At 44.8% G+C, this 71,567-nt stretch overlaps 1 long non-coding RNA gene across 1 annotated transcript; it reads left to right on the top strand.

The window, feature by feature from the left end:
* The first annotated feature begins 17,781 nt into the window (after positions 1–17,781).
* On the top strand, positions 17,782–60,663 carry LOC138745364 (uncharacterized). Its single transcript, XR_011346217.1, has 3 exons — positions 17,782–17,974; positions 53,201–53,342; positions 60,382–60,663. It is a non-coding gene; the product is annotated as an uncharacterized lncRNA (long non-coding RNA).
* Positions 60,664–71,567: the final 10,904 nt, after the last annotated feature.

A 71,567-nucleotide genomic window follows, 5' to 3' on the forward strand; every position in this document is an offset into this window, starting at 1 on the left:
TTTGTACTGCTCCCCATCTCCTTAAGTTGGTGCTTTGTTCTCCACCACCCCCACAAGAAATACAAGACCCCTGGATGGAGGGCAGAGGCGCAGAGAGATCAGTGAGAACACGGGTAGTTTCAACAGGGTGGGGTCCATCCAGGCGCCTGATAACAGGAGGAACCAAGTGGGAAGGAGGATGCAGGGCATTCGATAGCAGGACATTGCGAGAGAGTGGATTCCTCGAACTCTTGAGGGAAGAAGGCGCTGGTCGATCCATCGGTTTAGGTGGGGCAGGGTACAGACATGGCAGCTGACTGGAATTGTCAGCGGGTTACTGAGACCTGGGAAAGGAGGGGAAGGAGGGTGCAGTAGTGTTCTGAGAGTGCTGAGGGAGAGGCAACATGGGTGCCACCTCAAGGCAACGGTCCCCTGATTGTTTGCAGGGATGGGCTCTGTAAATAGACTCATAGATATCCAGCACGGAGCATCTTTGTCCCCCTGCCATCAGGAAGGAGATATGGAGGAATAAAAGCAGAGAAGCCAGGGAGGGAAATAGCTTCTTCCCACAGGCTGTGCGATTGACAAGGCAACATGAACTGGATGGCAGCTAAGAATGAAAAGAGTGAGAGGAATATGGACTGATTACAACAGCTCAGCTAGCAGGGGAGAGGGGCTGAAGGGACTGTTTCTGTTTTGTCTATCTGGACCAGCCTTTTGAGTTCAAGCTTTAAAAAACGCAATCATTTTTAAATTTAATATCAACGGTACAGAATGAATCAAGAGACAAGATGTCTGTCCAGCAGCAAGCGTCAAAGGCACTTCCTGAAACGGAGGCTCTGAAACCACAGGGAGGTTCTGGACGGAAAGAGGCCCAGCTTCTTCTGGAAGGAGGAGAGGAGAGGCACGGGAAATGCGGGGGAAGGGAAGGGGAGGGGAGGGGCTAGGGATGCCGTCCACCATTCACCTCCCCTTTCCTCTACCCCGTTCCCCTCCCCTTACCACTGCCCGTTCCCCTCCCACATCCCCTCCCCCTTCCCTTCCCCAGTTCCCGTCCCCCGCTCGCCTCCCCCATTCCCCTCCCCCTTCCCTTCCTCCTACTCCTAACCCTAACCCCTAACAAAATCCTAAAACTAACCTTAACACTACCGATACCCCCTACCACCACTCCACGTCCCCTAACTCTACCCCCACCCCGTCCACTAACCCTAACTTTATCCCTACGCCTATGCCGCCCCCTAACCCCAACCCTAATGCTACCCACAATCCCCTAACCCCAAACCTCACTCCTCCTCTACCCCCCTGCTCCTACCCCCTTCCCCTATACCTAACACAAGCCCACTTCCCCGAACTATAAACCTAACCATAAACCAAGATATAGCCCTACCCCATGTCTCCTAACACTAACCCTAATGCTACCTCTACAATGCTCCTAACCCTAACCCTAACTCTACCCAACTTCCCCAACCCAAAACTAAACCCTACCCCTATCCCTTACAACCTACCCCCTTTCCCTAACCCTACCTCCTACCCCTTCCCCATACCCGCACACCCTACAACTACCCCCTTCCCCTAACCCTACCTCCTACCCCTTCCCCATATCTGCACCCCCTACCACTATCCCTACCCTATCCCTTACAACCTACCCACTTCCCCTAACCCTACCTCCTACCCCTTCCCCATCCCCGCAACCCCTACCACTACCCCCTACCCTACCCCTTACCACAACCCCTACCCTTACCCCCATCCACTACCCCCTTTCTCCTACCCCCTTCCCCTCCCCCTCCTTCCCCTAGGTTAGGGGTAGGAAGGGGTAAGGGAAGGGGGAGGGGAAGGGGAGGAGGAGAAGGGGAGGGGAAGGGGGAGGGTTAGGGTAGGGGAAGGGGGAGGGGAAGGGGAGGGGGTAAGGGGAAGGGAAGGGGAGAGGGGAAGGGGGAGGTGAAGGGTGGAGGGCTGGGGTTAGGGCATAGGTGTGAGGGCAGGAGAAGGGGAAGGTGAGCGGGAGGGGGTTGGGATGGAGGAGGGGTAGAGGAGAAGAGGGGAAGTGGGTGAAAGGACATGGAAGAGGCAGGGAATGGGGTTGGCAGGGCCAGAGGGAGAAGAAGGGGAGGGGTTCAGGCCATGATGATGTTGTCCGTCCTCTGTTCAACTGGGATGCGAGGTTCTTCTGGACTTGTGTCTTGTCTCTGAGATCACTCCTTCTCCTGGGAAGAGAAATATGACTGATAGAGATACTGTCTCTGAGGCCTGATCACAATGACTTTGGAGGGTCCCAACTCTTCCCCCATCATCCCCCCTACCCCTGAACACTGGAGCCTTTCCCCTTCCTCTGCTTTACCTGAGGAAGTCTGTTTTTGTGAAAACCACAGTCTCTCTCTGCAGAGCTCAGAGCAACGTGTCTCCATCAGGCAACACCCTGGTTCTCCACGATATGGCAGCAAGATGCTAGACAAATCATGGATGGATCGGTCGAGACCGTTCAGCTGATCCATCTGAACCTACCCCACAACAATGTTACCCTCCGCTCCCTCACACCAGTACCCTCCATTTTTCTTTAATTCCTGTCCATATTGAAATCCTTTTCATGCCTTTTTTGGACCAGCCTCCGCTACTACCCCAGCAATGCATTCCAGCCACCCACTACATTCTGTGTGAATAAAATGTACCCCTCACGTCTTGCCTAAAGTTCCCTCAGCTCACCTTATTTAGACGTCCTCTGGTATTCTCGCCCTAGGAATGCACACAATATTCCAAGTGTGGTCTGACTAGAATTTTATACATCTGCAATGTTACTTCTCAGTTCTTGAACTCAATACCCTGACTCCTGAAGGCCAGCACACAATACACCATCTTAAACTCCCTCTCAATTTGCACAGCAACCTTGAGTGATTTATGGAGCAGGATCGAAATATTTCTCTGTCCTGCACACTGTTCATTATCCTGCCATTAACCAAGTGCTCTGCCCACAAATTCTTGTAATCCATATTCAATAAAGATATTGGTCTATAAGAAGCTAATTTTAATGGGTCTCTAACCTTCTTTGGAATAACTGTTATTCGTGCCCTTGAAAATGGCTCTGGAAATAAACCTGGACCAGTTGCTTATTTAAGTACATCTGTATTTACAGGATTGAACTCCATCTGTCATTTCTCTGCAAACTGGATGACCTATGACAACCTTCTGCACTGTCTACAACATCTCTACCTCTGTGTCATCCACTGACGTACCCACCCTTCCACTCCCATCATCATTAATAAAAATCACAAAGAGCAGGGGTCCCAGAGCAGATCCCTTTGGAGATCCACTAGTCATTAATCCATCTACTACTACCGACTGTTTTCTGCAGACAAGCCAATTCTGAATCCACACAGCCAAGGCGCCATGGATCCCATGCCTCCGGACATTCTGAATGAGGCCACTGTGGGGACCTTGTCAAGCATCTTACTAAAATCCTCGTGCAGCACATACAGTCCTTGACCTTCATCTATTTCCTTTGACACCTCCTCGAAAAACTCAATTTGACTCGTGAAGCAGGACCTGGTCCTCACTAAACTATCCATGAGTTTCCCCAGCATGTTTGGGCATTGCCCTCGGCCCCAGCATCTGCAGACTTCCTTACCAGTGCCTCCGTTACCCCTTCCCAGAGCTTCCACATCCATTACAACATCAAGCATTGCTGCCCAGTACAGGCCCTTTGGCCCATAAAGGCTATACTGACCTTTGTCAATGTTCTCCATACCTTTACCTATACCACACCCATAGGAACATAGGAAGTGGGAACAGGAGTAGGACAAAAATGGCCCATCGAGCCTGCTCCACCATTCAATACGATCATGGCTGATCTAATTTATGACCTAACTCCACCTACCTGCCTTCTCGCCATATCCCCAAATTCCTCTATCATGTAAAAATTCTGTTCCCTTACATCCACATGCCCATCTCAGAGACTTTTAAATGTACCTATTCTACCAGCCACTACCACTTTCTCCGGTGACGCATTCAAACCACTCACAACTCTCTGCATAAAAAAAAATCTCCCCTCACCTGAAGCGGATGCTCTCTGGGATTTGCACCTGATACTTTCGGAAAATTTGCTGGCTGTTCATTCCATCTAAGCCCCCCACAATCTTATTTAGAATAAGTTATTAAGCTGTGGAAGGGGCAAGTTGGGAGAGGGAGGAGGGGAGAGAACTGGTGTGGGAGGGGTGAGAGCTGGTGCGGAGGGGACAAGGCCGTGTTGGGGAGAGGGATCAGGACCGCGTTGAGGTGGTGAACGGGCAGACACTACCTGCCGAAATAAAGGAGCAATAAGAAGGCTATCTCGGGATCTGCCAGCATCTTCTGGGGCTTGATGTCTTAATGGCAAACCCCCTGAGGATGGATGTAGGCCAGGCTCTGCTACAGCTGGTACATGAACATCTGGCAACACAACGATATAACATGACCCTCTCTGCCTCCACACTGGCCGGGTCTGGATCCTAAGGGTAAGGGGAGGTGGGTGAAGGGCCCCTCCCTGCCAATCAACATCCATCCTCATCATCCTCTCCACCCCTCTCCCCTCACTACGCTTTCTTTCCTCACCAATACCCATTGAGACCCTCATGCACCCTTCATCGATATCCAGTCCCCAGTGAGACTCACCCAGTAAACTCCTTCATATCCTCCAACCCCACCATCCAAGCTTGCCCCAGTGGACAACTTGACCACCCAGACCCACAACCACCTTGATGTAGATCATGGGAATGGGCTGCTTGGCCTTGTTGAAGTGCTGGGCCATGCAGTGAACCGTCTCAGGAACATAGTCCAGACCCAGATTCAAATAAACCTCCTCTTTCTCTTGGACACAATACAAACATGTCAGCTGGATTTACCCTCCAACACCCAGCGCCTCTCCCAACAGGAGTGCCAGCCCCTCCTGCTCTCTGTAGGCCTGATGCCCCCAGTGCTCAACATAACGTGGCATGAATCCAAGGGCTCAGCGAGCAGAGCGTCAACAGGCCGTAGTGGACCCGTCCGCTGCCCCATCATTCGGCTTCTGGTGAGACTGCAGAAAATGGGCAGCTCTGACCGCCCTCCCTCGTGAAGCAAGGATTCGCCGGGAGAGAAAAACCATTGACGTTTCGAGATGAGAAATGTTTGCAGCCGGGTGTTGGCTGGGGTCGAACATGTGGAGGCTGAGTTGTTGGGAAAATTCAGAGCAGGCGTTGATTTGGAAGGGCACCAAAAGGTTCTGGGGAAGTGAGTTATGGGGGAAAATACATTCGTGAAATGATTTGTGGAAACAGACTGGAGGGGCTAAGTGGCCGAATTTGGCGACCTTGTCTTGTGGTCTTGGCTGCTGCTGTCTGGAGTTGAAATGGCAAGAGGTCATGAGTTAATGGGTGAGGAGCAGGGCAGCCAGCGTCAAAGAGTCGGCACTGGTCAGAGGGGCAGGATGGAGGCAACAGAGAGGCTGCAGCAAGACAGATTGATTGAAGGAATGGGGAAGGTAGCAGCAAATGATATGCATCAGAGTGGGGGTAGGGTGGGTGCAGGTGGATCTTACCTTGACTACAGTGGAGTAGAAGTTGAGAAGAGGGACGATGATGGTGTGATCCAACTTTCGCACGATATGCAGTTTGCGGTTCTATGGCGAGAGAGGAACATCAGCAAGGCTGGGCGATGGGTCGGGGCCCTGAGGGGCGACTTGTCCAAGTTGAGGGGGGAGGCGGGGAGGAGATTCGTCAAGAGGTCAGAGGTGGGGAACTCCTAGGGAGGCCGAAGTGGGGGACTTTTCGAGAGTCAGTGGGGGGGACTTTTCGTGTCGCTGGAGTGGGGACTCGTCAGGGGGTTCAATGAAGTATCATTTCAGTTTTTATGATTGTTTTCCCAGCTTCTACTAAACAATGAATTTGCAGAAAATCTCTGATATTTGCCAGGTGTGTGTGTGTGTGTGTGTGTGTGTGTGCGTGTGTGTGGGGGGGGGGGGGTGGGGGGTTGTGTGAGGGGATGGGGGGACTGTTGTTGGTTTGTGTGACTTTCTCTGTTTCCAAACCCCATGGCTGCCTTGGTCTCTGTCAGATGCTCCTCTTTCCACCCACCCTTCAAAAATGTGTTTGGGGTGTTGTTTGTCAATTGGGTGTAATTGTGTGAAACGGGCTCATGTGTCGCAAGGGCCTGTGAACGTGATGTAGGCCTAAAGTTAAATATCAGGGTGTTCAATTTCCACACAACTGCTCCTCCCCCTCACCTTGAATCTCTTATCCTGCAAGATCTTCTTGATGGCAGTCAGCTCTCCGGAGTCCACCAGCCTTGCCTGGTACACCACACCGAAAGATCCATTGTCGATGATTTTAACATCTGTGCAGGACACCACCTTGGGGACGTTGGGTCCATGACCCGGTGTGGCCACCTCTGTTGTGACCTTATTGCCATGTCCTCTGGGGCAGAAGCAGCAGCATTTACACACCCAGAGGGTACACAACAGGTCATTTATCCCAACCCAGCCTTGCTGTACAAGTTAGTCTCTACCCCTCCCTCTAACTCCCTTCTAAGGGTCACCTAAATGTCAGAATTGATCCTCTGGTGGTTCGTTCCAGCCTCTAAGTAGAAATATTGCCATCCCAGGTCCCTCTTTGATCACTCTCCTCAGACTGAGGCCAGTTCCGCAGACGTTCACTTTGTCTACAACCCTCCCTCCATGAGAGGATCGGGACATCCTTGACCTTCAGCACATCCCGGGGAGATGAACCACTCTGAACCCCACCACGGGTTTAGCAGAAGCCCTCCACATTCCCAGAAGCTCAGCAACACCGTGATCTTCCATGATGCAAGCGAGATCTCATCGCCTGAGGGAGCAGGTGGTGCGGAGAGAGCCTCACTCTTCACCGGTCAACTCTGCTAGGTCCGCCGCAGCAGAAACACTTTCTAGCACCTTGATCCAGGTCCACTGGGGGAAAGAATCCTATCCCGGTTGGGGGGGTGTGGGGGTGTATGCAAGGGTGGAAGGGATCTTATAACCCGGGGGGGGGGGGGGGGGCGCGGGTAGAGGTGTGGTCCTGTCTCTCAGTGGACAGATCCCATTCCAGGTGGAGGGGGAGCTCTGTCCCATTTCTGTTGAAAGGTCTACCTTCCATCCCCCTCGCAACTTTTATTCTCAGACACCTCACACTCTCCCCTTCCCCAATTCCTCTACCACACTCTCATCCCCCACCCAACACCACCCCCATGGTTTCCCCAGTGCCTTCCATCCCCTCGCACCCCATCCCCCCAGCTCAACCCTATGTCCCCTACCTCTGATCCAATCTCCCTTGACATTAGCCTGTGGTGCAACCCCGTTCCTTCGTTCTCCCCTCCACTCCTACAGACCCCATCCCTGTATCCCCTCACATGCCATTGTTCTCCCCTCCCCAGTCCCCTCCAGCTGCCTCATAAAGTGCCCTGCACTCAGGATGGGGAGAGGGGATTAAATGCAGCCTCCATTCTCTCCGCCCACTCTGGGTGAAGGATGGTGCCAGAGGAGGGTCTGTCCCAGTAGGGGAGCCTGTAACAGGCTCTTTATCTCACCCATGGGCGCAGGGTGCTTCCAAACACAACCCTGTTGATCAGAGGGTCTCTGAGATGAGACAGTGTCCTACTCCGACATGCAGGCCAGAATCCCCTTCCAGGAGAGTCATCTTTCTCGTGTTGCTGTGCCATGGCACGACTCAGCTATGGCTGCCCCATGCAGTGACATCATCACCCCCTCTGTGTCATCATCTCCCCCCTCTGTGACACCTCCCCTCTCTGTGACACCACTAGTGTAATGGGCAGGGACATCCAACCATTTAAATCCTCCTCAATTTCCCCAAGCAAGGGGAGAATAATTCATCTGGTCTAAATTACTCGTTGTTATCTATTCTAACTCCTAGATATTTGATTCCATTTTGCCTCCACATTTGTTGACTATTTTCTTGACATTGGCTCTAATCCCCCTTCCTAAGTGACATGATTTTGCACATATCCCAAAAGAACTTATACCCAGAGATCTCCCCATAGTCCTCCAGGGTGGAGCACAACTTGGGCAATGAGTGTGTCAGGTCTGTCAGATTTATCAGAACAACTTCTGCAAATAAATTGATTTCATGCTCTTCCTGGCCTATACTGAAACCTTTAATGTCTGGATCCTGGCAAATGGCCGCGGCTAATCGCTCCATGGCCAGTACAAACTCACTCACTGGGGGTGTGGGGGAGGGGGTGTCTCACCTTGATTGGCATGCCTGTTGACTACCTCTGTCCCTCTCATCTCGACATCAGTGGCTCAGGTTGGGGGAGTCTGCGCTGCCTCCTGCAGTGCACAGCAGCACTGCTGGACCACCTTTATCTCCTTATTTTCCTGGGCCCTCTCTAAATCTTTCCTTTCTATGATCTCACATTGGTTTCTCAGGAGAAATACTGGCAGCCAAAAGGCACCCTCTGGTTCCCCTTAGATTTTGGGAACCCCGACTTCTTGAAGTGGGACAACACGTGGTGACCTATTTTCTAAAGATGTGGATCCAGGAGCTTGGACCAGTCTACCAGTTTGCCGTGGTCCGCCAGCATGCTTGCCAAGCTCCCCAACCCTGCACTCTCGTCAGTAGACACGCAGATCTTGTTCTCCCTGCCTGCACTTGATTTCCTGCCCCGATCCAAAGCATCTCCACTGCAGCTGTGTTCAGTCGGAGCTCGAAGGACCCTGCTCACTGCACCAATTATTATGTGTGTGAAACTGATTCAAGGAGTCCCAAGGGTGACGAATTTGAACACAGTTGTCTTTTATTGACACATGTAGTGCAGTCGCATGAGGAGTTAAAGACACACACAGAGAGAAACTCGCCGGGTTAATCAATACACTTGCAACCACTCGTGGATAGAAGACTTGACAATCAACTTGTCACATCTTTCTCTCTCTTTGGCTTGGCTTCACAGACGAAGATTTATGGAGGGGTAAATGTCCATGTCAGCTGCAGGCTCGTTTGTGGCTGACAAGTCCGATGCGGGACAGGCAGACACGGTTGCAGTGGTTGCAGGGGAAAATTGGTTGGTTGGGGTTGGGTGTTGGGTTTTTCCTCCTTTGTCTTTTGTCAGTGAGGTGGGCTCTGGTCTTCTTCAAAGGAGGTTGCTGCCCGCCGAACTGTGAGGCACCAAGATGCACGGTTTGAGGCGATATCAGCCCACTGGCGGTGGTCAATATGGCAGGCACCAAGAGATTTCTTTAGGCAGTCCTTGTACCTCTTCTTTGGTGCACCTCTGTAACGGTGGCCAGTGGAGAGCTCACCATATAACATGATCTTGGGAAGGCGATGGTCCTCCATTCTGGAGACGTGACCTACCCAGCGCAGTTGGATCTTCAGCAGAATGGATTCGATGCTGTCGGCCTCTGCCATCTCGAGTACTTCGATGTTAAGGATGAAGTCACTCCAATGAATGTTGAGGATGGAGCGGAGACAACACTGGTGAAAGCGTCCTAGGAGCCGTAGGTGATGCCGGTAGAGGACCCATGATTCAGAGCCGAACAGGAGTGTGGGTATGACAACGGCTCTCTATACGCTAATCTTTGTGAGGTTTTTCAGTTTGTTGTTTTTCCAGACTCTTTTGTGTAGTCTTCCAAAGGTGTTATTTGCCTTGGCGAGTCTGTTGTCTATCTCGTTGTCGATCCTTGCATCCGATGAAATGGTGCAGCCAAGATAGGTAAACTGGTTGACCGTTTTGAGTTTTGTGTGCCCGATGGAGATGTGGTAGTCATGGTGGGGAGCTGGCTGATGGAGGACCTCAGTTTTCTTCAGGCTGACTTCCAGGCCAAACATTTTGGCAGTTTCCGCAAAACAGGACATCAAGCGCTGAAGAGCTGGCTCTGAATGGGCAACTAAAGCGGCATCATTCCTCAACATGGTTATCCAACTGCACGAAAACCAACAAGGTCGGGTCAGAATCAGCAATGAGCTCTCTGAACACTTCTCCGTTAACAATGGCGTGAAGCAAGGCTGCGTTCTCGCACTAACCCTCTTTTCAATCTTCTTCAGCATGATGCTAAACCAAGCCATGAAAGACCTCAACAATGAAGACGCTGTTTACATCCGGTACTGCACGGACGGCAGTCTCTTCAATCTGAGACGCCTGCAAGCTCACACCAAGACACAAGAGCAACTTGTCCATGAACTACTCTTTCCAGACGATGCCGAACTTGTCACATACGATACCTTGAACAGGTCATTCATTCACTCATTCATCTTGGATGCCTGTGGGTGGTAGGGGATATGCAGGTGGCCGCAAATACTTGGTACTACCTATCGGACGTTACCCGTTAGGGTATTCCACATATGGAGCACGCTTAAATGGTGCTTGGTCGGCCCGCTGGCAGGACATCCGAGTATGTGCTGAACATCATGAGAACATATCACTTTTTTTGGCAGGGGAGAGGCCTGATATAGTCAATTTATCAGACTTGGCCAGCACCCGAACCCCGGCGAATGCGGCCCTTGGTTTTACTTGCTGACAAATAGGGCATTTGGCCATCACAGTTCTTGCAACATCATGAGACCCCCAGATCCTCTGTCCATCATAGTGCCCCCATATGCCCACATTTATGATGCACCAATGCTGCCAAGGCTCCGGGGTCACTCTTCTTGGGGAAAATAGTGGCAGAGCATATTTGAGCAGCTCAGTCCACAGAGGCATCACGTCAGCTTCAGCGGTTTTCCTGGAGGTGTGTCCATCCACGTGGTGGACCCTGACTATTCTTTTGTTGTTCCACCTCTCAGAAGATCTGCCAGTGCTGTTGTCCTCAGAGCAGGCAGCCATGGATCTTCCTCCCTGTCTCCTGCCGCCGACCCAGCCCAGAAATCCTGTGGCACTGATTGGAAAAGAGGCTCCTGGGCCCGCCTGGTTGTCCCTTTTCAGATCAGTGCCACAGCTGCTACTTGGACAGTTGGCTCTCCCCTCCATTACATCCTCTTGTGTCAGTACTTTATCTGTGGTGGGCTGGAGCGCTGCCACCATACACCGCTGTTTTCCGCACCTCCACCAGCCGGAGCCGTCAGTAAACCAAGCTTTTTCCTGGTGTCCAGCATCGAGGGTGTTGAATGGTTTGTCCCAGGCCATGGTGCCAGGCTCTTCTCTGGGTCATTCAGGTGGGAGGCTGTCACTTTCGGGCAGGAATGATCTGTTCTTGCAAGTGGCTCAGCCCTTTGCCCCGGCCTCTGTGCGGTCTGCCTTGTACCACTTCTTCAGTCTGCTGTGAGTGGCATTCGCAGATTTAACCCATCATATGATGGTGAGGTGTGCCTGGAGTGTGACTGTCTCTGCTGCCATCTGGTTCTCTGTGGTGAGCAGGCGAGCATCTGACACTCAAATGGGGAGTCGTGGGAGGCAGCTTCCAGAAAGCAATTGAACCAGAAGCTATGTGGGACTCGGCGACCTTGCCTCTTTTGCTCGAGTCTCCACTAGGCCATTGTCTTCATGGCAGAGACGTCATTCAAAGGGTCTTCCAGTCTTGAGGGGTTGGGGGGGTGCTTGTGGTCAGTGGCAGTGGTGTTCAACCGTGTTTTGCCATTAAGCCGTTTGTTGTTCAGGTCATCAATGAAACGTAGAGTTGTTTTTTCTGGGCCACAGATGGAGGGGCAGGGTGAGATGGGGAATATGTTGGCACCAGTAACCCAAAACACCCACAAAACTTTGTGCCTCAACTTGTTGGTGGGCACCGCAATGAGGATTTTGCTTTGAGCAACCATTGATATTTCTCTGCTGCCTGGATTCTCAGGAAAAGGACTGTTGGACTAGGACTCTGGACCTTTTCCAGGTGGTGCCTCCCTGGTGCCAGTGTCTAGGGTGTTGCTGCTGGTGTCCAAGACATCCTAAAGTGGGCCAGAGGTTGTGGTACATGGAGATAGCAATGAAATAGATAGGAAGAGGGAAGGGTTCCTGAAAAGTGGGTCCAGGGCGTTTGGTGAGAGCTGAAAAGAAATGCACAAAGGGAGTCATGTTGGGATGACTGTCTGGACCATGCGACAGTGAGAGCAGGAACAGAATGAGGTGGAGGATGAAGGTGTGGCCTGAAGGTGCGGGTTAAGAGCTCCTTGAGGGCATCCTATTTGCCTTGCTCGGGAGGCTGATGTCGGAAGTCGATGAGCCTTGCTGCCATGTCCTGATGAGCAAGATCATCATGGAGGAGTAATGGGTGTCATCAGCGGTGATCTCTTGGAGGTGAACTGGTCCTCGGCCTGTTTTCTGAAACCCACGTGTGGCTGCGACATCCAGAATGTTGACAGCTTCAACCAAACCATCTGAAGAGCCGCCTTGACCGTGATCTTCACGTCCAACTGAAGGGCTGGGTCCTGCTGAGGTCACCACTCTAGTAGGCGCGCTCCCGCAAACTCTGGAAAGAATGACATGCACCCAAGAAGTGGAAATGGAAGATAAGTTGCTTGAACAGGCAACTCCAGCCTCGGGTTGGAAGGCGATCCTCCCGTTGCTCATTGTTTCCCACCATGTGGGTTATCCCCTGGGATGAAGGGCATTGGCCCCAACGGGGTCTGCGCTGTCAGTGTGTTTGTCAGCTCTCTAGTGTAGTGGCTCGTGTCTCGGTTAACAGGCCACTCCAACTTGATATGTCAGAATAAAATGGAGCCCATATTTACCAAGGGTGGGTGTGGAAATTTACATGAAACCCTGACACTCCCTTTCACCTGAAGGCATCCGTTTATTCAATTTACTTTAAAGTAACAGACACTTCTGTTGAGGAGAGAAGGGGGAGGGGGTAGGATATTGGGGAAGGGGGTGGGGGGTGGTTTCTTTATTCTTTCTTTTATAGATGCCACACATTAGAAGAGCATTATTATTAATTGTGTGAATTTGTTGTGGTTTTAAGTTTATAAATATTTTTTTAAAATATTTTTTTGTGGGTGGCAGATAGGATCATGGGGACTCTCTCCCCCCCAACCCACCCACCCCAAATATCAATGGGATAAACCGGGTTCATTGTCAACGTCGTCGAGGATCCCTTCCACCTGCCCACAGCATCTGGCAGCTCTTCTCGTCAGGAAAGAGGTCGAGGAATATCGGAGCCAGTAGCACCAGGCCCAGAAACAGATTTTTCCTGCGAGCAGTGAGGATGGAGAATGATGGATGACCGGCTCAAAGACTCCATGACTCTGCTATTGATTAAACAGAATTTATTTCTTTTTTGGGAGGGACTGCACGTGTATCATTTGTCTCTCTGTGCGTAGGTCCGGTTGTGTGTTTGCAGAGGTTTCCACCATGAACACAGTTTCCTCGGGTTAAATTTGAACGGGTACAGAGGAGCTTTCCTGGATTGGAGAATGTATCTCATGAAACAAAGTTGACTGAGTTCGGGCTTTTCTCTTTTTCACCCCAAAATTAATTTTATTCTAAAATTATTGACCAAGAGGACAACTGTTCCATGTCTTTTCTCATCCTCGTGTTGCATGCCTATACTCCCTTCACTGCACACGTTCTCTCTTTAGCATCATTCCACCACTTTGACACCTTGTGGTTACTCCCTGCACTCTGTGGTTGAAGGGGTTCCCCTTAGTCTCCGCCCCTCAAGACCCGGAGGATTAGAGTCCTTCCCGACAGTGCCCTCGTGTTGGCTGCACAAAGCCTCAGTGCATCTCTCAGCAACCTGGAATAGGCCGGTGGGCAGCGTTCCCTCACCCACATCTCCATGTGCTAAAAGACCAGCAGGTTAATGTCGAACAGTTATGCCCTTTGGACCTCGATGTTGTGCTGACCTATCAATTCCAAGCAAAATAAAAACTGGACCCGTCCTCCTTCATATCCCTCCATTCTTGCAATGGAGGGAGTGCAGAGGCGATTCACCAGGCTGATACCTGGAATGGCAGGAATGACTTATGAGGAAAGATTGTGCAAATTGGGATTGTACTCCCTGGAGTTTAGAAGATTGAGAGTGGATCTCATAGAGACATATAAAATTCTGGCAGGACTGGACAGAATGGATGCAGATGGGATGTTTCCAAGGATGGGAAAATCCAGAACCCGGGGCCATGGTTTGAGGATAATAGGCAAACCATTTAGGACCGAGATGAGGAGGAATTTCTTTACACATCACCCATTCCCTCTTGTTCATGTGCCCAACCAAATGCCTCTTAAATCGTGGCGATTTCACCACTATCCTGGCAGCGTGGGCCAGACCCCCACCACACTGTGCAAAAACCTGCCTCACTTCTCTCCTTTTCCCCTCTCATGTTCAATATAGGCATCAAAGTATTTTTACATCTCCCACGGGGGTGGGGGGGGGGTGTGGAAATAAGAAATCTACCTTCTCCAGGACTACAATAATTGGATAAATTTCAACCAGGTCATCACTCAGCTTCCAATGCTCCAGAGAAAACTATCCAAACTATCCTCTCCTCAGAGCCAATGCTCTAACCCAAGCAACCCCCGATAAACTCCTTTTGTCATGCAGCAACTAGAATTGCAGAAAACACTCGAAATGTGGCCAAAATAACACCAAAGTCCCTATATTTTTCAAGGCATTTGGACAAGTAACTGAGAAAAATTACATTTTAGACACATGGTTTGTCAAGATCAGAAGGATTGGAGCATTATTGTTCAAGTGACACAAATTTAAAAAATAACATCTAACTTTATGAAGAATGTGATACAACAACAGGAAAAACGGATGGAATCAGACACATTCTATGAGCATTGGGAAGCAAAGAAAAACGAATTGGTTTTCCATCTCTTCCAAAGCGACCCAATGACCCCGACAGGTCCTCACCGACCTGCGACCGTAGTACCACAATGGTCGCGTCCTGGGAGGGTGCCCACGATGGTCGCAAGTCGGGGTTCTGACCGCGTGTGAGGACCCCTGAAGTCTTAGAGCCTATTTTTAAAATCAAATGATTTGACAAACGAGAACAGAGACACAGGGCACAAAAGACCCAAAATGTACGGATTGACTTTGTGACTCAGGGTCCATTGGCTGGGTCAGCCATCTTAATTTCTGTACGCATGCGCCAGACGTCAGTTGGCCCTTGCGCAAACAGTTCGCTTCGTGGCCCTCAATCGGCACATGCGTATCTGCAAGATATGCGCGAACTCACCACGCATGCGCCAACTAGACTTGCCAATCACGTTCCCGCGCCCCCTCCCGCTGCAAGTAACCCCGCGGCCTCCAGCCTCGCCCAGCCGACGCCATTAGGCCTCGCACCGACGCCTCGGCTTCACCCAAACACCCCGCCGGTACCGGCCGCTCCCGGGTATGGCCCAGCGGGCTGCTGGTAGCCCGTTTTCCCTGGACCATGCGGCTGTGGATCCCGGCGCCGCCGCCAACTTTTCCCGTTGGGCCAGCGGGGACGCGACGGACCCTGAGCAGACGATGCCGCCGCAAACGTCCCGCCTCCCCACAGCACGAGCCAATCAGCCCGCGAATCCGCCCATCAATCCACCCCGACTTCAGCGTCCAATCAAATAGCGGTCTCACCGAATCAGCCCATTGGCTCGCAAAACTGAATCAACCAATCAGCGAGCGATCGAGCGAACACACAGGTGAACCCAATCTGCATCGCAAGACAGAAAACAAAGGCAGTGGAAGGAGCAGGAGACCTTTCGGCCCTTCCACTTTCAACTACCCCAACAACTCAATCAAATCTTTGGGAAACACAGGATCACTTTGTCTTGGCTCCAGGATTCCTCTGATCTTAAGAAATACATTGTACCCCAACTGCAAGGGAGACTATTTATTATCAAACTTTCCTTTATATTTATTACTGCTTCCAATTTAATGGAGGACACAAGTGGTTGTGTCAACCAGCTGGACGGCCTCGGGGAACCTCATGGAGCAGGTAATTATGCTGAGAAGGTAACTCATCCCTTGGGAGGCCGGTAGTGACCCTACAATGTCATTGTAGATGTGGCTGAACCTATGTGGTGCTGGCTCGAATGTCTGGGGTGGTGCCTTCATGTATGTCTGCATTTTGGTCATCTGGCAAAGTGTACAGGCCTTGGCCCACTGACAACCTGTTTCTGAAGGCTCAGCAAGACAAACCTATTGACCACCATTTTGACAGTACTGATGGCCGGGTGCGTCAGGTTGTGCACCTCATCATAAAACTGCCATCTCCATGCTGTCGGCAGGATGAGGTGGGGTTTGCCATTGGAATGCCGCAGAGGAGCGTCTACTTACCAGGGTCGATGTTAACATCCTCCAGCCTGAGCCTGGACACTGCTGTCTTGCTTGCAAGGATCTCAGGGTCGTACTGCTGTCCCCTGCCGAGGGCTAAGTAGTCTATTCACTGGGACAGGGCCTGGTCAGACTTGATTGCGGGGGTGGGGCAGTGCGTCACCCACGATGTGTTGAATGTCTGTAGTGAACTCAGACTCATATGAGAGGAGTCGCTGCTGCTTGGCCAACCACAGGTCCAACACTTTATGGAAGGCAAAAGTTAATGGCTTCTAGTCCATGAAGACACTGAATTGTTTACCTTCCAAAAATACTTTAAGTGCCTGACTGCCAGGTACAGCACCAATTGCTCTCAGTCAAAGGCACTGTATTTGAGTTCAGGTGGCCAGAGGTGTCTGCTAAAGAAGGACAGAGGCTGCCATTCCCCTTCGATGAATTGCTCCAGTGCACCCCCTACTGCTGTGCTGGAAGCATCTACTGTGAGAGTGGTGGGTGTCTCTGGCCTGGCGTGTACCACAAGGGTTGTGTTGGCCAGTGCGTCCTTGGCCTTCTGGAACGCCTCCAAATCCTCATTGTCCCAGGTAATGTCTTTACCTTTCTCCGAATGATGTGGGCCACTACCGGTATGAATCGGTGATAAAAATTAATGGTACCAGTGAATTCTTGCAGCCCCTTCATTATGCGGGGTTTGGGGAAGCACTGAACATCCTCTACCTTTTCAAGCAGGATTTAGTTCCGTGCCTGTTGATTTGACCCCCAAGGAAGTCGAACGTTTCCAACCTGCACTGGCACTTAGCAAGGTTTATATAGTATGTCCAAATACCTCCAGCCAGGTGCACAGTCACATTCAATAGGGTAGAGAATTCCAAGGATATTTAATTTTCATTGAAGACATTTCTTAAAGTCTAAGCAGCCGATCGGTTATTGGGAAATTGTGTCACTTGGTGAGCCTTTTAAATGCCCCTAAGATTTCAGCCTTCACCACCACTCCAGTTCTTGGGCTCGTCCCATGTCCCTGACCTGGTACGCATACATTGCATCCCCTCCCCTTGTCACCCTCCTGTTGTTCCACCCCGAGCCAGTGGTGAAAGTGGTTTCTGTCCCAACAGGTGTTGGGGACCTCAACCAGGGAGCAGACCCGGGAGATGAACCTCAACTGCATCTAATTCACATTCCCGCAGATCAACGCACGACCGTGGGCCAAGGTGAGTGACCCATTGGTGAACCGGAGCTCCGGGGGTGGTCTCCATCCTCTGGGTTCATCCCCAATACTGTCCCCTGTCACCTACCAGGCCCATCTCCAAACCCCCATCTCCCACCAGGCCCATCTCACACACCTCTGCCCTGGCTGGAGCAGTTTCCCTCTTCATGTGGGGGTCCAAAATGGATGGAGTGGGAAGGAAGTCCATGTACGTCGTCAGACTATCATGTTATGATCCCAAAGGACCCCAAAACCCAGCAGCAATGGACATTCACCAGGACAAGTAGTTGAGCGAGTCAAGGGTTGATTCGGTGAGGCCGCTATTGGAGGAGACGCTGGGGTCGGGTTGGATTGATGGGTGGGTTCGCGGGCTGATTGGCTCTTGCTGTGAGGAGGCGGGACGTTGGCGGCGACGTCGTCTGCTCGGGGTCCGTCGCGTCGCCGCGGGCGCGAATGGGAGGAAGTTGGCGGAGGCGCCGGAACCTTCCTCAGCCGCGCGGTCCAGGGAAAACGGGCGACGAGCAGCCCGCTGGGCCCCACCCGGGAGTGGCCGGTACCGGCGGGATGTTTGGGTGGAGCCGAGGCGTCGGTGCGAGGCCTGATGGCGCCGACAGGGCGAGGCCGGAGGCCGTGGGGTAACTGGCAGCGGGAAGGGGCGGGGGAGGGGCAAGAAGAAGTTTTGGAAGTCTGGTTGGCGCATGCGCGGTGGATTCGCGACTTGGAGTTGGGTTTGCGCATGTGCGGCTGATACGCACGTGCCGACTGACGGGCCACTCAGCAAAGCCACAAGTCGCGCATGCGCACTGAAATTAAGATGGCTTCCCCAACCGATGGACCCTGAGAAACTGAATCACAAAGTCAATCCGCACATTTTGGGTTTTACGTGTCCTGTGTCTCTGTTCACCTTTGAAAATCATTTGATTTTAAAAATAGGCTCTAAGACTTCAGGGTTCCTCGCACGGGGGCAAAACTCCGACTTGCGTCCATTGTGGTATCTGACTGAACTTTTGAGTTCCATTGCGGTCGCAAGTCGGGAAGGACTTGGGGTCATTGGGTCGCTTAGGAAGGGATGGAAAACCAATCCATTTTTTTTTGCTTCCAAATGTTCATAGAATGTGTCTGATTCCATCCGTTGTTCCTGTTGTAGTATCACATTCTTCATAAAGTTAGATGATATTATTTTAAAAGTTGTGTCTTTTGAACAATAATGCTCCAATCCTTCTGATCCTGGCATACCATGTGTTTAAAATGTAATGTTTCTCAGTTACCTGTCCGAATAGCTTAAAAATATAGGTACTTTGGTGTTAAAAATACAGGGTAAAGATTTCACCAATCCTTTTGAATTTATGATCTCTGGGATTTCTGGACATGTTTTCTATTTAGGTTAGTGTATCATGCAGACCTGTTTGGTTGCAGCAAGTTGCATCCGCTGTGGCAGCGCTACCAAATAAAGAGACATCCACCCAAGGTGAGAGTAAACCAAAGACTGGCTTTACTGTTTTAAATTCCCCATGTGTGCTCGCTGGCCCACCCACTTCTGGTGACGTACTCCCTGACTTCCAGCTTTACATCATTGTGTCATGGCGTCACTCTCCAGCTGTCTGCCTCTACGTGGAAGTGTAGGGCTCCTCAGCCCATACATGGTGCTAGGTGCGGGCTCCTTCTTGGCAGTGAAGGGGAGTCCGTGCCATCTTGGACTATCCGAGTGTTGCAGAGATTTGGCCTCTTTTTGCTCACCTGGTCTCTTGGCATGCTACAATCTCAGTGTTTATAAGCGGGAAATTCTTTCAATGTTTCATTCAACTTTATTACAAAATTCTTCCTAGATTATCTGTGTACCATTGAAGGTTATGGGTTTTCTTGAACAGGGATCATGATTTTACTCATAATTTGGTGAGCCAATGGATGGGACATTTTTTGCTCATGCCCCATGAGAATCGAAATAAAAATGTAGTGACAAAATTAGGAAGGTTTGTTGACCCTTCTTTTTAAGCAGGATGTCATGATGATGTTCATCTTGCATATGATGTGTCAGTTCTTAATGGCAGCTGCCATATTGGCATTGTAAGGAGAGATGGGAAATGGGTCAGGTCCTTGGTGGTCCCAGTAATGCAACGTAGAAAGATGTCATGGGGCTGAATGTGGTTTAGGGAGGGAGAGGGTAGAGTATTAATTTTTAAGAAACGTATGTTGCCAGCCACCTATCAATATTTTTTGTCAAATAGAAACTCCTGCTGGTAGAACCCATTTCCTACTTTGAACATTCCCAATGTCATTATCCAAGCAGATATTGTTCAATCTCACTTCTCCTTCTTCCAAGTTATCTGGATGCAGGCAATTCTTCTGCTGTGCACAGAATTGAACGTTTCTAAATTTCACCAGGTTTTGGTGCTCAAAAGGTAAATGTTTCCCGCTCAGAAGGTTCTTGTAGGGTTTTTAAAGATTTGTTGTTCCAGGATTTCCACAACTGAGGTACCTTCATTAGTCATCTCAATATCTGGATGATGAAACTTGCCCCATCAGGATTTTCCAGATGGTAACTTATTTTTGCAAGCTACTACATAGTTCTATTCCTCTTATTCCAAACAACAGGAGTTCTTTCTTCTGCTCAAGCTGTTGTTAGATAAACAAAACCCACGTGTGACTTTCCTCTAAGCACCCTGCAGAAAAGTACTTGTAGCCATCCTGGCTCCATTTCCAAACAATGGTCATTCATTTTATGACATCAGTTTGACTAACACCAACTTGTGAATGTGAATAACTTTCTCCAGAGATCTTCAATATTTCTTCAGTCTTTCAAATAAAATGTTTTATAATGTATGTTTGTGTATGTATGTAACCTACTCTAAATCTTACCAAAATCCCAAATATTACCAAATTCTCCAAATATATTTATCCATTACAATATCGCGTAAGGTGCATTTAAGAGACTCTAAGACAGGTTTACATGGGTGAAAGAAAAACAGGGTTGTAGCGGACGCAATGCCACCGTCAGTTCACAGACTTACCTGACACGTCACAGGCTAACAGTGCTGGGCACCAAAGTACAGTGAGTGGATCAGATGAAGCCCCTGCCTAAAGGCACGGGGAACAAATGGCTGGTAGCTTTAACCTGCTGGTCCTCTGGACCAGGTGTTCACTAATGTTCTCTTTGAGAGGCAGGGAATAAAAGGTCTGTATGTCTGCAATAAACCACTCTTGAGTTGACTACCTTTGTATGTGTTTTCCTTTATTTAGTAGCATCTACCGCAGTAGCTGCTACAGGGTTTTTTTTTGTTAATAATATCAAGATCAACAAAACATCGTGGGCCAAAGGGCTTGTACTGGGCTGTAATATTCTGTTATTTCTGTTATTGCTTGATTTGAATATCTGTTGTAAACACTGTGAGACTTCAATAATGTAGCAAATTTGGACAGCAACATTGCAGTCAGAAATTTGTATCTCCTGGTTGACTTGAGTTTTTTACCTTTTTACACAATGCTTTATAGTTCTGGTCAGTAAGAAAATAAATATTGTGCATGTTGAATATGTCATTATGTCTGAAAGTAACACTGGAAAAGAGTCATTAACACCAAGGTAAATAGCACCCTGTAGTGGGTGGTGCAGTTTCCTGATGGGCACAAGTTATCCCTCAGTGGCTACAGTGATGTGAAACTGTGGGTAAATTATTTTGATTTATACATGGCAAAATTAGCTGTTGTTTGTTCCAATTTCAGGTAGATGAGGCTGCAAAGAGGGTAAGGATAGAAAATAGTTGGGGAACAAAACTGGGGCTTGCATTTGATGGTGTGAAAGTCAAAATGGAAACTCAGAATAAGGCTAATCTGATTAAGCAATCCACTGGCTCTTATACTTCCACCAGAAGTGAATTGAATTTTGAGGCATTTACGGTGGGTAATTTCAAAGTCTGTTGATTGTAAGAATAAATTAAGAGACCTTTTGCCCCTGGCTGTGCTGAAAGATTGTTTTGTTTATTAACTAAATCTTTCTGAGAGGGAGAATAGACTGAAGCTACTTTACTACTCGTTGTTGATGAATCTTGCAGTAGGATCTTTCAACTAATTACAGACTCCTAATTCCTCCCCCTCCTCGGTCATTTTCTCCTGCAATCTACATCATTTACCACCATCGAGGGATTCTCATGCAGGGTAAAGTTTCAAAATCACCTCCTCCAACCATGTCTGTTCTCTCTGTGGCAGGAAACCCAATGCAGAGTAAATGACAGATTGGCTGAGCACCTCCAATTTGATCACAATGGCCATCTTGGCTCATGGTCACAAGCTGTTTTAAGTTCCATTCCATTCCCACACTGACCTTTGTCTTCTGCCTCCTCCATTGTCAGGGTGAGATCAAATCCAGAGGAACCATCTCTTATTGCATTTGTGACTCGATAGTATGCATATGGAATTTTCCAAAATCATGTAACCTGTCCACCACCTCCCCCCTCCACAGGTTTCACTCTCTCTCCTGCTGATTCGCCCACTTCCCCTCGTATTCTCCATTCCAAACCGATAACTTTTAAATGTGGGCAGAGAAATGGCAGATGGAGTTTAATCTGGACAAGTGCCTTGCTCTTCGAGAGGACTTGTCATACTGTTGCAAAGAGGGATCTTGGGGTACAAGCGTGAGCTCCTTGAAAGTGGCAACACAAGTGTAGGGTGTTAAAGAAAGTATTCTTCATTGAGCAGGGCATTAAGTATTAAATGTGATTAGGCCACATTTTGAATGTTTTCTGCAATTCTAGTTGCTGCAGCTCAGACGGCAAAGTCCTCCTCAGCGACAAGATCTCCATCCTCAACCGATGGTCAGAACACTTCCAATCTCTTTTCAGTGCCAACCGCTCAGTCCAAGATTCCGCCCTGCTCCAGCTCCCTCAACAGCCCCTAAGGCTAGAGCTGGAAGAGGTCCTCACCCTGGATAAGACATATAAGGCAATCGAACAACTGAAAAGTGGCAAAGCAGCAGGTATGGATGGAATCCCCCCAGAGGTCTGGAAGGCTGGCGGCAAAACTCTGCATGCCAAACTGCATGAGTTTTTCAAGCTTTGTTGGGACCAAGGAAAACTGCCTCAGGATCTTCGTGATGCCACCATCATCACCCTGTACAAAAACAAAGGCGAGAAATCAGACTGCTCAAACTACAGGGGAATCACGTTGCTCTCCATTGCAGGCAAAATCTTCGCTAGGATTCTACTAAATAGAATAATACCTAGTGTCGCCGAGAATATTCTCCCAGAATCACAGTGCGGCTTTCGCACAAACAGAGGAACTACTGACATGGTCTTTGCCCTCAGACAGCTCCAAGAAAAGTGCAGAGAACAAAACAAAGGACTCTACATCACCTTTGTTGACCTCACCAAAGCCTTCGACACCGTGAGCAGGAAAGGGCTTTGGCAAATACTAGAGCGCAACGGATGTCCCCCAAAGTTCCTCAACATGATTATCCAACTGCACGAAAACCAACAAGGTCGGGTCAGATACAGCAATGAGCTCTCTGAACCCTTCTCCATTAACAATGGCGTGAAGCAAGGCTGTGTTCTCGCACCAACCCTCTTTTCAATCTTCTTCAGCATGATGCTGAATCAAGCAATGAAAGACCCCAACAATGAAGACGCTGTTTACATCCGGTACCGCACGGATGGCAGTCTCTTCAATCTGAGGCGCCTGCAAGCTCACACCAAGTCACAAGAGAAACTTGTCCGTGAACTACTCTTTGCAGACGATGCCGCTTTAGTTGCCCATTCAGAGCCAGCTCTTCAGCGCTTGACGTCCTGCTTTGCGGAAACTGCCAAAATGTTTGGCCTGGAAGTCAGCCTAAAGAAAACTGAGGTCCTCCATCAGCCAGCTCCCCACCATGACTACCAGCCCCCCCACATCCCCATCGGGCACACAAAACTCAAAACGGTCAACCAGTTTACCTATCTCGGCTGCACCATTTCATCAGATGCAAGGATCGACAATGAGATAGACAACAGACTCGCCAAGGCAAATAGCGCCTTTGGAAGACTACACAAAAGAGTCTGGAAAAACAACCAACTGAAAAACCTCACAAAGATAAGCGTATACAGAGCCGTTGTCATACCCACACTCCTGTTCGGCTCCGAATCATGGGTCCTCTACCGGCATCACCTACGGCTCCTAGAACGCTTCCACCAGCGTTGTCTCCGCACAATCCTCAACATCCATTGGAGCGCTTTCATCCCTAACGTCGAAGTACTCATGATGGCAGAGGTCGACAGCATCGAGTCCACGCTGCTGAAGATCCAGCTGCGCTGGATGGGTCGCGTCTCCAGAATGGAGGACCATCGCCTTCCCAAGATCGTGTTATATGGCGAGCTCTCCACTGGCCACTGTGACAGAGATGCACCAAAGAAAAGGTACAAGGACTGCCTAAAGAAATCTCTTGGTGCCTGCCACATTGACCACCGCCAGTGGGCTGATATCGCCTCAAACCGTGCATCTTGGCGCCTCACAGTTTGGCGGGCAGCAACCTCCTTTGAAGAAGACTGCAGAGCCCACCTCACTGACAAAAGGCAAAGGAGGAAAAACCCAACACCCAACCCCAACCAACCAATTTTCCCCTTCAGCCGCTGCAACCGTGTCTGGTTGTCCTGCATCGGATTTGTCAGCCACAAACGAGCCTGCAGCTGACCTGGACTTTTACCCCCTCCATAAATCTTCGTCCGCGAAGCCAAGCCAAAGAAAGAAGAAGTTGCTGCATGACAAAAGGAATTCATCTGGGGTTTGCTTGGGATAGAGCATTGGGTCTGAGGAGAAGTTGGACAAATTTGGATACTTTTCTTTGGAGCATTGGAGGCTGAGAGATGACCTGGTTGAAATTTATCCAATTATTGTAGTCCTGAAGAAGATAGATTTCTTTTTTCCCGGCCCCCGAGGGAGATGTAAAAATACTACGATCCCTATATTGAACATGAGAGGGGAAAAGGAGACAAGTAAGGCAGGGTTTTGCACAATGCGGTGGGGGTCTGGCCCACATGGCCAGGATAGTGGTGAAATCACCACGATTTAAGAGGCATGTAGTTGGGCACATGAACAAGAGGGAATGGATGATGTGTATGGACCATGTGCTGACACATGGGATTAATTTCAATGAGCATCATGGTCACCACAGACATTGTTCACCAAATGGCCTATTCCTGGGCTGCTCTGTTGGGTGATGATTCATCTCTTTTCAAGGATTGTTGCCGATGGGCAATATACTTTTCACAGAGGTCTATCTCCAATTCATGTATTTAGAACGTTTCCATGAGTTAATTCCCTGGAGAAACACCAGTTTGTCATTCAAGCCACAGCAAAAATGCAAAGTTTGAAGGCCATCATTACTGAATCCATTTTAATCAGCCTTCACCTTGTACAATGTTCAGTTGAGACAACAAAATCAAAATGCAACTTTTAACCTTTAGGAAAGATGAGTAATCCTCTGTACCACAGAATTATTGCTGAAAAAATATTTGGAAAATTTTGTGAATTCAGCTTCCAAAGAGGTGATGAAAAGGAACCACAACATGATTTAAAAAATTTAAACCCAGAATATTTATTAGAAGATGTTTATCACAATAAACATGTTCATGTTCAGTAATGATCGATTCTGGAATGGCATGTGGCAGTGATAAAAGGAATGCAGGATAGATATATTCCAAGGAAAAAGAAATTAATGATTTGGATTGTGGTTTAAATGGTTTTGTGGCCAAATTTGTGGAGGTCACCAAGATAGGGGACAGAGTAGGAAGTGTAGAAACCGTAAAGTTGCAGAAGAATATAAACAGATTAGGAAACTGGGCAAAATGATGGCAGATAAGATTTAACACCAAGAAATTTACTGTTGTACATTTTGGCAGTGAAAATAAACAGGAAGCATACTGTTTGGATGGGATGAAAATTCAGACCTTGGATGTGCAAAGGGACCTGGGTGTCCTTGTGCAAGGAAACCTAAAAGTTAATGACCAGGTGAAATTGGTCATGAAGAAAGCGAATGCTATGTTGGCATTCATACCAAGAGAAATAGTGTACAAGAGTAAAGAGGTGTTGATGAGGCTCTATGGGGCACTGGTGAGACCTCATTTCAAGTACTGTGTGCAGTTTTGGGCCCCCTATGTGAGAAAGGATGTGATGTTGTTGGAGAGGGTGCAGAGGAGAATGACTAGGATGATTCCCAAAATGCAAAGGATAACGTACAAGGAGTGTTCGACAGCTCTTGGGTTGTATTCATTGGAGTAGAGGAAGTTAAAGAAGAAATCTCATGGAGGGATTTTGTGCATTGAAAGGTTTAGATAGGGTGGATGCGGGTAAGATGGTTCCCTTGGTGGGTGAATCGAGGACAAGAAAATTAGAGGTTATCCTTTAAAACAGAGATTAGGAAGAACTTGTTTCGCCAGAAATTCGTGGATCTGTGGAACCGCTGCTACATACAGTAGTGGAAGCCAGATCACTGAGTATTAAAACAAGAAATAGTTTTGTGTCAGTTTACGGAGCAGATTCGATGGGCCTGGTGGCCTGGTTCTGTTCCTTTGTCTGTGATCTTGTTCTCATTTGGGAGAGATTATTGAAGGCAACGGAGAAAAATGGAACAATTCAGGCAGTTGTTAGAATAGGTTATTAGTTTGGCATCTCTGTGTAAAACTCCAAAACTATCTGTGACTCTGGAGCGGTGCCTGTCCCTCCAACACCTGAGGAACATAGATTTGCTAATATGTCATGTGTTCATTCAGCTACAAATGATTCTCTTATTCAAATATGCCCAGAGGTCACTCGCATTTCATTTCAGCTTCACATCGTTTTGGGTGGGTTTTCTGTTGTAAATGTGGCCAGTTCCACTTTGGGAGAGAATTTCTTGTCACATTTTTCAGTGATGTATTTGACAAAATGCCGTTGTGTGGACTGCAGCTCTTGAATGCAAGTGAGCTACATTTATTGTCCTTCCAATGCCATCTGCTGCCTGACAAGCCTTCAACCTGGCTCCTGCCCTTTCCAAGCCTTCCTCAAGTCTTTTCCTCGCCTCGTGTCCCCATCATAATGGTGTGCAGACATGCAATAAGCCACCATATAAAGGCAGGGTCTATGAGACGCAGGCTTATAATACCCCGGATTATCTTAAAATCTCAAAATTGGAATGGCAAGAATTGTGCCTAGCCCACAGATCTGACAGCTGCTGGGCTTCACGATTGTATGTGGTTCTGAACAAACTAGAGATTGGCAGCCTTGCAGAGATGATCGTCCCCTGAACAATTCCACCATGCCTGACTGATACAATATTCCAAATTTACAAGACTTCTCAGCAAACCTCCATGGCAAATCTGCATTTGCCAAAATAGATCTAGAACGTGCTTACTATTAGATTCCATTTGAGTCTTTGGATGTCACAAAGACAAAGATGCTCCCGTTCGGCATGTTTGTGTTTCTGAGAAAACCATTCGGTCTATGGAATGCAGCTCAGAAATTCCAGTGGTTCATGGACCACGAACTCACTGTCCATGGGTTTGTTTGGTGCTTGTGTTGATTGAGGAGATTCTGGTTGTAAGTGTGGATGAAGTGGAGCACAAGAGCCACCTTATCTCATTGTTTCTAAGGCTTGAGGAATGTGGTACCGTGATCAATCCCTGGAAAATGTTTCTGGTGTTTCTGATCTTGTATGTTTGGGAGCTAGAGTTATGCAACATGGTATTTTGCCTGATGAATGGAAAGTGCGTGAAATTTGAGAATTTCCTCCCTCTGTTACGTTTGGCCAGTTGTGATGGTTTTGAGGTATGAGGAATTTTTATTGCTGTTTCCTGCTGAATGCCACTACACCTCTTGCTGAACGACTCAAAGGATCTGATCTCTGCTTCAAAAAGACATTATCTTTGGGAGACCATCCTATTTATGCTTTCCATGATGTGAACACTGTTCTGACAAATGTCACTAAGGTTGTACATCAAATGCCCAAGATCTTGCTCTCTTACCACAGATGCATCTGTCAGTGCTGTGGGAGCAGTGTTCGAACAACGAGTCTGTGGGAAATTGGAACCTCCGGTGTTTTTTTTCAGCCAAGCGGTCACCGGCTCAGGCAAAGTTTAGTACATTTGGGCAAGAACTCTTAGCTATCTATCGCGCAGTGAAACATTTCAGTTTTTTTTTAAATTTATAGTTTTGTATACAGTACAATATAATACCAGAATCGTATCCAAATGATACATTGATCAAAATAGAATAACAAATAAATGGTTGTACTGTCCATAAAAGTGAGAAGAGAAGAAAAGTATAATGAAAAAAAAAACAGATCTAGGTTCAAAGCTCCTGTGATAACTATTCCCTCCCAAAAGGAAAGGCAGGATATTTATAAAATATTAGAATTAAACCAACATGATAAGGTTCAACCATTAAGATTAATGAAAAGTGGTGGTGGGGTGGAGAAGTAAATACATTAGATATCCAAACCCATATCTATATATGGTTTCCATATTTTGAATAATGTATCATACCCAGTTAATATTATACGTCACCTTTGCTAAGGGAATACAATTTTGCATTTCCTCCCCACAATCAATTTTAAGATGGGATTCAGATTTCCATGGAATTGCTATACATCTCCTGGCCACTGTCAATGCAACTTATAAAAATAATTAATTTTTCTTTGAGAAATTGAATTAGGCTTCCAAATCATATACATTTCCCAAAAGTAAATGCTCAGGTGTTGATGGTAAACATTATTATAATTTGTTCCAAAAACTTGCCCACATCTTTCCAAAATGATGTCACCTTGAGACATGACCAGAAAGAATGTATAAACGTACCAATTTCTGTGCCACATCTAAGACATAAATTTGAAAAAATTGCAATAAATTAATTGATATGGCATTAAATATAATTGAGGAATAAATTTGTAATTAACTAATCTATTAAAAACATTAATTACTGTCTCAACAAATGTCAGACAAGCAAAAAGGGTCAATTTCAGTTCCCAAATGCAATTCCCATCTTTCTTTTGATTTATTCAAGTCTGGGTTTGGAGTTTCCTCTTGAAATATTAGATACAATTTTGAAACAAATTTATTTGTAATTCTCTCATGAATCCAAATTTCCAATTCAGTATTTCAGCTTTTTATTGGAAGGTCATTCTTACACAATTTGTACAGACCACCAGCCTCTTCTGCATACTGAAAGTAGAAGCACACATCTCTATTTGCGCAGAGAGATTTGGCACTTGGAGTTCATCCTACAATTTTCATCGGACACACAGCATATCTGAGGAAAAGCGAATGCTGTGGCTGGTGCCCTATCCAGGCGCGACATTACATCCAACAATTGCCATCGATTTCAGTGCCATGGCTCATGCACGGCACACTGATGCTGATTTCATCAGGTGAAACCAGATCAACTCTGGTCTCCATCTTCAAGATGTGACCCTGGATGAATCGGGTGAAAAGTTGGCCTGTGATTTTTTTTCCCCCAACAGGAAGGACTCTGCCGTTTGTGTGGCAGGTATGAGGCAGGAGATTTTCTCTTCACAATCTATCTCTTCCTGGTCGAAGAGCATCAATCAAACTGGTTAAGGAAGATTTTATCTGGTTTCATGTTGAACAGAATGTTGGATTATGGGCAAGGACTCGCTTGCTGGTTCAACGCCCTAAAGTCTCCAGGCACATGAAATTCAAGCTGGGGGATTTTGTTGTTTTGGATTCCCATTTCCAGCACGTGCACCTTGTGCTTGGAAGGTCCACTTCCGCCATCTCGACAATGTACTTATCTGCTCACGGGTTAGGACTGGACGACCAGGTGGAAGGATGAAATTCCTAACATCGGCATCTCTGCAGAGACAATTGCTTGGGCTTTTGTGGATCATTGGATTCCATCTTTAGATGTTCTGGGCACTATTACAACAGATCAAAGGTTTCAGTTCGAGTCAGCATTGGTCCGAACTCTCATTGATCCTCTGGGCACGACCTGAATTATTGCTAAGCATTTCAGGGCCAACAGCTTCTTTGAGCATTTTCATTGACAATTGAAAGCAGTTGCCGATGCATCTACATGAAGCAAACGTTTGGCCATGGTTCTCCTTCGACTGCCTACTGCTGTTAAGGCAGATCATGGATGTTTAGTGGTAGAGCTTGTCAATGGCTGTATGCTGACCTTGCCAGGTGAGTTTGTGAATCTGTGTCCAGGCATAGTGCTCCATGAACAGGTTAGTTATCTTGATTGTCTTCAAGAAAATGATTTGGCAGAGAATGATTCCAACTGAAACGGTATCTTCTTATGAACCAAAGTAGCAACACCTCGAGCTTTCGAATTAAATGGAGATGAAAAACATGTCCGACCCAATCTCTTTTCAATTTCATATGTTCTTTCTCAGACAAATGAGTTTCTTGCAAAAAAGCAAGATCAACCGTCATTTTCTTTATATATGCCAATATTCACTTTCTTTCAATCGGATTATTGTCCTTTAACATTAAAGATCACAAAATTGAAATGAGCCAAAACTTAATTTCCTCCTGAGATTGACACTTAACACAACAATTACAATTATCTATCTATAAAAAAACCCAAACCCTTCTTTTCAAAGAAGAAAATCCTGTAAAAAAACCTACGAGTATAAGAGTCGGATCCCCCTCTGTGGACCAGGTGCAGCTAATACCACAAGTGGCAGATGACTTTAGAAGTAGTCGAGTCAACCACCACCCCACCACCGAACATTAAAACCCATCAGTCATCCCAGTGATAACACCCACATTGAGCTTGAGCTTCATCTTCAACATCACTCACCAATTCTGATTCCAACTTCTTTTCCCCATACCCATCCCAATTTTATCCTCTGATATTTTCCCCATTGATTCCTTCAAATCTGGGAAGGAATTCACAAAAGTTAATGCACCATAAGGACTCTCAAAACATTGAGACAGATCTGGCCTATAAAGTAAAGTAAACTTATACCCTTTCTTCCACAGAACTGCTTTGGCCAGATTAATCTCTTTCCGTCACTTAATAATCTCCTGACTTAAATCAGCATAAAATAAAACCATATTGCCTTGAACCATCATAGGGCTTTGATCAAGGCGAGCTTTCTGAACCGCAAGCCGCAAAATCATTTCTCTATCCTGATATCGCAAACATCTTAAAAGAACCGCTCTTGGCATTTGACCCGGAAAAGATTTTCTCCTTAATGCCCTCTAAGCCCGATCTAAAAAAACTCAACTCCCAACATCTCTGGAATCCATTTCCAAAAATAATTTTACAGGATCTGAATCTTCAATATCTTCCAGCAGACCAACTATCTTAATATTATTATGACAACTTTGATTTTCCAACAAATCAATGTTTTGTAACAAATCTCTCTTCTGGACATCCCAGCCTGTAAATAAATCCTCAATATGATCCATTCTCTCTGCATAATGGTCCACACGGTCCTTACAGTCATTAAAAACTTCTTCTATCCTCTTAAATTGATCTTGTCCAGTGTCCACTGCTGTTAAACTCTTATTAATATCAACTTCAATAGATGTAATTTCTTCACACATACCAGCCATTTTTTTCCTTCATACCAGCAAATTGATCATTAAAAGTTTCAAAACCTTAGTTCACAGAAGACATCATATTTTCATTTTGATGGATCAGTTCTGTAGAGGGGCCTTGAAGTCTGGGGAAGGTATCTGGTGAAACAACAGCTTTCATTGGAGAAGGAGATGTTCTTCAAGCCTTAGGCCTCCCTTCATTGAGTCCAACTGCAGCAAGTAGTAATTCTTGCTCTTCTTCTTCTTGAACCTCTAAGTTGTCCTCCTCCACCTCTTCTCTTCCACATCATACCTGGCAGCCGGACTGTAGATCGGATCCAGAATTTCCTGCAAGTGAGAACATCTCCAGATGCTCCGCTGCAAACAGGCAGTCCCCTTCCCGGTATCTAGAGCTCGCATTCGGGCATTCACCCCCCACTCTCCTTAGTCAAGCCCGGCTCATGTCGAATTCCTTACTTGCGCTCCTCCTGGCCTGGCCAAAAGTCTTGGCACCATCTTTCATCTCCGGATGGCAGAGGTTGCAGACATTTCTTCCAGCTGCTCCCGACTTGCATGTTGAGGATTCAGATCCATGTCTAACTTGTCCTGAGGTTCCTTCTGGAAGGTCGTCCTTGCTTCTTCTGCACTTTTCACAGGTTGACAACCTAGGTTTTTTCGAAGTTACTTGTAATGAAATGGTATTGTATGTACTGACCAGTACAGGCACGGGCTGGCACCACCCCCCCCCCCCCCCCACCGATTACAAGCTCTCCTGGATCCTCCCTGGACTCCTCCCCTGTGATCCAGGCCTTCACTTCCCTCACTTGGACGCGGGCCTGCAGTCTTGTGTGTAATAAAGCCTATCGTTCCCCTCAGTCTTTGTCTCTGTGATAATTGGGGCAACTGATCGTGCCCAACACTGTTTTTTTTCTTTCTTCATTTCCAGAATTCTACAGTAGAAAATTATTGTTCAAAACATTGATAAAGTCAAACAAGACATAACAGTTCGAGTATTGAACAGTTCAGTCAGGGAGAGGTGTCTTCGAACTTCTTTTTCCTACGCCATCTTGCCACGAGACCCCCGCCCCCCCCCACCTCAGCTGACTCCTTGAACACCATCCAATCCATGGACTCTAGGCAGACCTACAGCTGTCTTCCCTCCCGTGACCACCTTCTGGTTGTCCTGCTCTCGTAAGGGTTGTGAGCAATTTTAGGCCCCATTTCTAAGAGAGGATGTGATGGTCCAGAGGTGGTTTACAAGAATGACCCTGGGGATGAGAGAAATAATGTTTGAGGAGCATTTGAAGGCTCTGGGCCCGTACTCGCCCGAGTTTATAAGGATGAGGCAGGACCTCATTGAAATCTGATGAATAGTGAAAGGGCTGGATAGAGAGGATTTTGCCAGTAGTGGGAGAGTTTAGGATCAGTGGGCACAACCTCAGAATAAAAGGATGTCTGCTTAAAATGGAGATGGAGAAATCTTTTCATCTAGAGCAGTGATTTTCAAACTCCTCCTCCACACCCCCACCCCCCTGGATCATATTCCACTTAATCCCTTTGCCAGAAGTGCTCTGTTAGTAAGGAATTACTTAATGAGCTATGTGATTGGGAAAAAAAGTTTGAAAACCACTGTTTTAATCGTATGACATTGACTTGTTCTGTGCGTGGTTTCATAACTCGAGAGGAAATGGGCCAATGACAATTTATCTCAAGCAAAATCTTTCCTTCACAATTGGCTCCACTGCAGTCTTTCTCAGCCTTTTTTCCCATTCATATAACACTTTAAGCAATCTCTTACTCAGTTTTCGACACTCCAAGGAATAAAGCCCCAACCTGTTCAACCTTTTCCTGCAGCTCAACTCCTGAAGACCTGGCAGCGTCCAAGTAAATCTTCTCTGCACTCTATCAATCTTACTAATACCCTTCCTGTAGCTAGGTGACCAGAACTGCACACAATACTCCAAATTTGGCCTCACCAACATCTTATACAACCTCACCATAAGTTCCCAACTCCTATTTTTAACATTTTAATTAATGAAGGCCAAGATGACAAAAGCTGTCTTTAGAACCCTGTCTTCCTGTGACACCACTTTCATGGAATTATGTAACTGTGTTTTATCTCTTGCTACCAATTTCTATAACTTCGCTGTTCAATTTCATATCGTTGGCTTTTGGATTATTTTATTGTGTCCCTTGATCTAGAGAGTTCTGGCAGAGCAAAGGAATTTTGTTTTCTTTTGTCAGGTCAAATTTTGTCACATTGATCCAAAAACAAGTATTTTCTCCATTCCTTCATTTCAGATTCTCTTCAGCTGTCGTATTGAACCTCACAGTGACGGCATCATGTTTGTCTTGTTTATCCTTTATCCCTCCATCCAGACAGATGTGTTGATCAACGAGTCGACTTCACTCATCCAGCAGCCAATTCTGCTGCTTGGGCTTTTCATCCCACTTATTCAGTTTGTTATCTCTCCTCTTCTTTTTCTCAAAAAGAGAATCAGGTTTGTTTGATCATCTTCTTGAATCCCAGTGAAAGGTTATCAACCTGAAGGTTTTAAAGCCGATTATTTTTCCAGTAGATGGCTTGCCGAGTATTTCCAGCATTGAATTTTTATTTTACTGCCTTGGTGTATTACTGAGTGCTTTAAATAGTAGAAGAAATGTGGGTTGGGTTAAGTGGAGATGATTATGGAGTGGATTTAGAAAAATAGACATAAAAGGGAAGGGAGCATGGAAATAGTTAATTCATCTTTTCAAATTGTTTTTTGAGCTATGATTGTTTTCTGATGTACGCGCAGTGTTCAGAATTAAAAATTTATTGTGATGAACATGTCACAAAATTTGTCATTTTGTTGCAACAATATAGGTGCAAATATTGCTATAAATTACATTTTTAAAAAAGAAATCTATTTGTGCAAAATGAAGAGTAAGTGAGGGAGTGACTGTGGTTCCTTGTCCATTCAGAAATCTGATGGAAGAGGGGGAGAAGCTGTGTTTGTACCATTGGGTGTTCGTCTTCAGGCTCCTGGACCTGTTTCCCTGGTGATAGCAGGGTGAAGAAAGCCTGGCCTGGGTGGTGAGGGTCCTTGAGGATAGAGGTTGTTTTCTTCAGACTCCGCCTCTTGGAAAAGTCCTTAATACGTGGGCCAAGGATGAAAGAGGAAAAGTTTAGTTGAAACATGAGGGGGAACTTCTCCACACAAGGTGGTGGGAGAATGGAACAAGCTGCCAGCTGCATGAGGAAATATGAGCTCAATGTTAGCATTGAAGAATTTGGACAAGTTCAGGGATACGAGGGGAATGGAGGTCTCTGGACTGGATTCTCGTCACTGAGACAAGGCAGAATAAGAGTTGTTCAGTGGGCGCACGAAAACATAAGACAGACAGCTGTGTTCTCAACCATTTAATGGACTGCACTTGGTGCAGTGTGCCAAGGAATGGCACGTCGATCTGTGGAGACTCCTGCCGGAGAGTGTGGGATGCTCACGGGGCTTAATTTAAACCTGCCGGTAGCAAACACTTCATTATGTCCCACCTTGTCTCGTGGAGCCCGGCACATATAACCATATGACAATTTACAGCACGGAAACAGGCCATATCAGCCTTTCGAGTCCATGCCATTTCACATGAACCACTCCACTCCCTAACCATTCCCCAGCCCCATCCCACACTCTGCCCATATCCTCCAACCCCCTCATATCCATGTACACATCCAACAATCTCTTCAATGACAGAAAGGACCCTGCCACAACTATCTCTTCTGGAAGATCATTCCATTCTGCCACCACTCTCTGAGTGAAGAAACATCCTCTAACATTTCTCCTGAAGTTTTACCCCCTTACCCTTAAGTCATGCCCTCTTGTTCCAGCCTCCCCTGCCCTCAGTGGCAAGAGTCTACTCATGTCTTGCCTATCTATTCCCTTCATAATTTTAAATACCTCTATCATAACCCCCTTCAATTGTCCACATTCCAATGAATAAAGTCGCTGTCTCCTTCATCTTCCTCTGTACCCTAGGCAACATTTTTGTAAATCTTCTCTGCACATGGCTTCACCAATGCCTTAAACAGCTATACTCTAGTCTATGCTATGATTTATGAAGGCCAGCATGTCACATGCCTTCTTAACTACCGTGTCTACATGGGAAACCACCTTCAAGGAAATCTGTACCATAACTCAGGATCCCTCTGTTCCTCTGCCTTCCTCGATGCCCATCCCTGAACTGCATATGTCATATTAAGATTATTTTTTCTGGAATGCAGCACCTCATACTTGTCAACATTAAATTCCATCTGCCATCTTTCAGTCCACTTTTCCAAACAAACCAAATCCTGTAATCCAAGAAAACCTTCCTCACATTCCACCAGTCCCCCTATTTTTGTATCGTCTGCCTATTTGATTACCCAGTTAACCACCCCCTCATTCAAATCATGAAAATAAATGATAAACATCAGGGGACCTAGCACCAATCCCTGAGTCACACCGCTCGTCACAGGCTTCTATCCTCACAGACAGTTGTCCACCATGACTCTCTGCTGTCTGTTTTACAGCCACCTCTGAACCATCTCACTATCTATTAATCCCTAGTCACTGAACCTTCCTAACTAACTTTACATGCGGAACCTTATCAAAAGCCTTACTAAAATTCAAATAGATATCGTCAGCCACCCTACCTTCAGCCACTTGCCTTGTCACCTCTTCAAAACATTCAACAAGATTCATTAAAATGATTTTCTCTTCATAAACCCATGCTGGGTGCCCCTGATCATTCCCTGCCTATCCAGATATTTGTACATACTATCTCTGAGAATACCCTCCATAACTTTTACCACCACCAAAGTAAAACTTACTGGCCGATAATTATTTGGCCTGCACCTTCTGCTTTTTTTAAATAGTGGAACAACATTTGCAACCCTCCAATCCCGCGACACCACACCCTTCTCCAGTGATGTTTGAAACATCACTGTCAGAGCCCCGGCTATTTGCTCCCTGACCTCCCTTAATGTCCTGGGGAAAATCCCATCAGGACCAGGAGACATCCAACGCTATTGACCCGAGAAGCTCCAAATTCCTCTCTTTACTAATCCCTATCCTTTCCATAACTAAGCCATTCACCTCATTTATCTCACATAGTCCAGTGTCCCTTTTGCTCGTGAATACAGAAAAGAAAAAAAATTGTTCAATATCTCCCCCATCTCATACAGCTTCTCACTTACACATAGTCCACCGTTCCCATTTTCCAGTGGACGTACTCTATCCTTAACCCTCTTTGTACTGTTCTCGTATCTGTAAAAACCCGAAGGACTCACTTTCACCTTATTAGCTATGGATACTTCATACCTTCTTTTTCCCTTTCTAATTTCCCTCTTGAGGTTCTTTCTTCAATATAAGTAAGGATCATAAATCTCATCAATCTTTTGTTTCTTATATTGAGCATGGGACTCCCTCTTATCCCGAATCATTCATAATTTTTCTAGAAATCCACAGCTCCCTTGAACTTCTTACATTTCAGCCGATATGGAACAAAATGATCCTGTACTCTCAAAATCTCACCTTTAAATACCCTCCAATTTTCCTCTTCATCATTTCCGGCTAAAAGATCAGCCCACACAACTCTGCAAATCTCTTCTCATTTCTTCAAATCTGGCCTTCCCCCACTCGAAGACCTTCGACTTCAGACATGACCTATCCCTTTCCATAATTAAGCTAAATCTAATTAACCCATGATCACTGGATCTGAAGTTCTTCCCAATGCTCACCTCCGCCACCTGCCCCATTTCATTCCCTAACCACAGATCAAACACTGCCCCCCATCTCGTGGGCATCTCCACATACTGCTGCAAAAAGCAGTCCTGAACACGTTGTCTAAACTCTAAGCCATGCTGACCTCTCACTGACTGTGTTTCCCAATCGATGTTAGGACTTCACTTGCCTCCTTTCCAGACCAATCAACCAAGGATGAAACTTAGTTTTGTCTTGTGTCATAATGGCAGAGGACATGAAATTCTGGTACATAGTAGGTGCATTGGATGCTGCTAAAGCATGTCGTAGAAGAGAATTTGTTGCTAATCCCCTGGCAGAAAACCAGTACACGAGGCGTCGCGCAATTTGTCTGCACATGTACCTCATGCCAGACTGCCAAAATTCAACGGCACACTAAGGCACTTCTTCAACCTTTCCCGGTGGTACACACGCGGTTGGAACATGTGCATGTGGATCTGCTCGGACCATTGCCAAAATCTCAAAACATGAGATACATTCTAACAGTCGTAGAACGTTTCACACGCTGGCCAGAGGCCATCTCGTTTCCATCTAGTGACACTGAGACAAGGGCCATAGCATTCATCATTAATTGGATGGCTAGATTTGGTTTCCCGACCCACATTGCATCAGACCACGCACCACAATTCACCCACAGTCCAACGGCCTTGTGGAACGTTTCCATTGGCAACTGAAGGCCCTACTCACCGGACACAATATAATCGATGAATTGCCATGGGTTCTATTGGGAGTGTGCACGGCTCCAAAGGAAGATGTCTGCATTGTGCGCAGAGATGGTTTATGGTACGGTCCTTACAGTTTCATGGGACATTCATTTCACACCAACTCTGACCTGAACGTCCTTCAGCAGCTTCGACATGGTGTTGTGATCAGCAAATCTTTTCCTACCCACTTGCATGGTTCCCCTAAACAGAATGTGCCCCCAAAACTCCTGGACACTGATTATATTTTTGTGCACAGACAGGTCCCAGGAGCGCCATTACAATGACCGTATGAGAGCCCTTTCCGCGTGATGAAGAAGGATGGGGTTGTGTATACTTTGGACATTGGGGGGCATTCACAGCTGTTTAGTGTGGACAGATGCAAGCCTGCCCATGTGGATCCCACTTCACCCTTTCAGTTCCCCCAGCACAGATGATGAGGGGGTCCACCTAAGGTCGATGCAGCTGGGGCTTTAGTTTCTGGTGACAGTTCTGGTGGGGGGGGGGGTCGGGTAGCAGCTGTGTAGCGGGCTGAGTGGGGATGGTTCTTTGGTGGGCGCGTGAAAGCATAAGACAGACAGCTGTCTATTTAATGGACCACACGCACGTGGTGCTGCGTGTCAAGGAACGACACGTTGATCTGTGGATTCTCCTGACAGAAGGTGCGAGACACTCACAGGGCTTAATTTAAACCTGTGGTTCCGTGGATCAGTAGCAAACTCATAATGATGTCCCATCTCTCCCATGGAGCCCGGGACACACGGTAAATAAAAGAAGCCTGCAAAGACTGAATAAAGCAGTCTTGTGTTGACTACATATATAAATATTTAGGGTAACTATCCCATTTACAGGATACTTTTCATCCATCTCACAGCCTGTGGGAAGAAGCTATTCCCCAGCCTGGCAGTCCTGATTTTGATGATGGATGTGGTGAAAGATGCTGTGCACTGGATGGAAATGGTCTTTTTACAATTCCTTGAGCCCTATTTGAACAACACTCCCAGTAAATGTCATCTGCAGAAGAAAGTGAGACCCCAGTGATCCTCACAATTCTGCATCATTCCTGTCTGATGCTTTACAGCTACTGGAGCGTCCAATGACTTAGCCAGACAGGAGACTCAACTGCGCTCCTGTAAAATCTCAGGAAGCATAAATCCAAATGAGTAAATCCATATTTTTTTAACTTTTCTGGTGTTTAATACAACTGAAGTAGAAAATTATAGTTCACCAAATGTAGTCACACTATCTTCACACATAGTAGTCCATTCTTCTTGGGATAATTCTAAGGATAAATCTTTCTCCCATTTAATATTTTATTTATCTAAATCCAGTTTGCCCATTTTCTCTTGCAACAAAGAATACATTTCTGAAATAAATCCCTTTTTTCCCCATTTACAATTACTTTTTTAAATTTAGTTAACTTAGGTATCTTCAATTCCCACCCAAAATACTTCAGTACTGGAGCACGTACTTGAAAATATGCAAGCAAAGAATTTAACAGTACCACAATTTTTTTCCCCAAGCCTATCAAAAGAAAGAGTTGTCCCATTTCAAAACAATCTGCTAACACTTGAATACCTTTCATTTGGCAAATCTTTAAATACTAAAATTATTCATCGAGAAGAATATGAACTTGACATGGAATTTGAAATGAAACCTTATCTCCAGTTTCTGTTGCCAGATTTCTTTTATACCAAACATCACATAAATGTCATAATAGTGGGAAATTATAATAATGCAAAAGATGAGGAGTCCATCTAAATATACATTGATGTATAGTAGAATGAGAAATCTGTGCTAATTTCACTTTATCCAGGCGAGGAGGTTGATTAATTTTGAACATCATATTCATAAATTTTAACTGATAATTAATTAATAATTTAACAAATAATTCTGAAAATGAGGCCATTGTAGTCCCTAATGCATATTTCCATGTCAATTTTTGCAATAATACTCTAGCCAAAGTACCTTTCTATAAAAATATTCTGATGGCTGCATAACTCTTTAAAAAATATCTTTGGAAGCGAACATGGAATTGATTGAAAAAGATATTGAATACAAGGAAAAATGTTCACTTCAACACAATTCACACGTGCCATTCATGTCAAAGGAAGATTTTTCCATTTAATTAAATCAGCTTTAATTTTATCAATAGAGAAACATAGTTCAGCTTACACAAATGTTGATAATCCGCATCAACCATTACCTCTAAATATTAAATTTTCTTCGTCCATCTAAGCTGTGTAATCTGTTTACAAGCAGGATAATCTTCCTCTGTAATTGGTAATATGTTCCTCTTATCCCGATTAACCTGATAACCAGACATTTCTCCATATTGAACCAAACAGGTTTGCAGATGTCATAACAATTACTGAGGATTTGTTAAATATATTACTACGTCATCTGCAAACAAATGAATCTTATATTCTCTTCATTTATTTTAATCCCAATAATTTTATCATTTTGCCTTTTTGCTTGGGCTAGCAGTTCTATCACCAATGGTGACAAAGGACCACCTTGCTTAGTCATTGATTGATTCAAACAATATCTTTATCCATTAATCAAAGTCACAGTTGAACAATATTTTCAGAAGAAAATCTATTCTTAATAAAACCTGCTGGATCAACATGTATTAAACGTGATAAATACTTTGCAAGTCTATTAGCTACTATCTTATAATCTACATTTAATAAAGATATTGTTCGATATGAGGCAACTTTCAATGGGGCTCTTCCTTTTTTGCAATAACTAATTCTAGCTCTAGAAAAGAATTCTGGAAATGCTTTTGCTCTTCTGTAGATTGTTTAAGAACATCCATCAAAACAGGAGACAAGACTTCATAAAATTCTTTATAAAACCCTCCTGTAAACCCATCTTCTCCAGGTGATATTCAATATCGCTTCTTCAATTTCAAAATCATTGAAAAGAACTTCCAATTCTGTCCTATCTTTATCGTCCAAAACCGATAACTCCAAACTACCTAAAAAAGACTCAACACGTTCCTCATCCTGACTTACATCAAAAGAATATAAATTCTGGGAAAATGAGTGAAATTCATCATTCATTTCCTGAGGTTTATTATCTCATCGCATTTATTGTCCTTGATGCCTGTTCAGTCTTTAATTGCCGAGCGAAAACCTTATGCGCTCTTTCTCCTTACTCATAGTAACGCTATTTGGATCATTGTATTAATTTTTCATATTTATATGTTTGCATTATATTATAACAGTTTGAACTGAATCAAAAAACTATTTTTATCCACAGTCAAATTTCATTGGAATTGCTTTTCCAACATTGTTATATCCTTCTCCAAATGTTGGCTCTCCGCCAAATACTGTGTCTTAATTCTTGCAGTATAATTGATTATCACACCTCTTCAATAAGCGTTTGAAGCATCCCACAAAACAAATTTACTTTGGACTGAATATGTATTAATTGGCAAATAAGTCTGAATATGGTCTTTGATATAACTTACAAACTTTGGTTGCTTCAATAACATCCCATTAAACCTTCACCGATAAGGGTCTCTACATTATGCAAACCAGAACATGTGCAGGTGCACAATCCTTTATCCAGAACCCTTTGTGGGGGGGGTGGGTCACTGTGTTCTGTATTTCAGATTTTTCTGGATTTTGGAAAGCCAGATTTAAGCCCACCCAAATTATGCTGCTGTATCCACCCCCACTCCCTTTCAGTCACACTGCCATTTTCCCCCCACCCCTCGCCCGCCTGACTCGCGCTCCCATCTCTCTCCCCACTTGCTCATGTTTGGTAAAAGGATTGTGTACTTCTACTTAACAATGAGGAATGATCAGACAATTCCTACTCTTATACTCTGCATGTATAAATCTACCCTGTAATTGTGCTGACATTAAGCAAAAGTCGATTCTCAAAAAAGGATCATGTCTAGGTGAATAAAAATAAAAGACTTTTTCTGTCAGAATTAACTCCCTCCACATTTCCACCAAATTCAAATCTTTCATTGAGTCTTACATCCATTTAGCTATTTTGGTTCTTTGTACAGTTTTTGGAAATGTATCCAACACACAATTAAAATCCCCACCAACCAAAATATTTTCATTAGCTTGACCCAGATTCCAAAAAGTTTCAGAAATCGCGTCTTCATTATTTTCAATGGGTGGATAAACATTCATCAGTCCATGCTTCAGCAAAAATTTTACAATTCACCAACAGCTCTCTACCCAATGTGGCAGAGAATGATTCCAACTGAAACGGTATCTTCTTCTGAACCAAAGTTGCAACTCACCTCTAGCTTTCGAATTAAATGAAGATGCAAAAACATGTCCTACCCAATCTCTCATCAATTTCATATGTTCTTTCTCAGACAAACGAGTTTCTTGCAAAAAGGCAACATCAACCGTCATTTTCTTTATATATGCCAATATTCACTTCCTTTTCATCTGATTATTAAGTCCTTTAACATTGAAGGTCACAAAATTTAAGTGAGCCATAACTTAATTTCCTCTTGAGATTGGCACTTCACAGAGCAATTACATATTTTAAAAATCCTAACCCACCCCCCCCTTTCAAACAATAAGAAACCCCTGTAAACAATGTAAAAATCTACAAGTACAAAAGTCGGACCCCCCTCTGTGGTCCAGCTGCAGTTAATGCCACAAGTGGCAGTTGGCTTTAGAAGTAGCAGAGACGACCATCACCCCCCAAGCGAACATTAAAACCCATCCGTCATCCCAATGGTAACACCCACATTGAGCATGAGCTTCATCTTCAACATCACTCACCAATTCTGATTCCAATTCTTTTCCCTGTTCCCTTCCCAATTTTAACCTCGGGCATTTTCTCCATCAATTCCTTCAAATCTGGGAAGGAATTTGCAAAAGATAATGCACCATAAGGACTCTCAAAACATTGAGACTGATCTGGCCCATAATTCACCTTAAATATCGTCGGACACCGAAAAGTAAACTTATACCCTTTCTTCCACAGCACTGCTTTGACCAGATTAAACTCTTTCTGTCACTTAATAATCTCCTGACTTAAATCAGCATAAAATAAAACCCTATTGCCTTGAACCATCATTGGGCTTTGATCAAGGCGAGCTTTCTGAACTGCAAGCCGCAATATAATTTCTCTATCCTGATATCACAAACATCTTAAAAGAACTGCTCTTGGCATTTGACCCAGAAAAGGTTTTCTCCTTCACACCCTATGAGCCCTATCTAAAAAGACTCGACTCCCAACATCTCTGGAATCCATTTCCAGAAATAATTTTACAGGATCTGAACCATCAATATCTTCCGGCAGACCAACTATCTTAATATTATTACGACAACTTTGATTTTCTAACGAATCAATGTTTTTTAACAAATCTCTCTTCTGGACATCCAAGCCTGTAAACAAATCCTCAATATGATCCATTCTCTCTGCATAATGGCCCACACGGTCCTTACAGTCAATAAAAATGTCTTCTATCTTCTTAAATTGATCTTGTCCAGTGTCCACTGCTGTTAAACTCTTATTAATATCAACTTGAATAAATGTAATTTCTTCACACATACCAGCCATTATTTCCTTTATAGCAGCAAATTGATCATTTAAAGTTTCAAAATTTAAGGTCATAGAAGACATAATCTTTTCATTTGGTTGGATCAGTTCTATAGACATGAAGTTGACTTCCATCCCTGTTGCAGGGGCCTTGAAGACTGGGGAAGGTGTCTGTGGTTAAACAACAGCTTTCATTGGAGAAGGAGATGTTCTTAAAGCTTAAGGCCTTCCTTCAGTGAGTCCAACTGCAGCAAATAGTCATTCTTGCTCTTCTTCTTCTCGAATTTCTGAGTTGTCCTCCTCCACCTCATACCTGGCAGCCCTACTGCAGATTTCCTGCATGTGAGAACATCCATCCATGCTGAGAAGCTCAGTAGCACCAGAGGAGCATCTTCAGATGGGCCGCTGCATACAGTCAGTCGCCTTCCCGCGAACTCGCGCTCACATTCGAGCACCCACCCCCCTGCTCTCCTTAGTCAAGCCAGGCTTGGGTCGGATTCCACGCTCACTCTCCTGGCCCACCCCCAGGCCAAAGATCTTGGTGATATCTTGCGTCTCTGGAGGCGCAGAGGATGCAGACATTTCTTCCAGCTTCTCTTGGGTTCCACGTTGAAGATTTGGATCTATCTCTAACTGCTCCTGAGGTTCCTTCTGGAAGGTCGGCCTTGCTTCTTCTGCACTTTTCACAGGTTGAAAACCTAGGTTTTTTTCTAAGTTGCTGGTAATGAAATGGTATTGTATGAACTGACCAGTATAGGCATGGGCTGGCCCACCCTCCTGATGACATCCTCTCCGAGACTCCTCCCTGGACTCCTCCCCTGTGACCCAGGCCATAAAGGTCGAGCCACCTCTTCCATCCCTTCACTTACCTAGCTTGCACGCGGGCCTGCAGTCTTGTATGTAATAAAGCCTATCGCTCCCCTTAGTCTTTGTCTTTTTGATTTTTAGGGCAACTGTCAGTGCCCAACACTGCTGTTTTCCTTTCTTCATTTCCAGAATCCTACAGTAGTAAATTAATGTTCAAAACATTGATAAAGTCAAAAAATTCACTACAGTTCGAGTATTGAATAGTTCAGTCAGGGAGAGGTGTCTTCTCACGTCATTTTCTGATGCCATCTTTCCACGACCCCCCACCCCACCTCCCCTCAGCTGACTCCTTGAACACCATCCAATCCAGAAACTCTAGGCAGGCCTGCAGCTGTATTCCCTCACGTGACCACCTTCTGGTTGTCCTGATCTCGTAAGTGTTGTGAGCAATTTTAGGCCCCATTTCTAATAGAGGATGTGATGGGCCAGAGGTGGTTTACAAGAATGATCCTGGGGATGAGCGGAATAATGTTTGCGGAGCATTTGATGGTTCTGGGCCTATACTCGCCTGAGTTTAGAATAATGAGGCAGGACCTCATTGAAATCTGATGAATAGTGAAAGGGCTGGATAGAGAGGATTTGGCCAGTAGTGGGAGAGTTTAGGACCAGTGGGCACAACCTTAGAATAAAAGGATGTCTGCTTAAAACTGAAATGGAGAAACATTTTCATCTCGAGCAGTGATTTTCAAACTCCTCCTCCACACCCCCACCCCCCGGATCATATTCCACTTAATCCCTGTGCCAGAAGTGCTCTGTTAGTAAGGGATTACTTAAGGTGGAATGTAATTGGAAAGAAAAAGTTTGAAAACCACTCTTTTAATTGTACGTCATTGACTTGTTCTGTGCGCGGTTTCATATCTCCAGAGGAAATGGGCCAATGACAATTTTTCTCAGGCAAAATATTTCCTTCACAATTGGGTCCACTGCAGTCTTTCTCAGCCTTTTTTCTCATTCATATTCCACTTTAAGCAATCTCTTACACATTTTTCGACACTCCAAGGAATAAAGTCCCAACCTGTTCAACCTTTCCCTGTAGCTCAACTCCTGAAGATTTGGCAGCTTCTTAGTAAATCTTCTCTGCACTCTTTCAATCTAACTAATACCCTTCCTGTAGCTAGGAATTATTTTTTTTATATAAAGAAAAATCCGATTATTTTTCCAGTAGATGACCCGCTGAGTATTTCCAGCATTGAGTTTTTATTTTACTGCCTTGGTGTATTACTGAGTGATTTGAATGGGAGAAGAAATGTGGGTTGGGTTAAGTAAAGATGTCTAGATTATGGAATGGATTTAGAAAAATAGACGTAAAAGTGGAGGGTTCATGGAAATAGTTAATTCATCTTTTCGAATTTTGGAGTCTCCTGCCGAAAAGCATGGGATAATCGCGGGGCTTAATTCAAACCTGCCGGCAGCAAATTCTTAATGATGTCCCACCTTGTCCCGTGGAGCCCAGCACATATAACCATAGAACAGTTTACAGCACGGAAACAGGCCACGTCGGCCCTTCGAGTCTGTGCCAGTTCACATGAACAACTCCACTATTTTTCCCCTCAACACTCTGGCCATATCCCTCCAACCCCCTCATATCCATGTACACATCCAACCTTCACTTAAATGACAGAAAGGACCCTGCCGCAATGATCCCTTCTGGAAGATCATTCCATTCTGCCACCACTCTCTGAGTGAAGAAACATCCTCTAACATTCCTCCTAAAGTTTTGCACCCTTACCTTGAACTCATGCCCTCTTGTTCCAACCTCCCCTGCCCTCAGGGGAAAGAGTCTACTCTCGTCTAGTCTATCTATTCCTTTCATAATTTTGACTACCTCTATCATAACTTCCTTCATCCATCTACGTTCCAATGAATAAAGTCACTGTCTCCTTAATCTTTATCTGTACTCGAGATGTTGTAAGCCACGTAACATTTTTGTAAATCCTTTCTGCACCCTCTCCACCTTATCTATTTCATTCCTATATTTGGAGACCGGAACTGAAAACAATTCTCTAAACCTGGCCTCACCAATGCCTTAAACAGTTGCAGCATCACTTTCCAGCTATACTCTAGTCTATGCTATGATTTATGAAGCCCAGCGGACCATATCTCTGGTTAAGACCCACTGTCTTAACGTCCCTCATATGCAAGATTTTGCCTCCCATCTGCACAATTTCTGTGCTTTCTCCAAGGTTGATCTTGTCATGAGATACCATTAGATCCCATCCACAAGGAAGACATTCCTAAAACGGTGATTATTACCCCTTCTGGTCTTTTTGAATGTCTTAGGATGCCACTTGAGTTGAAGAATGGTGTTCAAACCTGCCAGCGGGTTATAGACAGTTTGGGCAGAGATTTAGAGTTCCCTACGATCTACTTGGATAACATCTGGTAAAAACAATGGCATCACGAATATGCTGTCCAGACCGACTATATATCATATTCAGGGTGACATTGATATTTCTGAATTAGCCAGTGTCCAGGCAATGGACCCCGATGTTCAGGCATACAGTACGGCCATTACTAACCTGGACATACAGCAGAGGGCAGCACAACTGGGTGGCCAACCTTACGTTGTGACATGTCTTTGGGCTACATTAGACCAATGTTTCCTGCATCTTGGAGGAAACACCTTATTGACCAGATACACAGCTTATCTCATCCATCCATCAGAACATCTGTCAAGCTCATGTCAAATAAATATGTATAGCATGGACTGAGAAAATGCGTTGTGCAATGGGTTTGCACATGTACCTCCTGCCAGACTGCCAAAATTCAGTGCCACACTAAGGCACCTCTTCAACATTTCCCGACGGAATGCAGACAGTTGGAACACGTGCATGTAGACCTGCTTGGACCATTGCCAGAATCTGAAAACATGAGATACATTCTAACAGTTGTAGAACATTTCACGTGCTGGCCAGAGGCCGTCCCGTTGCCATCCAGTGACACTGAGACAAGGGCCAGAGCATTCATCGTCAACTGGATGGCTAGATTTGGTTTTCCCACATTAATTCCGTCCGCGGAAAACAATTCACCCACGTTCCCACTGGCAACTGAAGTCCACTTTTAAGGCCTGACTCACTGGTCCCAATTAGGTTGATGAGTTGCCATGCGTTCTTTTGGAGTGCACACAGCTCAAAAGTAAGATATGTCTGTGTTGTCCGCAGAGATGGTTTATGGTCTGGTCCTAACAGTTTCATGGGACATTCATTTCACAACCAACTCTGATCTGAATATCCTTCGGCAGCTTCGACATGGTATCACGATCAGCAAAGCTTTTCCTACCCACTGGCTTTGATCCCCTTAACAGAATGTGCCCCACAACTCCTGGACGCTGATTTTGTTTTTGTGCACAGACAGTACACAGGAGTGTTGTTACAACGACCGTATGAGAGCCTTTTCTGCGTGGTGAAGAAGGATGGATTTGAGTATACTTTTGACATTGGGGGACATTCGCAGCTGTTTAGTTTGGACAGACATAAGCCTGCCCATGTGGAATCCGCTTCACCCATTCAGTGCCCCCATCCCAAAAGATGAGGGTGTCCACCTAAGTTGCATGCAGCTGGTGTTTTTCTTTCTGGCGACGGTTCTGGGGGTGTAGCAGCTGTGAAGCAGGCCGACTGGGCAAGGTTCTTTGGTGGGCACATGAAATCATAAGGCAGACAGCTGGGTACTCATCCATTTAATTGACCGCATGCACGTGGTGCTGTGTGCCGTTCGAACGGCACGTTGATCTGTGATTTCCCCTGCTGGAAGGTGCGGGACACTCAAAGGGCTTACTTTAAACCTGTGGTCCCGTGGATCTGCAGCTAACTCATAATGATGTCCCATCTTGACCCATAGAGCCCGGGACATGCTGTAAATAGAAGAAGCCTGTAAAGACTGAATAAAGCAGTCTTGTGTTGACTAACCTGGTATGTGTGTGTGTGTGTGTGTGTGTGTGTGTGTGTGTGTGTGTGTGTGTGTGTGTGTGTGTGTGTGTGTGTGTGTGTGTGTGTGTTGCTTTTCATAGCTCTATCGAAGTAGCCGCTACATATATTAATATTTGGGAGGATTATCACACTTACAGGATACTTTTCATCCATCTAACAGCCTGTGGGAAGAAGCTATTCCCCAGCCTGTAAGACCTCTTTTTGATGATGTACGTGGTTAAAGATGCTGTTCACTAGATCAAAATGGTCTTTGCACTATTCCTTGAGCGCAATTTGAACAACACTCCCAGTAAATGTCATCTACAGAAAAAGGGAGAGCCCAGTGATCCTCACAACTCTGCATCATTCCTGTCTGATGCTTAACAGCAACTAGATCATCCAATGGTGCAACCAGACAGGAGACTCAACTGCGCTCCTGTAAAATCTCAGGATGAGAGCCGTTGGCCTTGACCTCCTCAGCCTCCTTGGGAAGTGTAGGCACTTCATGACCAATGAGGAGGTGTGATTGTTTTGTGTATTAATACGTGTGCTGTATGGATGGGAATTTTATGTGATTGTATTGTCTATTCTTGCTCTTTAACAATCTTTAGTGGATAGAAGTAGTCATTGTACTTTAGGATGTACAATCATGTACAGATTGTCCTTAAATAGCCATTTGGCCCAGATGTCTATTCAGTCCAAGAATACTTTCGATCACAGGCAGATTTTGAACAATAACACCATTCATTCTAAAACAAACATTGGTTTTAATTTTCTTTAAACAGAAAAACAAACAGGATCAAACTTTAACTTATCACTATTAATTTAACAGCCTTCCATTACCGCCTTCTAATTTTAAGTGCAGGTGTATTTAATGTGCATAAAGTTCTTTGACACAACTCCAAGTTCACCGGCATCTATCAATTCTTATACTGTGCACAGAATTCAACATTTATGAATTTTCACCAAGCTCTGGTGCTAAGAAGTAAATGTGTACCCTCCAGGAAGGTTTCTGTTGGTTTCAGAGAGGGATTTCATGCACATTGGACACACATAAAGTGATTCCCTCTGATCAGCCACTTTGGTGTCTTGCCAAAGAAACTTGACCCATCAGGGTTTTCCAAATGATAACCTCTTCTGCAGGTCACAATTGATTTCCTTTTGTTTCCCTTATTTCAGGTGAAACATCATTTCTAGCCAGCCATTTCCTCTTGTATGGACAACAAAGTTTTTCAACAGGCTGAACTGAGAACTCACAACCAGTCTTCAAAACAAGATGCCAGCTTGCCATCTCTCTCTCTCTCTCTCTCTCTCTCTCTCTCTCTCTCTCTCTTTTTTAGAAAAAGCCTATTTGGTCTCTCCTCTCTGCTTGCAAAACCACATGACCTTCTTAGAACAGCAAACTGGAACCAGCCAGATACTGCACCAGACCCAAATTACTGAGTCCATTCATCTGTTGCTTTAAAAACAATAATCTATTTACACCTGCTTTTGAAATTCTTTAGCAAAACAGCCTCCTTGTTTTATCTTTGCAAAGGCTATCGGCGCCTGAATGACTCACTCTCAGCAAAGCTCTTGCGTTTTAAATAAGATCTGTTTTGTGAAGTGTATGTGTTTGTTTGTGACCTAAACGACTCCTCCAATCCATCTCTTTCAAAAACATCTCTATATACAATGTAAAATATATAATCTGTCACAGGACAGAAGCAGCAGAAGAGCTGTGATAAAATCAATGGTGTCCTTGCAAAAAAAAAAGTGGGAAGAGGTATAATCCAGTTGGCTCTGGTGAGTGTAGTTTGTAATAGTTTGAAACTTGAACCTCTCTCTCTATTTCAGGAGACAATTTACTGTCATGTAATTAAAAAGTGTCATATCACACAAAATTGCTTTTTTCCTGCTGTCAGACAGACAGACTCACGTCTGGCAGAAATTGACTGAAATGCCTCTTACGGTCAGAGAAAGACTGAGTGCTACCCACCACCCCCACCACCCCAAACCCTGGGCCAAGTCACTGAGGGTCTGTGGATTGTCTTTCAATGCTCACAGACCAATCCAAGTCATTGGCAATGTGAGCTCCAGTTTTGAACATCTGACATAATTAGGAACCATTTAGCACTCACTCGTATCCCAGGTCTGATACCTGACACCCTTTTAGCCAGTTTTGACCCAGTCTCTAGCAATCTACAGCCTGTTGTGAGTTCCTTGACTGCTTTGTCCAGAAGCCCGCAGCCTGCGTGGGTTCCTCTCCTCAAGTCACCAACAGCCTGCCACCTATGTGGGTTCTTCAGCTGCAAAACCCCTCACTGGTCTGCTTCCTTGGACACTGACCCGTGGATTGAATCCTCTGCTTCTGAGATGTTGGTGGGGTGTGGTCTTTATGTTTTCTGGTGCTCTGCATTAGTCGTCCGCTTCCCCAGAGTTCACGGTGGTGAGGAAATCTAACAAATCTAAATTTAAAAAATGTAACTAAGAGGAGAATCTCACATGTCTAGAGGGATGGAAAGGGAATTATTACAAATTGAAGCCTGATATTTGAATATTCAGGTGCCAAATTTGCAAAAGCATATTTCTCAAGCTATATGTAATTTTTTCCAAAGGAATACAAGTTTGAATTTTTGCATGTCATCTTGCCATCCCTAAAAATATATATATATCTGATTTCCAAGTAAGTGCAATACATGTCCTCATCACTGCTAATGTTAATTTAACAAATTTCCATTGATATATTAATAGATTTAATTTGGGCCTTGTTCCTTCAATATTTTGTAATAAAGATAAGGTCAGATTCTGCTGGAAAACATCTCCTGTAACTTGTTCCAAAAAATTTGTAATTCTCCCCAAAAAGATCTCACATTAGGACAAAGCTAAGTTGAATGCAAGAAAGTTGCGACATCTTCACCACACCTAAAACATTGATCTGATAATTCTGATTTTATTCTAATTAATTTCATTGGTGTAAGAAGTCACTGTAGAAGAAAAACTAGTTGTGAATTCCTTCCTCACTGCTGCAGTGTGGAACTCTGGTCAATAGTTCCAGACTGCTGAGTTGAAGTGAATTAATACAACTCCCCTGGATCATGTGATCTCTTTTGCCAAATCAGCTTCCTGAGGAGCTTTTCAAATCCAACAGCCTGAGTCACCTGACTCCAGGTGCAGCTTTCAGATAAAATCCTTGCTGACATCTGCTACATGACTGATGTAAAAACAATTATACTGAATTAATTTATGGATCTCCCCATATTTGCCAATCAATTAAATTATTCAGATCCATTTCCCACCTTTGTCTCAACTTATGAACTCCTCATTTAAAAGTTCCTACTTGTAATAAAGAGGATATCATCAAATAATTTATTTTTAACAATTCCTCTTATAAGGAATTTCTATTTCAGTACAACATGGTTGGTCCTAACTTATCCTTCAAATATGCTCTTAGTTGGAAAGAGCAAAAAAGATTGTGATGAGTTATACGATATTTATTTCTCAGTTGCTCAAATGACATTAATTGTCCCCTTTCATAACAATCTTCAACATTTATAATCCCCTTACGAAACCCGCTATCCAGAAATTGATGATCCTTTAAAAAAGATATGAGGATTTTGAATCAAAGCCATTCTGGGTGATGTACATCCACTTACACCAATTTCATCATTTATTTTATTCCATATATTAATCAAATGTTTCAACAATTGTGTATCTTTATCACCAACCATTAATTTCGATTCCCACTTGTATATAAATTCTTCTGCTTTTCCCTCTCCTATTTTATTTGATTCTATTTTAACCCTTTCAAAAAAAGAAGCAAGAAATCTCATTTGAGCTGCTCCATAACAATTTTTAAAATGAATAAGCTGCAGTCCTCTCAATGCAGAATTTGCATTGGGTTACTTGTAACATGGGATTCAATTGGAAATGGGTTCACGTGACATAAACCCACAATGCAGAATGCTTTCTAAGAAGGGAATACAAGAGGAGGGTTGTCTAGGTCTCCAGCAGGATATAGATCACAAGATATAGGAGCAGAAGTAGGCCCGTCGAGTCTGTTCCACCATTCTTCCACTCACCCCCACTCCCCAGCTTTCTCCCCATAACCCTTGATTCCTTGACTAATCAAATACCTGTCAATCTCTGCCTTAAATACACCCAATGATCTCACATGGGTTTCACGACCACTGACAAAATCAATTTTTCCACATTTGTTTTAAATTGACACCCTTTTATCCTGAAATTATGCTCTCCTGTCCTAGAATCCCCTACCATGGGAAACATCTTTGCCATATGTAATCTGCCCAAGCCTTCCAGCATTTGAAATGCCTCTGAGGACCCTCTTATCCTTCTGTACTCCAACTAGTACAGTCGAAGAGTCGACAATTGTTCCTCATATACTCACCCTTTCATTCCTGATATCATTCCAGTAAATCATCTCTGACCTTCTCCAACTCCAGCACATCTTTTCTCAAATACGGTACCCAAAACTCTAATTCTGATTGAATGGAAAGCGAATTCTCCAACGACACAAACACAACAGTTAAATGATATTATGTCTTGTTAATATTTACAAAAATTATAGAAGAGTCAATTAATAACTTTCAACAGATGCTGGGACCCATTTATGGACCATTGTCATAACCTAAAGCATTAGGGTTGTTCTGAAGCTTGGTGCTGTGTTACGAGTCCAGAGGATCCCAAAACCCAGCAGCAATAGATATTCACCAAGACAAATGGTGACTTAAACAAAAGCTGATTTTAATTATCTTTCAAGATGAAAATGGAATAACACTTTAACTTATCACTATTTTATTACTTTAACTGACTTTACCCAACTTTCCCCCCATCTAATTCTAAGTGCACGTGTGTGTAAGTTCAGAAAAGTTCTTTGGTTCACAGTCCAATCTCACTTCTCATTAATCCAAGTTCACTGGTTGCAGGCCATTCTTCTACTGTGCACAGAATTTATCAAATATAATGTTCACAGGTTTGGTGCTCGAAAGGTAAATAATTACTGTTCAGGAAGGTTCTTGTTGGTTTTCAGAGAGAGGTGTGTTGTTCAGGGAAGTATTAGGGTGTTTGTGACTCAACGTATCAGCATCTGAAGTCTGTTATCTCTTCGGAAAAGCTCTGATCGCTTTAGCGTGGAGCAGAGCTGAACCAGGACTTTGCAGGTATTTAAGGGAGTGTGTGGGCAGGGTTTGTTCTGGACCAACAATCTCACCAAATGACTCTGCTTGAAATCAAGATTCAAATCATTTTGAGGAATACAACAGGAATTGTTCAACAAGAGCCTGGTGTTCCCTGAGGAGTTTTCTTTCAATAGTGGAAATGATTTATTTAAAAACCCCATTAATCTTCCTGATGCAGATCTTTGTATTTAACTTTCAGGTTGCTATCTGTTGTTAACTTGGAGGCCTTTAATCAGGTGACTGGGTGGAATCTTTGCTTTAACCAAGCAGTTCGCTTGCAATTTTCCAGCTGTAGGATGCAGTGCAGTTGCTTGCAAGTTTAGCAAGTGGGATTATGATGTGAAACAGCAAATCACAGCGTCATTTTTGTGTTTGAAAATGCCAATGTGAAAATTTTAACTTTGGTCTCCTTGGTTTGCTTAAGTTAACAGAGGAGACGTTGGGTCAAGCTGAGAAGACAGAGGTTGGATGCCCATTTGGAGAATCAACTGGGGAAAGAAGAAAGCACAAAACGAGGGTCTGAAAAAATAATGAAGCAGACTGAAGTGCTGTTGAACCAAACCCAGGTAAAGAATTTAATTTTGTACAGCATACTTAAGAGACCAAATGATTTGGGTTTTTAATCATGGGTCCTCTACCGGCACCACCTACGGCTCCTAGAACGCTTCCACCAGCGTTGTCTCCGCTCCATCCTCAACATCCATTGGAGCGCTTACATCCCTAATGTCGAAGTATTCGAGATGGCAGAGGTCGACAGCATCGAGTCCATGCTGCTGAAGATCCAGCTGCGCTGGATGGGTCACGTCTCCAGAATGGAGGACCATCGCCTTCCCAAGATCGTGTTATATGGCGAGCTCTCCACTGGCCACCGTGACAGAGGTGCACCAAAGAAAAGGTACAAGGACTGCCTAAAGAAATCTCTTGGTGCCTGCCACATTGACCACCGCCAGTGGGCTGATAACGCCTCAAACCGTGCATCTTGGCGCCTCACAGTTTGGCGGGCAGCAACCTCCTTTGAAGAAGACCGCAGAGCCCACCTCACTGACAAAAGGAAAAGGAGGAAAAACCCAACACCCAACCCCAACCAACCAATTTTCCCTTGCAACCGCTGCAGTCGTGTCTGCCTGTCCCGCATCGGACTTGTCAGCCACAAACGAGCCTGCAGCTGACGTGGACTTTTTACCCCCTCCATAAATCTTCGTCCGCGAAGCCAAGCCAAAGAAGAAGAAATGAACAAAATCTGATTAGAATAGAAGTTTATGGAATGTTTGGAAGTTGCCACAAAAAAATGGAGATATAAATTAAATGTTGTAATTAAGATAAATGAACAATACAATGAGCCTGGTGTCTCAGTATCTGCCTCCCTTGACTGAACATCACCGTTAAACCTTCTCCCCAATATGAACCTGATGTCAAAGTATCTGACACAGTTAATCGTACATCAATATTAAACCTTCGCACGAATTTGAATCCTGTCTCAAAGTTTCTGCCTCAGTCTATCGTACATCAACGAAAAACTTTCTCCCCCCCCCACCCGTGATCCTGGTGTAATAGAATCTGCCTCAGTCTACCGTCCATCACCGTTAAACCTTCTCCCCACTGTGAACCTGGTGTCATGGTAGATATCTCAATATACAGTATATCACCGTTAAACCTTCTCCCCAATGTGAACCTGGTGTCACAGTATCTGCCTCAGTCTACCGGACATCACCGTTACACCTTCTCACTACTATGAACTTGGTGTCACAGCATTGGACTCAGTCTAACATACATCACTGATAAACCTCCTCCCCACTGTGCACCCTGTGACACAGTATCTGATGCAGTTCATGGGTATATCACTGTTAAACCTTCTCACAAATGTGAATCCTACTATAAAATAATACTCCCCTTCTAAGTCTCTCTGTATTCTAATCCCCACCTATTTTAAAATTCCAAAAAAAAGAGAAAAATCAATCCCAAAACAAGCTACTCAAAAGTAGTAGCCCCCTAAAAATCTGGGTGTGGTGAAGTGCACAAGTGGCAGGTGACTAAAGGACTCAGTGTCACCCACCCCCAGTCAGACTTTCACAAAGTCCTGAAACAAAAACATTCAACCCAGTGATTCCAGTCCCACTGATTGTTCCGGATCTTCAATATCGAGAAGACTGCGTCAATTCAACTTTTTTCCCATTCTTTCCATATTTTCCAATCTTCCCATTTCCATTCCCATTGACCCTTCCCTTCGGTGACAATGGTGACGATCGCCCATTTCCTCGTCCATCTGGCAATGAATTAGCAAATAATAAAGCATCGTGGTCATTCTCAAAAAACTGAGATTGAAAATTCCCATAAAAATCTTTCAATACTGCCGCATGACGAAAAGCAAATTTATATCCCTTTCGCCACAATACTTCTTAGGCTGAATTAAATTCTTGGTCTCTTCTGATAATTTCTTGACTCAGATCTGCATTAAAAAAACCCTATTATTTTGAACCATCAGTGGAGCCTGATTTTGCCGTGTTTTCTGCACCACCAATCGGAGGATCATCTCTCTGTCTTGATATTTAAAACAGCGAATCAAAACTGCTCGTGGTAATTGGCCTGGAAACGGTTTCTTCCTTAACGCTCTGTTCGCTCGATCTAATTCCAGTTCATCTGGAACGAATTACCTGCCCTACACTTCTGGGATCCATTTCTTCAAAACCTTCACCAGATCCGAACCTTGCATATCTTCCGGAAGACCTACTATCTTAACATTATTTCTACGACTTTGGTTTTCTAATGAGCCAAACTTCTTCAATAATTCCTTCTTCTGAATCCCCCAATCTACAAAAGGATCTTACACTATTTCCATTTTTTCTCTATTACACTCCATTTGACTCTTGCATTCAAGAAAGCCTCCTCAATCTTTTTAAAATGATCTTGCACAGTATCCACTGATCGTGTCCATCTCGTAACATCACTCTTAACTACATTAATATTTTGCTTCATAAAAGTTATTTCTTCACACACAGTGTTCATTTTAGATTTCATTTCTGAAAATCCTTGAGTCATCTGATGAGTCATCTGCATTGATATATTTGACATATCTTCCATGAGCTGAGCAATCCCTTCCAGAATAGGAAACACAGAATCCAGTCCAGGATCCATCACCTCCATTTGAGGCTGACGGCTCTCTTCTTCCTCCAAAGCAGTAAGTCCTCTTCCAGTATGGTTGCGGGTCTGGTCACCCGACAACAGCGTGCCGACCTCATCAGCTCACTGTCGCTCAGGCTCCCCCACAGCCCACATCGTCTCCAAAGGTTCGTGGACCCTCAACACACTTTGCATGCCCAGTAGGGCACCGACTGCGCAGGTGCATCTTCTGATGCTACATTGCACTCCCCCGGACCACCAGGCAATGCTGCAGGATCACGGGCCTGTCCTCGCTCAGCTGGCCCACACTCACGCCTGTGTTCATGAGCGCACGAGTCGAAACTGCCAAAATCATCGCTGAGCTGGTGCCATCTTGCGATTGCAGAAGCCGGGCAGGAGTCCTCTGAGACTTGGGGACTCCAGTCGATGACTCCGTTGCTTCAACTTGAACTCGGCCTCAATTCTTCAACACATTTGTAAGGTAATTTCTTCTGAAACTGAGTTTTCGATTTTTTCACATTTGCAGCCATTTCAATCCTCCACTATTTCAGTTTTTTTTATCAGTATTTTAAATCACTTTTACAACTTTTAAAATCGAGCATTTAATAGTCTAACTGGGGAAGGGTGGAACCACCCATCTACCCTCTGTGCCATCTTGTCACAGTATCTGACACAGTTTATAGTAAATCACTGTTAAACCTTCACATTACTGTGAATGCTGTCTCTCAGTTTCTGCCTCAGTCTACCATTCATCAATGTTAAACCTTCTCCCCCTGTTAACCTAGTGTTAAAGTATCAGCCTAAGTTTACCACACATCACCATTAAACTTTATCCCCATTGTGAGACTGGTTTTACTGTATCTGCCAAAGTTTACCGTACATCACCAGTAAACCTTCTCCTCAATGTGAGCCTGGTGTTACTCTATCTGCCACAGTTTAGTGTACATCACCATTAACCTCCTCCCCACTGTGAACCAGGTTTCACAGAATCTGCCACATTTATTGTACATCATTTTTAAACCTTCTCACTACTGTAAACCTGGAGTCACAGAATCTGCCTTATTCTTCCATACATCTCTGTTAAACTTTCTCAGTACTGTGAACACGGTGTCACAGTATCTGCCAAAGTCGACTGTACATCACCATTAAAATTCTCCCCACATTGACCCATTTTTCACTGTTTTTGCCACCATTTATTGTACATCACAGTATATTCCACAGTTTATTGTACATCAGTGATATACCTTCTCCTCATTGTGAATGTAGTGTCACCATATCTGCATCAGTCTTCTGTACATCACCATAAACTTCTCCCCAATGTGAACCTGGTGTCACTTGATATGCCACAGTTAAGATTACATCACTGTAAAACCTTCTTCCAACTGTGTACCTGGTATCACAGTATCTACCACAGCTTATCGTGCATTACTGTTAAACCTTCTCGCTACTGTGAACTCGGTGTCACAGTATCTGCCAATGTCTACCGTATATCACCGTTAAATATTCTCCTAACTGTGAACCTTTTGTCACAGTGTCTGCTCAGTTTATCGTACATTACTGTTAAACCCGCTGGATAAGCTCCAGAGAGCGAAAGAGGAGTTCTCACATCTGCAGGAACTGGGGATCATTCATCGCTCCGACAGTCCTTGGGCTCGCCACTCCACCTGGTCCCAAAAGCCTCCAGTGGCTAGTGCCGCTGCAGAGATTTTCGACGGCTTAATGACACGACAGTACCTGACCGTTACCCCATCCCTCACTTTCAGGACTTTACGGCCAATCTGCATGGCATGAGAGTATTCTCCAAGGTCGATCTGGTGCAAATCCTGTTGCACCCCGAGGATATCCCCAAAGCAGCTATCATCAACCCCTTCGTCTTGTTCGAATTTTTATGCATGCCTTTCAGGCTCAAGAACACCACCCAGACCTTCCAGCACCTCATGGATACGGTGCACAGTGATTTGAATTTCGCGTTCATTTATCTGGATGACATTCTTGTCACCAGCAGAGACTGGGCACAACACAAGTCTCAACTGCACACCCTCTACTCCCGACTGGCCGAATTCGGCCTAATGGTCAGGCCGGCCAAATACCAGTTTTGTGCAGAAGAAAATTTGGATGGGATGAAACTAATCCAGAATCCATCGCACAAGATTGGAGAAATTGGATTGAGCATCTTCAAATACTTGGAAGTTTTGAAGTTAACAGACTTTGGAGTGGCCACATTTGCTCAGTTACACCATTTTTCTGATGTAAGTGAAGATGGTTTTGATCCTGTCAGTTACTGAGTCCTGTGAAATAACCAAGTGCGAGGACATGGTGGATTTATAATGGGAAAAGCCAGAGTGGCTCCATTAAAGTCAGTCACCAGACCTTGAATGGAATTGACTACTGCTACTATGGCGAGCAAAATGGACGCTATGTTAAGAAGAGAATTACAGATGGAGTTAGCAGATCCTGTGTTTTGGACTGATAGAACATCAGTGCTTAAATACATTAATAATGAAATCATGAGGTTTCATTTCTTTGTGACTGACAAAGAGAATGAAAACCTGGACAACAACAAATGGCAGATTTACCACAGGACAGAGTTTCACCTGATGAATTCCCATTTACATCCGTGGAAGTTGATTATTTTGGTCCTTTGCAAGTAAAGTGAGGACGAAGTGTTGAAAAATGATATGAAGTTATTTTCACATGTTTGACTATGAGAGCAATTCATATTGAAGTAGCGTCATTGCTTGATACAGACTCTTTTATTAATGTTCTTTGGCGTTTTATTCCTAGACGTGGTCAAGTAAAAGAATTATGTTCTGATAATGGATCTAACTTTAAAGGAGCTTATCGAGAATTATGAAAAGTTATTCAAAATTGGAATCAACATCAAATTCATGATACATTACTTCAGAAAGAAGTTAATTGGATATTTAATCCACCCATAGTTATGGGTGTGGTACGGGTAAGGGTTAGTTGGTTGTGGAGAACGTTTACAAAGGTCTGTTCTGGGCAGTACTGGGCAGCAATGCTTAATGTTGTAATGGATGCGGAAGCTCTGGGAAGGGGTAAGGGAGGGACTGGCCAGGAAGTCTGCAGATGCTGGGGCCGAGGGCAATGCACAAACATGCTGGGGAAACTCATGGATAGTTTTGTGAGGAGCAGGTCCTGCTTCACGAGTCAAATTGAGTATTTCGAGGAGGTGTCAAAGGAAATAGATGAAGGTCAAGGTCTGTATGCACTGCATGTGGATTTTAGTAAGGTGCTTGACAAGGTCCTCACAGTGGCCTCATTCAGAATGTCGGGAGGCATGGGATCCATGGAGCCTTGGCTGTGTGGATTCAGAATTGGCTTGTCTGCAGAAAACAGAGGGTAGTAGTAGATGGAACAATGACTAGTGGCGCTCGAAAGGGATCTGCTCTGGGACCCCTGCTCTTTGTGATTTTTATGAATGATGATGGGAGTGGAAGGGTAGGTACGTCAGGGGCTGACACAGAGGTAGAGATGTTGTAGACAGTGTAGAAGGTTGTCATAGGTCATCTAGTTTGGAGAGAAGTGACTCCAGGATGGAGTTCAATCCTGTAAATCCAGATATACTTAAACAAGCAACTGGTACAGGTTAATTTCCAGAGTCATTTTCAAGGGCACGAATAACAGTTATTCCAAAGAAGATTGGAGACCCATTAAAAGTAGCTTCATATAGACCAATTTCTTTATTGAATGCGGATTACAAGAACGTGAGGGCAGAGAACTTGGTTAGTGACAGGATTATGAACAGTGTGCAGGACAGAGAAATATTTAGATCCTGCTACATAAATCGCTCAATGTTGCTGTGAAAATTGAGAGGGAGTTTAAGATGGTGTATTGTGTGCTGGCCTTCAGGAGTCAGGGGATTGAGTTCAAGAACTGAGAGGTAATGTTGCAGATGTATAAAATTCGAGTCAGACCACACTTGGAATATTGTGTGCGAGAATACCAGAGGGCGTCTAAATAAGGTGAGAGGAGGGAACTTTAGGCAAGATGTGAGGGGTACATTTTATTCACACAGAAAGTAGTGGGTGCCTGGAATGCATTGCCAGGGGTAGTAGCAGAGGCTGGTCCATAAAAGGCATGAAAATGATTTTAATATGGGGACAGGTATAAAAGAAAAACAGAAGGTACTGGTGTGAGGGAGGGAAGGGTAATATCGTTGTGGGGTAGGTTCATATGGGTTAGCTGAAGGGATTCGACCAATCCATCCATGATTTGTCCAGCATCTTGCTGTCATGTCGTGGTGAACCAGGGTGTTGCCTGATGGAGACACGGTGCTCTGAGTTCTGCAGAGATAGATCGTGCTTTTCTCCAAAACACACTTCCTCAGGTAAAGCAGAGGAAGGGGAAAGGCCCTAATATGCAGGGGTAGGGAGGGGGGTGATGGGGGAAGAGTTGGGACCCTCCAAAGTCATCGTGATCAGGCATCGCAGACAGCATCTCTATCACCCATAGTTCTCTTCCCAGGTGAAGGAGCGATCTCAGAGACAAGACACGAGTCCAGAAGAACCTCGCATCCCATCTGAACAGAGGTCGGACAACATCATGATGTCCTGAATCCCTCCCCTTCTTCTCCCCCTGGCCCTGCCAACCCCATTCCCTGCACCTCCCATGTCCCTTCACCCACTTCCCCCCACTTCTCCTCTACCCCTCCTCAATCCCAACCCCCTCCCGCTCACCTTGCCCTTCCCTCACACCTATGCCCTAACCCCAGCCCTCCTCCACCTCCCTTTCACCCTCCCCTTTCCCCTTCCAACCTTAACCTAGGGGAAGGAGGGGTAGGAGAAGAGGGTAGGAGAAAGGGGGTAATGGAAGGGGGTAAGGGTAGGAGTAAGGGGTAGGGTTGCGGGTGTGGGTATGGGTGAGGGGTATGGTTAGGGGAAGGGGATAGGTGTAGGGGATAGGTGTAGGGGATAGGTGTAGGGGATAGGGGTAGTGTTTAGGTTTGGGTTGGGGAAGGTGGGTAGAGTTAGAGTTAGAGAGGGCTGGGATAGAGGTAGCATTATGGTTAGGGTTAGGAGACATGGGCTCAGATTAGGTCTAGGTTTAGGGTGAGGTTTAGAGTTCGGGGATGTGGGTTTGTGTTGGGTTTAGGGGAAGGGGGTAGGAGTAGGAGGTAGAGGTGGGGTTAGGGTTAGGGTTAGGAGAAGGTGGGTTGGATTAGGGTTGGGGTTAGGGGACGGCATACGGGTAGAGATAGAGTTAGGGGACGTGGAGTAGTGATAGGGGGTATCGGTAGTGTTAAGGTTAGGGTTTGTTAGGGGTTAGGGTTAAGAGTAGGGGAATGGGAAGGGGGAGGGGAATGGGGAGGAGAATGTAATGGAAGATTTAAACCGTGTTTTATCCTTTTGCAGACTTTGCTTCTGCAAGGCTGAGAACCTGCTTGTTTTTTACAATCAGCAGACATAAGCTAAATTCTACCAAGGGGTCAGAGATGCAGTTATCTGACAAAAGGGCATCTGTGTACCAAGAACATTTAATCTTCCTGCTTGTTTTGGTCACAGACTGTCAGAGGCCTAGCCTTGATGCAAAATAACCATTGTATTCAAATTGATAAGCTGAAAATTATGTTATTCAAACGAAGCCTAATATGCTAGCTTCCTCGCTTATCTTTCTTACTGTGCTGGGAATTGGTGCTTGGGTAAGCAGTTTTTGGGTAATATAAGCCATGGTCCCGCTGCTGAAGTTTGAGACTCTCTGAGAGGTGGCAACATCTGTCAGCAAGAAGAAGAATTTCTGGAGTCCAGCTAACGTCCCAGTCGAGGGACGTGGAGAAGCTGCTACCGGTGCCCGACAACCTACTACAAGTGTGCAGTCGTTGCCTCGCTTCGGCAGTTGGGACCAGTCCAGGCATTGATAAATATAATTGGGAAGGGTTTGCATATTGTAGTTTGAAATCAGCTTTTGAATTTGTAATGAACCTTTGTATAAACTGAACTGCTCTCGGTGTGTGTGGGTGTCTATTTTCTTTCGGTAGCTCAAACACTGTGACCAATCTCAAATGAACAAAGTGAGAAGTACAAGTTTACGCAGGACATGGAACGGGGTGGAGGAAAAAGGATGTGAACGGAGGAAGCCAACCCTACCCCCTCCCCTCCCCACCCCTTCCCCCACATTATCGCTGCTTATTTTCTCCTCCATCTAGCAGAAGTCGGGCCTCATTCCGGCCAGAACCTCCCGTGGTTTCAGAGCCTCCGTTTCAGGAAGTGCCTTAGACGTTCGCTGCTGGACAGACATCTTGTCTCTTGATTCATTCTGTACCGTTATTATTAAATTAAAAAATGGTTGAGTTTTTTAAAGCTAGAATGCAAAAGGCTGGTCCAGATAGACAACACAGAATAAGGCCCATCGGCCCCTCTCTCCTGCTGGCTGAGTTGTAATCAGTTCATATTCCTCTCCCCGTTTTCATTCTTTGCTCCCATCCAGTTCATGTTGCCTTGTCAATCTCATGGCCTGTGGGAAGAAGCTGCCTGGCTGTCCTGCTTTTATTCCATATCTCCTTCCTGATGGCAGGGGGACAAAGATGCTCTGTGCTGGATATCTGAGTCTATTTACAAATCCCATCCCTGCAAACAATCAGGGGTCCCTTGCCTTGAGGTTCCACCCATGTTACCTCTCGCTCAGCACTCTCTCGTAAGAACACTACTGCACCCTCCTTTCCCTCCTCTCCCAAGTCTCAGTATCCCACTGACAATTCCAGACAGCTGCCATATCTATACCCTGGCCCACCTCAACCAATGGATCGATCAGGACCTTCTCCCCTCAAGAGTTCCAGGAATCCACTCTCGCAATGTCTTGCAAATGAATGTCCTGCATTCTCCTTCCCCCTTGGTTTCCTCCTGTTATCAGGTACCTGCATGGACCCCACCCTGTTGAAACTACCCGTGTTCTCACTGATCTCTCTGCACCTCTACCCTCCATCCAAGGGTCTTGGTTGTCTTGTGGGGCTAGTGGAGAACAAAGCACCAACTCAAGGAGATGTGGAGCAGTACAGAGACCCCCAGCTCCAGGAGACAGGGAGAACCACAAAGATGCCCAACTCTGTCAATCGGATAAAACCTGATCATCAGTTGCAAGGTGCAAGGAACTCTCAGTACTGCTGCACGTGGGGCAGGTGTGGCCCATCCCTACACCTCCACCCTGGCAATTCTCAAAACAGTTTTCCTATTCTTGTGGGGGTCCATGTACGTGGTCAATCAATGGGGGCAAGGGTGTTACAAGCATGGCCATCATTGTGTGTGGCTGTGCATGGAACCAAAGTGCAAGGGCACCAAATGGCGCTATGTGCTGAGGTTCTACCTGGCTGAGGTGTTGCGAAAGATTGGTCTGGCCCTGGTGCCGCACAATGTCCCAGTCAGCAGGGCTTTGCCCCATCACCTTCCTGGGAATGGTTTCATAAACAAACACATTTGACCACAAAGCCATCAGCCAGTGGTCAGCAGAGAATTGCTGACACAGAGACTCTAGGCTTGATGGGATACTGTGGGGTGGTCCACGGAGCAGAGCATCCAGAGACATCCAGGAAGTGTTCCAGAGGGCCAAGGACTCACTGCCCAACACCACCCTTCTGGTACATGCCAGGCCAGAGACACCCACCACTCTCACAGTAGATGCTTCCAGCACAGCAGTAGGGGGCGCACTGGAGCAATTCATTGAAGGGCAATGGCAGCCTCTGGCCTTCTTGAGCAGACACCTCTGGCCACACGAACTCATCTACAGCACCTATGGCTGAGAGCAATCGGTGCTGTATCTGGCAGACTGATGCAGGTAACCTGACCTCAGCTTCACCGTGGGGAAAATGTTTCACGGAGATGTACGAAAAACTGTCACAAACACTGTGACACTGGGTTAACAGCAGTGAGAAGGTTTAACACTAATGTACGATAAACTGTGTAAGATATTGTGAAACCAGGTTCACAGTCGGGAGAAGGTTTAATGATAATGAGATAGATACTGAGACAATGGGTTCACAGCAGTGAAAAGGTTTAACTGTGATGTACGATAAACTTTGGCAGACGCAGTGACAAATGGTTCACATTGGGGAGAACGTTTAACTTAATGTACGGTAGATATGGCAGATATTGTGACAACAAGTTCACAGTAGTGAGAAGGTTTAACGGAGATGTACGGTGGACTGTGATGGATACTGTGAAACCAGGTGCACATTAGTGAGACGGTTTAATAGTGAGGTTCAATGAACTGTGGCAGGTACTGTAACACCGGGTTCACAGTATGGAGGAGGTGTAAAGGTGACACGTGATACATTGGTGCAGATACAGAGACACAGATTTAACAGTGGGGAGAAGGTTTAACGCTGATGTATGGTTGACTGAGATAAATACTGTGAAACTGGGTAAGGAGAGGATTTAGCGGTGATATATGGTAGACTGAGGTAGATATTGTGACACCGGGTTCACAGTCGGGAGAAGGTTTATCAGTGATGTAAGATAAACTGGGGCAGATCCTGTGACACCAGGTTCACAGTGGGAAAGAGGTTTAATGGTGATACATGATTCAATGTTGCAGATACAGTGATACCGGTTTCACAGTAGGTAGAAGGTTAATGTACAGTAGAATTAGGCAGATTCTGTGACAGTGGGTTCACATTAGGGAGAAGGTTTAACAGTGATTTTCAGTAGATTGAGGCTGATACTATGACACAGGGTTCACAGTAGTGAGAAGGTTTAACAGTGATGTCCGGTAAATGTTGGCAGATACCATGAAAATGAGTTCACCGAAGTGAGGTTTAATATTGATGTACGATTAACTCTGGCTGATACTGTGACACCAGGTTATCAGTTGGGAGAAGGTTTAATGGTGATGTACAGCAGACTGAGGCAGACACAGTTACACCGAGTTCTCAGTGGGGAGAAGGTTTATCAGTGATGTATGATAAACTGTGGCAGAAAATCTGACAACAGGTTTCCAGTGGAGATAAGGTTTATCAGTGATGTATGATAAACTGTGGCAGAAAATCTGACAACAGGTTTCCAGTGGGGATAAGTTTTACGGTGATATAAGATAAACTGTGGCAAATACTGAGACACAAAGTTAACGGAGGTGATAATGTTTAACAGCACTGTACAGCAGACTGAGGAAGATACTGCTACACTGGGTTCACAGTGGGGAGAAAGTTTAACGGTGATATACGGAGGAATGAGGAAGATACTGTGTGACCGAGTTCACAGCAGTAGTTAGGAGGTTTAACAGAGATGTACAATAAACTACAGCAGATGGTGTGGCATCAGGTCAACAGTGGGGAAAAGGTTTCATGATGATGTATGTTATAATGTGGCAAACACTGTGACAATGGATTCAGAGTTGAGAGATAGATCAATGGTGATGTACGGTAGACTGAGACAGATAATTTGACACCAGGTTCACAGTGGGAAGGAGGTTTAACAGTGATACACGATTCAATGTTGCAGATACAGTGATACCTGTTTCACAGTAGTGAGAATGTTCAATACTGATGTCCAATAAACTGTGTCAGATACTGTGACATCAGTTTCACACTGGGGAGAAGGTTTAATGTTGTTGTCCAGTGGGCTGAGACAGATACTGAAATGCATGTCCTTCAATCCAAAAAGCAGAGTGACAGGTAGATGAGCTTAGAGCCTGGATTGGCACTTGGAATTATGATGTGGGGGCTTATAGTGAGACCTGGTTACGGGAGGGACAGGACTGGCAACTCAATATTCCAGAATACAAATGTTTTAGATGTGATAGAACAGGGGGTAAAAAAGGGGGAGGAGTTGCTCTGCTTGTGAAGGAGGACATTACTGCCGTGAGGTAGCAGGATGGTTTGGAGGGATCGTCCAGTGAGGCAGTTTGGGTGGAATTGAGGGGTGGAGGAGGCATGAGGGCACTAATAGGAGTGTATTATAGACCACCAAATGGGCCAAGAAGATTGGAGGAACAAATTTGTAAGGAGATAGCATATATGTGTAATAAACATAAGGTAGTGATCATGGGAGATTTTAACTTCCCTCACATTGATTGGGATACCCATACAGTAAGAGGGCTGGAAGGGCTAGAGTTTGTCAAATGTGTACAAGATAGTTTTCTTAATCAATACGTAGAGGAACTGACTCAGGACGGTGTAATACTGGATCTCCTGTTAGAGTACGAGATAGGTCAGGTGTCTGAGGTTAATGTTGGAGAACAAATTGAGTCTAGTGATCACAACTCTATTAATTTTAGGGTAGTTTTAGGGAAGAGCAAAGAAGGGCCTAAAGTTGAGGTTCTGGATTGGAGAAAAGCAAATTTCGAAGGAATAAGAATGGATTTGGGGAGTATTGAGTGGGACATGATTTTTTCAGGAAAGGATGTAAATGAAAAATGGAGAATATTCAAAGAAGAAATGTTGAGAGTACAGAGTAGATGTGTCCCAGTGAGGATCAAAGGAAAGGCTGGAAGTCATAGGGAGCCCTTGGTTTTAGAGGAATATTAGAAATTTGGTTAGGAGAAAGAGGGAGGTGTACAAGAGGTATAAACAACAGGGTGATGAGAAATTGAAAGAGGACTACAAGGAGTGTAGAAAAAATCTTAAGAAAGAAATAGGAAAGGCCGAAAAGAGACACAAAGAGGCTTTGGCAGGCAGAGTAAAAATAAATCGAAAGGGTTTCTATAGGTACATTAAAATAGTGAGGGATAAAATTGGACCCCTTTAGATAGGGAGGGTAGGCTATGTGAGAAGTCAGAGGAGAAGGGGGAAATTTTAAATGATTTCTTTTCCTCAGTATTCACTAGGGAAAAAAATATTGTACCAGTTGAAGTAAAGAAAAATAGTGGAGAGGTCATGAATCATATAAGGATAACCGAGGAGGTAGTGATGGCAGTGTTAAAAAAGATAAAGGTGGAGAAATCTCTGGGTCCAGACAAAGTATTCCCAAGGACACTCAGGGAGGCAAGTGTACAGATAGTGGGGCCATTAACAGAGATATTTAGGATGTCACTGGTCATGGGGGTAATGCCAGAGGATTGGAGGGTGGGTGGCTCATGTTGTTCCGCTGTTTAAGAAAGAGTCCAAATGTAAACCTGGAAATTATAGACCCGAGAGTCTGACGTCTGTGTTGGGTAATTTAATGGTAAGTGTTCTGAGGGATGGCATTTACAAATATTTGGAAGAACATGGATTGATAGGGAGTAATCAGCATGGTTTTGTCAGGGGTAGATCATGCTTAACAAACCTTAAAGTGTTTTTCTAGGGGGGGGGTTACAAAAAAGATTGATGAAGGGAAGACTGTGGATGTTGTCTATTTAGACTTTAGTAAAGCTTTTGACAAAGTTTCCCATAGGAGGTTAGGTAAAAAGGTAGAGGCATTAGGTATAAATAAGGAGGTAGTGAAATGGATTCAGCAATGGTTAGATGGGAGGTGTCAGAGAGTAGTGGTAGAAAATTGTTTGTCAAATTGGGGGCCGGTGACTAGTGGAGTTCCTCAGGGATCGGTCCTGGGTCCACTGTTGTTTGTTATACATATTAACGATCTGCAAGAAGGGGTGGTGAATTGGATAAGTAAGTTTGCAGATGATACAAAGATTGGTGGTATTGTGGACAGTGAGGAAGATTACCATAGCTTAAAAAGAGATATAGGAAAGCTAGAGGAGTGAGCTGAGAAATGGGTGATGGAATTTAATACCGATAAGTGTGAAGTGTTGCATTTTGGAAAGGCAAATCTAAATAGGTCATATACATTGAATGGTAGACAATTGAGGAGAGCAGAGCAACAAAGGGATTTGGGAGTTATGGTAAATAGTACCCTCAAAGTTGATACTCGGGTAGATAGAGTGGTGAAGAATGCATTTGGAATGTTGGCCTTCATAAATCGGAGTATTGAATTCAAGAGTTGGGATGTTATGATGAAATTGTACAAAGCATTGGTGAGGCCAAGTTTGGAATACTGTGTGCAGTTTTGGTCACCAAATTATAGGAAGGATTTAAACAAAATAGAGAGAGTGCAGAGAAGGTTCACGAGAATGTTGACAGGATGTCAGGGTTTGAGTTACAGAGAAAGGTTGAGCAGCCTGGGCCTTTTTTCTCTGGAGTGTTGAAGATTGAGGGGGGATTTGATGGAGGTTTTCAAGATTTTAAAAGGGACAGAGTCAACGTGATTAGGCTTTTTCAATTAAGAGTGGGGGATATTCAAACCAGAGTCCATGGTTTGAGTTGAATGGGGAAAATTATATGGGGAATATGAGGGGGAAATTTCTTTACGCAAAGGGTGGTTGGGATGTGGAATAAGCTTTCAGCGGAGGTGGTTTTAAAATTTTTTTATTTATTTTTCATACTATAAACAACATTGATCAAGATACATACATTTTCCTTTTCAAATATATACAGTGTCATTTTCTCCCCCCCCTCCCTCTTCCCTTCCCACCCTCCCTACTTGCCCTCCCATTCATTCAAAGCTCAGAATCCAAGATACATCAAACCCGCCAAACAATGTTGTCACTCAACAAAAACAAACAAAAAATTCCACTGAGTCAGTTCTTTTCATTTTCTTCTCCTTCTGTCATTTTAGGTGGTAGATGTCCCCAGTAGGTTTTCTCTATTATGTTTCATGTATGGCTCCCATATTTGTTCAAATATTGTAATATTATTTCTTAAATTATATGTTATTTTTTCTAATGGAATACATTTATTCATTTCTATATACCATTGTTGTATTCTCAAGTTATCTTCTAATTTCCAGGCTGACATAATACATTTTTTTGCTACGGCTAGGGCTATCCTAACAAATCTTTTTTGTGCACCATCCAAATCAAGTCCAAATTCTTGTTTTTTATATTACTTAGGAGGAAGATCTGTGGGTTTTTTGGTATATTGCTTTTTGTGATTTTATTTAATATCTGGTTTAGATCTTCCCAAAAATTTTTCACTTTTTCACATGTCCAGATTGCATGAATTGTTGTTCCCATTTCCTTTTTACAGCGAAAACATCTGTCAGATACTGTTGGATCCCATTTATTTAACTTTTGAGGTGTAATGTATAGCCTGTGTATCCAGTTATGTTGTATCACACGTAATCTCGTATTTATTGTATTTCTCATAGTTCCTGAGCATAACTTCAGTGGAGGTGGTTGAAGCAGGGACGTTATTTACATTTAAGGAAAGACTGGATGATGACATGGAGGGGAGAGGATTGGAGGGTATGGACCAGGTGCTGGTCAGTGGAACTAGGAGGGTGGGGATTTGTTCCGGCATGGACTAGTAGGGCCACACTGGCCTGTTCTGTGCTTTATATGGTTGTATAGCAATGAGAGTTTTAACAGTGTTGGATGATAAAATGTGTCAGAAAATGTTTCATGAGGTTCACAGTGGGGGGAAGCTTTATTGGTGATGTACAGTGCATGGAGACAGATGTTATGACACCCAGTTCACAGTGGGGAGGTTTATCAGTGATGTATAATAAACTCTGGCATAAACTGTTATAATGAATTCACAGAGGGGAGAAGTTTTAAGTGTGATGTTCGGGAGACTCAGACGGATACTGTGAAACCAGGTTCACATTAGTGAGAAGGTTTAACAGTCAGGTTCAATTAACTGTGGCAAGTATTGTGACACCAGGTTCACAGTGCGGAAGAGGTTTAAAGGTTGCAGATACAGAGACACAGAGTAAAAAGTGGGGAGAAATTTTAATGGTGATTTTCGAGAGACTGAGGCAGATATTATTTCACTGGGTTCACAGTAGGGAGAAGGTTTAATGGTGATGTATGGTTGGCTGAGGTAGATACTGTGACACCAGGTTCACACTGGAGAGGAGGTTCATCAGAGATGTACAATTAACTGTGGCAGATCATGTAACACCAGGTTCACAGCAATGAGAAAGTTTATCAGTGATGTACAATAAACTGTGGTGGATAATGTGACACCAGGTTCACAGTGGGGAGAATGTTTAACAGTAGATTGAGGCAGGATATCAGACACCAGATCACAGTACTGAGATGGTTTAACGGTGAGGTACAGCAGACTGAGGCAGATACTGTGACACCGGGTTCCCAGCAGCAGTGAGAGGTTTAACATTGATGAACAATATAGCAGATGCTGTGGCACTAGGTTAACAGTGGAGAGAAGTTTTAATGGTGATATACTGTAGACTGATGCAGATACGGTGACACTGGGTTTGTAGTGGGCAGAAGTTTTGTCAGTGATGTTCAATAGAGTAAGGCAGATTCTTTGATGCCAGATTAACAGTTTTGAGAATGTTTAACAGTGTACGATAAATTTTGTCAGATGCCGTGAAACCAGGTTCACAATGGGAAAAGAGTTAATTGAGATATACGGGAGATATACAATAGACTGAGGCAGATACTGTGACGCCGTGTTCACAGTGAGGAGAATGTTTAACGATGATGTATGGTAAATTGAGGTAGATACCATGACTCCAGGTGCACAGTAGGGATAAGTTTTAAAAGTGATGTACGGTAGACTGAGGCAGATACTATGAGATCATGTTCACAGTGGGGCAAGGTTTAACTGTGATGTACGATAAACACTGGCAGAAACTTTGACAAATGGTTCACATTGGGGAGAAGGTTTAATGGTGATGTATGGTAAATTGAGATAGATACTGTGACACCAGGTGCACAATGGGAAATAAGGTATAACAGTGATGTACGGTAGACTGAGGCAAATACTGTGACACTGTGTTCACAGTGGGGAGAAGATTTAATGATGATATACAGTAAATTGAGGTAGATACCATGACTCTAGGTGTACAGCACGGAGAAGGTTTAATGGTGATGTACGATAAACTGTGGTAGGTACAGTAAAACCGGCCTCACAGTGGGGGAAAAGTTTACTGGTGATGTACGAGAAACTGAGGCAAATGCTGTGACAGTGGGGAGAACATTTAACAGTTCTGTATGATAAACTGTGGCAGAGAAAGTGACACTGTTTTCACTGTTGGGAGAATGTTTCATGGTGACGTACGATAGACGTACGCAGATACTCTGACACCAGCTTCACAGGGGGGAGAATTTTTATCAGGGATGTACGGTGGACTGAGATAGATACTGAGACAATGGGTTCACGGGAGTGAAAATGTTTAACATTAATGTACGATAAACTGTGTCAGATACTGTGTCACCAGGTTCACCGTGGGGAGAATCTTTAACGAGATGTACAATAAACTCTGGCAGATTCTGTGACGCTGAGTTCACAGTGTGGAGAACGTTTAATGGTGATGTACAGTAGACTGGGACAGAAACTGTGACACCAGGTTCAGGGCAGTGAGAATGTTTAACAGTGATGTATAAAAAAACTCTGGCATATACAGGATCACAGTGGAGAGTATGTTTAATGGTGATATATGGGAGTCTGAGGCAGATACTGTTACATCAGGTTCGCAGTGGAGGGAAAGTCTATGGGTGATGTAAGGTATATTGAGGCGGGTATTGTGACTCCAGGTTCACAGTGGGGAGAAGGTTTAAGTGTCCTGTACGGGAGACTGAGGCAGATACTGTGACACCGTGTTCAAAGTGGGGAGAATGTTTAACATTGATGTAGGATAAATTGTGGCAGATCGGGTGACACCAGTTTCTTAGTTGAGAGAAGGTTTAATGGTGATGTTCGGTAGACTGAGGCATATACTGTGACACTGTGTTCACAGTGGGGAGTTGTGTCAGTGATGTACGATAAACTGTGGTAG

The sequence above is a fragment of the Narcine bancroftii genome, chromosome 11 (assembly GCF_036971445.1).
Source record: "Narcine bancroftii isolate sNarBan1 chromosome 11, sNarBan1.hap1, whole genome shotgun sequence".
Taxonomy (NCBI): Eukaryota; Metazoa; Chordata; class Chondrichthyes; order Torpediniformes; family Narcinidae; genus Narcine; species Narcine bancroftii.